General features: G+C 45.0%; 1 protein-coding gene and 1 long non-coding RNA gene across 12 annotated transcripts; one reads left to right on the forward strand and one right to left on the reverse strand.

Annotated features, from left to right (window-relative positions):
- Positions 1–18,917: 18,917 nt before the first annotated feature.
- Positions 18,918–42,408, reverse strand: LOC142360487 (protein ELYS-like). Of its 11 annotated transcripts, none has more exons than XM_075413200.1 (20): positions 42,255–42,408; positions 41,536–41,615; positions 40,871–40,973; positions 40,179–40,261; positions 39,090–39,283; positions 38,746–38,893; positions 38,512–38,662; positions 37,844–37,950; positions 34,658–34,853; positions 27,679–27,769; positions 27,501–27,590; positions 27,198–27,338; positions 26,315–26,419; positions 25,439–25,532; positions 25,136–25,259; positions 24,972–25,028; positions 22,662–22,808; positions 20,880–21,077; positions 20,311–20,417; positions 18,918–19,664 (listed from the first exon to the last, which is right to left on the reverse strand). In XM_075413200.1, the coding sequence occupies exons 8-20, from the start codon at positions 37,894–37,896 to the stop codon at positions 19,475–19,477; spliced, it is 1,593 nt and encodes a 530-aa protein (XP_075269315.1). In that variant the 5' UTR covers positions 37,897–37,950; positions 38,512–38,662; positions 38,746–38,893; positions 39,090–39,283; positions 40,179–40,261; positions 40,871–40,973; positions 41,536–41,615; positions 42,255–42,408; the 3' UTR covers positions 18,918–19,474. The 11 variants fall into 11 exon arrangements, with proteins under 11 accessions (XP_075269315.1, XP_075269314.1, XP_075269316.1 ...); XM_075413199.1 differs by having other exon boundaries at positions 40,179–40,557; XM_075413201.1 differs by lacking the exon at positions 40,871–40,973 and having other exon boundaries at positions 40,179–40,557.
- Positions 42,409–49,871: 7,463 nt separating this feature from the next.
- Positions 49,872–60,697, forward strand: LOC142365322 (uncharacterized). Its single transcript, XR_012766419.1, has 3 exons — positions 49,872–49,957; positions 58,094–58,270; positions 60,081–60,697. It is a non-coding gene; the product is annotated as an uncharacterized LOC142365322 (long non-coding RNA).
- Positions 60,698–62,404: the final 1,707 nt, after the last annotated feature.

Genomic DNA, 62,404 nt, shown 5'->3' on the forward strand with positions numbered 1-62,404 from the left:
AGTTGACCTAGCCCATAGACTGTTTATCTGTTTATGTTGCAAGCCTGATGTGGACGCTTATATTCCAGTCAGATCTTCTGATGTCAACTCCAGTTTGGAACGAACTTGGGAAATTCAGTCATTTTTTAATAACCTTTGCTGAATGGTGACTGTATTGTACCAAGACTTGTAATGCACTCGAGCAGGGATTTCTGGTGAATGTTAGTAAGACAAATCTCAGAATTAGGGTCAAGAAGCTTGGTTTGGAGTTCTGTTTGCCACTGTAAGTAGTCCTTGGGTGTGTTTCCTTCTCTGAAAGCAGTTTCCAGAGAAAGACGGAAATATCACGTGTGCATTCTAATGTGCAGAAACTGCTTTGAATGTAATGATATTGCTTAGCAGAGAAAGGTACTTTTGAATATGCTTAGAAAAAAGCAGGAAAAAAGCCCTTAAAAAGGCAAGTCTTATGAAGGATCATTTCACCTGAAAGAAGTATCAGAACACCAGCTGAAATCAGCTACTACTAAACAGGGCATGTCTGTGCATAGCTGTGCGTTCTCCTTCGAAAGGATTACCGCTACAGTCTAATACTGCCTTTGCAGAGCCCAGACTGTAAGCCTGTTAGCATTGAAATGTTTCACTTCTTTTCTGTCATTTGAGAAAATGATAACTCAGCGTTTTGGGTGTCAGAACTGCTTCTTGTCTTCATAGTCCGGGAAGCCGCTTGACCTTAGCTTCACTGTTTCCATGCAGACAGTGCATTTGTTCTGTCCCCGTCATGCATTCCCGATGGCAAGCTTCTCTGCGCAAGACGTGTGAAGGGTATTAGCAGAAGATGTTACTGACAGTAGTTGATTGGAACTCGGTAACTGAAGACTATCATGCAGAGGCATGCAAATAAAGATGAGAACAAGCTTTTGGGAATTTGAAATGTCAGAGGAAAAGGTGCTGTGTTGCTCAGACCAACCAGCAGTCCAGCTTGTGGCTAGAATAAAGCAAAAGCATGTGGCATTAGTTGCCTGTATACTTACTGACTTTGTGATGTCTGAATGAGTATGCAGTTAGAAGCAAACATTTGCTGTTGCAGGTTCAGGTATTGAAAGCATCTAGAAGAGTCTCATCTCACTTTGTCCACTCTGTTTGGCAGGAGCAGTTGGAAGCGGTCCTGTCAGCTGCTGTCCAGGCAGGTTCTATAGCAAAGAAACGTAAACTATCTTTCATGGAAGAGAACACAAACGCAAAATGGACTGCTGGGGTAAGCTGGGCTGTAGTTAGTGATTTTTGTATGGATCTGTAGAGTTCATGTAAAGGCTCTACAGACTGTGGTTGGGTTTATGTTTTTTTTTCTTTTTAAGTTTGCCAAACTTATTGCTATGGAGAGTTGGATTTGCAAGTCAGAATGGCAGACTTGAATTTGTTCAACGAAAGGTTATGTTAGACCTTCTGTAGCATCACGTGCCTGCAGGACCACATTCATAAAACCCACCAGTGACCTTAGCGGTTGTTTACGTGGGTGTTGTTAGGAGCTGTGATTGTTCCAAATTGTTCCAAATTGTTCCAAATTGCTAGTTCAGCTTCCCGCTCTAGGCACCTGTTTCCCCACTTAACGGTTCCCAACTGAACTTTGGCATGACTTCTTCATGTAAGAAAGGTTCCGTTGTATTTTGTAGAAATGTCAGAACTTGTGGATGAGTGACGCCTTTGTTTCCTTACCATAGGAGCTTCCAACCGAAGAGGAAGAGGATTCCAAATCTACGGAGTCTGTGGGAAAGCAAAAATTGAAGCGAGGTAGAACTGCAAAATCAGAAATGAAGAAAGCTAGCAAGTACGAAATTCTTTTTGAACACTTCTGTGCATTCCTTTATTGTGGTAGTGATTCAGCTGTTAGCCACCTAACTTCCTCTTCCTCACTTGGCTGTGCAGTGCTGCTCTGACTTTATGAGCCTGTCGAGCTTGCTGGTCTGGTAGGCACCTGTTTCCCCACTTAGTGGTTTAGTTTTCTGATGGAAACAGAAGAGGGAGGAGACAGAAAAGGGCAAGAGGGTACTGCTTTTTTCAAGGATGGCGTGCCCTTGTTTTGTCTTATTCCGCCTGATGAAACCACGCTCCTACGGTCTTTAGTTCCCCATAGAAAGCAGGAGGGGGTCAGAGAACGGGGAGAGAGAACTTCTTGTTTCCGGACATGTTTTCTGGTTCCTTCTGGAGAACTGTTTGAGGGCGTTTGCCTCTTGAAAGCTGGGAGAGGGGGCTCTAAAAGCCCATAGGAATAGTGACTGAGAATGCTTGGGACAGTCTGGTGAGGAATGAAAAAGGAAGCTTATTTATGTATCTTTTTTGCCTTGATCATATGTACAAAGAAGCCCATAAATAATTCTTTGGCATTGATTTTGTTATGCCATGGGGGTTTTGTTGTTCTCTACTAAATACTGTTGGTTCTAAAAAATCAGTTTGATATTTCCCTTTCTTTACAGAACCGCAAGAAAACAAGGTTCTTGGTCACCTCCACCCGTGGAAATAAAACTCATCTCTCCTTTTGGAAGTCCAGTGGATGGAACAAAAAGCAAACGAAAAGAAGCTGCAGACACGGCAAAGACTCTACGGAAGAACAAAAAAAGACTGTCTCATTTTCCAAAGCCAGTTGTGCGCCGGAAGATGCTGTAACAGTTTTTGAACTTTAGAATGTACACCACTGTAAAGTCATCAAAATTGTGTGGATTAATAAAAAGAAAAAAAAATGTAATTTGGAAGAGATAATTTGTATAAATTCTTGTATAATTTCATAAACAAATGCACTCCATAAGTAACTCCATATGGAGTGTGATTTCCTTAGTCAGTGCAGTGTTCTATTTTATATTAAGACTTCATACATTTATATAACATGTAAATACAGCTTATTTTAGGAATGTTCAATAAAAATGTATACTTCATGATATGGTTACTGTCTGACAGCTTTTTGAGGGAATAGTGGGTTGAGTGGCCTGTATCGCTGAGAAATGTTGCTGTTGGTTTGCAAGAGTTGCTGACCCTCGAAAGTGAAGCCAAAAGCTTTTGAAGCTTTTTAAAAGTTTGCGTAGAATTCCTATAACAAGTAAAAATTTAAAACAAACTACTTCCAGTTTTATAAATGATGTTGGACCTTCTGGCACAAAGAAATGGGCTCACGATACAAACTGGTCATTCCTTACATTCACGGTTAGGTTGTACTAGACTGAAGTCAGACTGTAAACAATTGTGTTTGAGGCTGTGCAATATTGCTTTGTATTTGTCTTAAACTTTGGGAAAGCTGCTCCTTAGTTCATAAAACTAGATCGCTCCTCAGACGTGTCACTATTTTTTACAGTTTGTTGTCAGCAAAAACGAAGTGTAGAGAAGGTGTGATGCTTAGAATAATATCTCAGATTTAAAGGGATATTACCCACATATTTTGGAATTTGAGTCAAAATGTTTTTCATAAGGCTACCAGGAATGCTGCTCTAGTTGAAGTAGGTATTGTCTGCAATACTGGAAGCCTGCATATCACAGCACTGAAAAGCTAACACAGTAGTCTGAACAAGGTACACAAGTGTCGAGAAATCTTAGTTACAAACCATATTTTAGAGTAATTATTTCTTTAATAATCTTGGGTTATGGAGTAAATGTCCTTATAAAGCTTCAATCTGCTAAAATCAATTCAAAAATCTCTTCTTTTAAAAGTGGACATGGAACTACTGTTTTGATGTGCAGTCTTCTAGACTATGGATTATTTTTATGTATGTTAATTTATGTATGGATGCAGCTTTGAAAACTACACAATGGTGGAACCTGACATCAAACTTTTCAGTTAGCAAATACAGTGGCAGTTACTCCAAGAAATAATTTATTGGTTAACTAATACATTGTACGTAACGGATGAATGTGTTAACAACTGACTAAGCTTATAACAGAAGTTTCTTCTGGGGCCATGATTTTTCCGATCTCGGAACAGGCCATTCTAGATCAGCGGTTCCGTGCACGTAGAGATTTTCCTCTTTGGGAGTATTCACAACGGAACAAAAGCTTAAATAACGAAAAGGCCAGACGTTGACAGTGTGAAAGTGGCAGTTCGAGTGAGAGCTTTCAGTCAGGTTAGTAATTACTCTGAATGTTTTGTGCGTGAACTACAGCATAAAGATGGTCAAAGAGGAAAGGAAGGGGAAGATCCAGCAGTATATTTTTGAAATCACATTGTAGAGAAATACAGGGAATAATTCAGAAAATGGGGTGAGAGATCAGACTTTCAAAACTAGAATAGCAAATAGATGTCAATTCTGAACATATGTTTTGTGTAGTGCACAGGAGCATTTATAAAATGCTCTAATTTCTGGTCAGGTAGAACTGGCTGATGAAATGCTCATGAAGATTGCTTGAGAAGGTTTTAATATAATTCCGTCGTTTATACTGACAGTATATATTTTGGTAATGGAAATCACTTGGAACAAATGAAAACTTGATATTAGCTAATTTTGTTAATAATTTGTAGTAATTTTTAGTCTCTTCATTTTATAACCAGCTCAGCTGAATGAGCCTCATTTGGCACTGCTTTGGAGGAAAAAGGAAAGCAATGGTGATAACAAGAAAATTGGCATGTGTGCCCCCGGCCAGACTTTAAAAGAGTTTTAATCCAATTCTATGCTAAAGTGTTGTCCTCCTTTCTTTTTTTGTTACTTGGTATCGGGACATAGTTCTTGTGTGCCAACCAGTTTCCCCAGGGAGTGGTTTGGAAAGAATACAAGTGTAAGCATGATGTGGAACTAGGAACGGGATTTCAGAAAGTTGAAGGACACAGAAGGAAATGGAAGCAGAAACAGGCACTGGAAATGTTTATTTAGAGCCTGAGAAAAGGCAAAGCAGCGCACTAAGAGCATCAAGAGGGCAACTCCGGGATGTGTTTAAGGGGAGAAAACAGATTTTACTTGGGGTCTTTTTGCGAAGGCTTGCTTACGAGTATGTGGAGGATGGAGTGGAAAAGAGCAAGGGTGAGAACAGCGCGTGGGCAGTGCTGCTTATCATGAGGATGAATTGGGAAGGAGACTGCCTCTTAAAAGATGAAAAAGGCTTGAGGGTGAGTGGCTGAGCAGGCTGGGAGTCGTGCTAGAGAATTGCAGGTGTCTGCACATGTATCTGAGAGTTAGATAATACTCATAGTGCCAGGGGAGGGCATGAGAGGCCTGTGAAAGAACGATGGGTGATGCGTCGTCGTGGTAGATGCATGCAGAAAGCTCTAGGGTCAAAGAGCAGCAGTTCTCCTGTGACCAAGAAGAGAAATTCCCAGGAGCTACATGGAGGCACGTTCCTCACTAAATAGAGCAATTCCAAAGTTTTTCTGTAAGAAATTGAATTGCTGAGGGGGGTGCGGGGTGGTTCTACCTCTAAAGAAAAGCTAGAATTTATCAAGAGGGTTTTGATGCCTCTGCTTTGATCTAATGTTAGATGGCTAAAAACTGAAGCTAAATTGTTTATCTGTACCTTTGGGGCCGTAATCCCAGAGATAACTCCACTGGAAGGTTGGCTGCCTTGGGATAGCAGACTGTCACCTTTGAGAAAGATTAAAAGAAGGCGTAGTGGCAGATTCTGTTTCCAGGGAACACGTAGAGGGAGATACTAGTGAAGACAGAATGAATACTGGTAAGATTCAAGGCTGTTATTAGAAGGTAATTTGTCAAGAAAAGAAATGTTTCAGTAGAAGTGGTTCCCTGAGTTACCTCAGAGAGTTAACACAAAGATTCGCAAGACTCTTCTTATTCAAATGTTTAGAAGCCAGGTCTGATGAAAGTATTCGTTCCAGGTAACAGCATGAAGGAGAATTAAAGAAAATCTGTTTTACTTTTGATAGCCACTTGGTGCTTCAAGCGTGAACTGATTTGCACTGACTTACTCTTATTTGCCTTAATACTTGTATGTGCCCAGTGAACAACTAAGGCAGCAGATAACTAAGCAGTTTCATCGCCATCAGAACTTCTCTCAGGGATGAGGACTCTCAGGGCTGTCAGTGCCAGAAATTTATTTGCTGCCATTGCATCAGTTGCCATGTGACTAATCCTAAATAGCTCAGTCGTTGATTGCTGGTGGGGAAGAAAGCAAGCCACAGGCAGAAGGCAATCCTTAGTTTCTTGTGAGTTGTTAGGCAATGCTTGTAACCTCTCAGTCTAGGCCAGTTAGAGAATATGAAGAAAGAAGAGAATTCCAAGTCATAAGATAGCATTAGTTTCTTATTTTGTTTGTACTTCTGTCTTCTGTGCAAAGCTTCCAGGTTTCCATGGCAGGAATGCGTTTTTCACTCAAGCAGTCGAGCTAGACAGTGAGTCTATCTGATACGCTTGGAGAAAAATGTTCTGCGGTTCCTTTTGAATGAAAGCTGCTCCTAAAATAAAAAGCATTTCCCAAAGCACTCTGCTATGTGGATTTAGTCCTGTTAGGTGCAGCTGAAAATGACCTGGTGGAAGTTTATGCAGACACAAAATGCAGGGTGGCTGTGTTTTACCTAGAGCTGGGAACGAAGGAAGAAATTCTTCACCAGGAGGGTGGTGAGGCATTGGCACAGGTTGCCCAGAGAAGCTGGGGCTGCCCCCTCCCTGGCAGTGTTCAAGGCCAGGCTGGATGGGGCTTTGAGCAACTTGGTCTAGTGGAAGGTGTCCCTGCCCATGGCAGGGGCGTGGAACTGGTAGGTCTTTAAGGTGCCTTCCAACCCAAAACATTGTATGATTCTATGATTTCACCATGGGCACTAAGGTTTTGAAAGTAAAACCAGCACAAACAGCAGCTACCCCAAACAGGCATGAGGAGTAACTAGTGGTTTCATCTGCTAGGGCACTTGCTATCCAGGGCCTGCCTGCTTTTAGTTGTTGGGGAATGGGGCTAAGCGAGAAGGCTGTGGGCAACTTTGGAGCAGGTGCTACAGTGGTTCCATCAGGTAGCAACTTAAAACTTAGATGGGAGAGATGAAAGATTTCTAGAACTAGTACTCAGCAATTTACTGACTGAATATGACTGTGAACACAGTTATGCTCCGACTTCAGACTTCAGGCTTGCTAATAACAGAGAACTCAACACCACATTTGTTGAGGCGATCAATCATTTTTGTTTTGGAGAAGGCAGCTCCCGGAGAATACACACCACCCCTGTTAATGAAAATCAAAAGAGAAAAACATCAGTCTTACAGTGACGGAGTGACACCTTTTTTCGAACATAAGCACACAGTAGCTTTAAGGGAGATCAAGCTGTTCTGCGTGGGAAAGCACTTACTGTTTAGCACAAATGATGTAGGGCGTGTTGGAATGTAGAATGTAATCTTGCTCTTACCTACAGCATTCTGAAGAATCATCTCTTTGGCCTCGATACAGCCTTCCCCATTTAAGAACAGCTGTCTATGAGGATGCTGAGGGGATGGGAGCATCTGTCCTACGAGGAAAGGCTGGGGGAGCTGGGCTTGTTTAGCCTGAAGAAGAGAAGGCTGAGAGGGGACCTTATAAATGCCTATAAATCTATAAATACCTTAAGGGTGGGTGTCAAGAGGATGGGGCCAGACTCTTTTCAGTGGTGCCCAGCGACAGGACAAAGGGCAATGGGCACAAACTGAAGCATAGGAAGTTCCGTCTGAACATGAGGAAGAACTTCTTCACTCTGGGGGTGACGGAGCACTGGAACAGGCTGCCCAGGGAGGTTGTGGATTCTCCTTCTCTGGAGATGTTCAAGACCTGCCTGGACAAGGTCCTGTGCAGCCTGCTCTAGGTGACCCTGCTTCGGCAGGGGGGTTGGACTAGATGACCCACGGAGGTCCCTTCCAACCCCGAACATTCTGTGATTCTGGGTAAAGTCCACTTATTCTCTCCATGCTTTCAACCCTGAGTTTTTGCTACTCAGTCTCCCTCTGTCATCACCTCTTACAGATCTGAGTGCTGGGAGCCATCCGTGTAAATACACCAAACCCAGCAACAAAATCCATTTTTTCTCATACGAGTTCCACATACTTTGATGTCTAACAACAGCAGGCATGATTATTTAAATGTGCAAAGCTCTCTGAACAGGCACACACAATGTGCGTTCAGAAATTACTTCTTCAAGACTAAGCAGTTGACTCTAGATTACTATTCCACCATTACCGTAACAGATTTATTCAATAATTGTGATGGAAAACAGTCAGTTACCTGCTTCTGAATTGGTCCTTTCTTTGTGAAGCGTCCAGCAGAGAAAAATTCCGGGTACTATGTAGTAAGAGGGGAAAGGAGGAAAAAAAACAAACAAGGACAGGAAAAAAGAAAAAAAAAAAAAAGAGAGACCAACAGAAAACTACAGGGGAGAAAAAAAAATCTCAAAACACTTCATTCTTTGTGTTTTGAACACTTACTTTTGTCAGAAGTTTTCTACCAAAGCTAAACTTCACAAGAAGAACAAATAAAATGCCAGCAAACATCAGCTTGATGACAGAGCCAAGGCCACCTATATTCACATACATGCCATACTGCAGCTGAGGCAAAACCACATTTTCAGTGATAGAACTCACATTACAATTTTCACATCATTTCATGTGTAAAAATAAACTACCCCCAAATTAGGACACAATTGTTCGATACATTAGATAGCTGTTTAAATAGGGCTTTAAACAATTGTCTTGGTTTGAAACAACTCTTTGAATAACGCTTCACTTTATAATAACAATAGACCATAGAACTACAGAAGGCTGAGGGAGTGAGCACGGTAAACAAGAGTGGAAAACTTTAAAGAAAGATGTGGTTTGGGATCTGATTTCAGGCTTCTTTCCCAAGATGTTCCTTTCCTCCTCTTTGTGCTTTAGATTAAGAGAAACTGAGGCCATGCTTCAGAAATCTGGAATAGCAATGGCAAGCCTTTCTCATTAGTGGCTTCCAAGTCTATTTTTAGAGCGCTGTCTCACCTTCATCTCTTAACTGATGATAATGATTCTGCACAGCTGTTACACAGATTGTAGGTGCTGGTGTCCTCTCAGGAAACCATGGGGAAAAGAAACCTAAACACCTTTTCTACCACCACCACTTCACACTGCCTTTACTCTGCACACCGAAGACCCAAGTGTCAAAGAAGTTTCCAGATACAAATGAGCAGCACATGAATTCTTTTTCAGAATGTGTACTACACTATACTGACCTGACTATAGTTACACAGGCTACAGTTACGATGCTTGTAGAAGCTCTGCTGATACAACAAATACAGACTCTTCACAGGAGCAGAATCTGATGTATTTTTTATTCTTGAAAATCACAGAGCCTACTGTTGCGTTATAAGGGATGGAGGAATTTGGCAGAAAATAAACCCCCTTGCTTTCTAACACTCCTCACCAGAGTGGGAGGCTAGGTGTGGCTAGGTTTAACTTCTGAGTGATACCCTATTTGCCACTACCAGTCCAGTCGCATTGAATACGTACATTAAACTACCACGATTCTGGATACTCTAATAGCAGTCTGCACCTTCAGTCCAGTCGTGCTCATGAACAGGCACGGCCGCATTTGGTCACGTTCAGTGAGAAACTGTGACAACCGGCTACTTAAACAGTGCAGTTTTATTAGTGCAACAGATATATAGGTTTTTGAATTGCTGATGATAGTGACTGTCTGCAAGAAAGCACGTGCAAATATGATGTTACTAAGTATAAAAGGCGTGAAAAGGTTATAAATAGTACAGCCCGGCTATAAACATTAGGGAGTAACTCTCTAGAGAGATTTCTAAGATTCCCGAGAAAAGCGCTTAGTCTAAGTCTCACCCAAGGCGTCCCAAGGGGGGGAGAAGCAAGGCTCAGCCTGTCAGCTGACCCCAGTAGTCAGAATCAGTCTGAGGTGGAGTTTCCCTTGACTTGCTCACGGTGTTTTCTTCTTCTCTGAAAATCCCCCATTTCCCTGGCTATTTTTATATCCTTTCTACCTTTAAGGTGGAGTTTGAGTGACTGTAGTCATACATACCTTTTATCATGATTGGTGTAAAATTCTCTCACTTCACTTTTAGAGGTATAGTTTACACAAAATCGAGGACGCAGACTCAAAGACGAGTGGTCGCACCTGGAAGGCGGGTAGCCTTTGGGACGGAGGTGTGTTTTGGTATTAAAATGATATTAAAACAAGAAAAGTTCACGAAAGGATAGCACTTTGGCAAGGTTTTGAAAACCTGTTGGCTCAGGGGACCAGATGAGCTGCTTATCAGTTCTAGAGGACCATTTCTTCCCGCTTTATCATCATGGAGCATGGCCATGGAGTCTCCACTCCACTCCATCCTCTGGTATGTTGCAGAGAGTTGCTGTGTTAGTGGATTCCTTGCATGCCTGCTGCAGCTGTGTGCCATCCTCAGAGCTCCTTTTGATTTTATGCTTTCCCTCAATGGGTGAACAATGCTACCGTTTTCATATCGACTTTATTTTTCAGATGTAAAACCTTAATTTTACTAATAATTCCACACCTACCCTTCAAGTATTTCTGTCACTCAAGACTTCTATTCCCTACAAATACACATGCAGAAATCAAACAGCATGAGAACCCTACAAGAGACTCTTGTACCTATTATGCTAGCAGCAATAAACAAGCTCATCAGGCAGAGTACCAAGTAGTATGAAACAGACCCGTGCACCTGGAAGAACGGGGACCACACCAGGTCAAGCAGCTTCCAAAGGTGATCAACAGAACAAGCCTGCTTCTTTGCAGAAGAAAATGCACACTGCAGCTCATTACTATTTACCTAACTACAGAAAACCTACTTCACAGATCTGCACTAAGAATAGTTATTACATAAAGGAAAGATTCATTGAAAATGGCAATAAAGACATACTACACTAATAACACTAACTTACTGGGGGTTCCTGCAACTTTGTGTGCAAATAACGCTGAGACCTTTTCACAACAGAAACATCGGATCCCATGAATGGAATAGAGTACTCCTTGAATTCCTGATAGTAAAACACAAGCCCTTTGCAAACGAAAAAAAACAAAAGTCAGAAATGATGTTCAAATGTTGAGGCAAACTGAAAGGAACTGATCAAACTGGCCTTAACAATACTGGCTTTTTCTGAAGCTTATTTGTGACATGATCTCTTCTCATAGAAAGCAAACCGTTCCAAATTTCTCCCTGGCTCAACTCAAAATTCCATGTGTGTTGGGGTTGATGTAGCTTGAGAGTTAGCATGACTAGGCCGCTTAAGGAAAACAGTTAGCATAACTGAACAGGCCACTGGAAAGGGCAGCTAAGAATAACAATTGAGAAAGTTCTGATAGTGCACATGATGTGGGTTAGCAAAAACAAGATGTGTTCAAGGATGTGGAGGCAGTCTGTTGCTATTAGCGTTAGTGCATAGTTACCAATCATAAGGGAATATGAGGCGCATGAACAGCGCGTGATTTATGTCTGTAGCCTATCCGAATAAGCGTGATCGCGTGTACAGATATGAAAAATGTATATCACCATGCAAGCAGAGCAATAAAGTGAATCGACTGTGCATTGCATCAATGTGTGAGAGTCGTTCCTGTCACTGCACGGATGCTGAAACTCGGCACATGTGCTATAGCAAGGATGAATTTGGTAACCAAAATCATATTGTCCTCACATTTCTCTTTTCCATTCTACCGATCGCTACTGAACTCAAACTCAAACGTTTGCGTCATCACGAAAAGTCTCTTAGAATAAGTTAACTTTGAGATCTAGTAAATGCTGGGACGTGTTGGTTGTTTCAATAAAATACGAACAAATCAGTAAAATTGAACTTCTCCTCAATTCTACTAGATGAGCACCTATGTCTTCATATTATACTAAAGTCCCAAATGCTTCTTTTTAGTATTTAATAATAAGTTAACAATCTATATAATAAATACTGGAACTGTTAGACGATGGCACGTTTCACATCTTCTGCTTCTTATACCTTAAGTTTTGCACCAGCTACTGGAACAGGGGCATATCCTATCATTTTTTGAAGCTTCCTCAGGTTGTCTTGATCTGCGAGGCCATAAACAGCTGACTTTCAGGTCCCGTCAAGTATACAAGAACCCTGGTGACATACCATCACACAGTAATTAATCCAGTATCTAAAGGTTTCATGCATTATTTTAACAAGGACCTTAGAATTATACATACATTACACATTACTACATATGTGTATTACAGTTACATCCATTCAAGCATCTTGAAATGTGGTGGGTTAACCTTGGCTGAATGCCAGGTGCCCACCTGTTTGAGACTGCCTCTTAAGACAATTGCCCCAAAGCTTGTTAGCAAAGCTCGCTGCACAACCTCCTGGCCAGCCAGCCATGTACAAACCAGACAAGGATTGAACAACTGCCCAAAACCAGCTTTGAAGGGAGTTGGAGGATGGGTACCTTGTTGTGGAAAATGGTGTCTAGACACCGACCCCCTCCCTGGTCCAGGAAAGGAAAATCAATAATTTGCACCATATTGGGCGCTGGCTGAATTGCAGCTGTAGAAGCTAGAGATCAACAGCACACAGCAAAATCGCAAAGTATACAGTCAGCACCGGACCTGGTCCAGTCCTTGTGAGGGGAGGTGGAGAATTTAAAGGGATAACTGGAACAAGAAAGGACACAGGTGAGTTGTTTGCAGTCTGCTCTGAAAGAGCAACTCCCCGCGGGCAAGGAGTGCTCTTTGCTGCATAGGAAAAGAATCAAATATCCCAATAACAAGTCGGAGGAAGCTAAATTAAGGTTGGAGAAATTGGATGCCCCCACCCATTCTTTGCGCCTGACAGTAAAAGGGCATCCCTCGTAACACCACTGGGGGCATGATTCAAAGATCCGGTAATAACCGAATAGTACAAGGTATACTATTTGGCAGGTATTCCTTATTACGGCGCCGGGCACACAGGGGATCTCTCCGCCAAACGTGTGCACCAAACACCCTGTCATTTCAGGCTAAATACAATCGCAATATACATATTCATTAAATTTCTGATAAATGCTTAGCATATTCATGACCTTTCCAAGAACTAATTAGCATATGTTACTGTCTTTCATGCATGTCTGTTAGCATCCCCAGGCGGTTGTCGGGGATCTTCAGACAAAGGCTTGTACTCTTCAGCACTTCCTGTGCAAACTCAGTTCTAAGAACAGGTATGCCGTGTCCTTCAAGGTTGCCTCATTACAGTCTTACAGCCACTTCATAGCCTCCCAATCTTCATGGTCCTGTGCATCTGCTCTCCCAAGGCTGAGCTGTCTGGAGTAGATTTATTTAGGAGTCTCTCTTACCCTACAGTTATCCTAATTATTCGCTGAGGGCCAAGACTGCTTTCCTTTGAATTCTTTTGTCTAACAACGTAAAGTGATAACTTGTGTCTACATTCATCCACTACATTCCTTAGTAAAAACAGGGATTAGTGTAACAGTTACATCATTAGATCAGGATGTATGCAGGAATACAAACTGTAATAATAAAAACTTCTAATAACTGGGAAATATTAAAGCTTCTTTGTTACAGTTTCACGTTTCTTATGATCCCTTCTGTCAGGGGAGAGATATAGGGCACAGGCGTAACGCTCTGTGGACCATGGGATGGCAGAGAGGTATTCCCTGAGATCTTACGGATAGGTTGCCATCCGACAAACTGGAAAGGTTAGTGTTAGAGTGGTCTGAAAGTCCACCAGTTGAAAATGAGAGCCCCATTCCTAGTGCCCTCGTTCCGGAGCCAGCTCCTTCCTCTGGACTGATGGGAAACTGATCCCTTCCCACCGAGGTAGCGAGCGGGGGGGAAAAAGGATGGGTATATCTCAGACAGCTCACTGAAAGCCACCGGGGTGACCTAGTAATTACTTGCTTTGTGGAGCCTAAGCTAGTGCCAATAACGTTTCTGGTAGATACTGGAGCTCATATTTCAGCTATTGAAACAGAAGGTGCAGTGCAAAGCAGCATAACTTTGTCTAAGCAGTGTATGTTTGTCGCAGACGCTTTTGGTAATGTTCAAGCGTGAATATTAGCTGTTGTCGGTTTGCGGTTGCCCGGGGATGATGTGGTCACTCCGGTAACAATGGCTGTAGGGCCATTCCCGCTTAACCTTTTAGGACTTGATGTTCTGGAAGGTAAAGTGTGGACTGATAAAGGGAGGAAATGGGCGTTTGGCACCCTGTCGACAGATACACGGCTGTTACACGCTGCACCCTTGCTACTGCCTTCTTGACTAACAAACACTAAGCCCTGTCCGCTAGCTTTAGGGGCATGCGAGGTGATCACTCCAGTATTGGAGGAGTTAAAAACAAAGGGAGTCGTATGCCAACCCACTCCCCTTTTAATTCCCCAGTATGGCCTGTTCGAAAGCCAAATGGGAAATGGAGACTAACTGTAGACTATCGGAGGCTTAATGCTAACTCAGGCCCATTAACGGCCGCTGTGTTGAACTCATAGCTTCTATCCAGGAACAAGATCATCCCATTATGGCCACTATTGATGTTAAACACATGTTTTTCATGGTCCCTTTGCAACCCGAAGACCAAGAGCGCTTTGCATTTACTTGGGAGGGGCAATAGTTCAGCTTCACCCAGGTGCCCCAGGGTTACAGGCATTCCCCTGCTCTAGCTCACCATGCCTTAGCACGAGAATTAGAACTGATTCCTTTGGAGGAAGGGGTGAAACTTTATCAGGATATTGATGACGTGCTAATAGGAAGGAATCAGGCAGATAAGGTTCAAGCAATGCAGGACAAAACCATTTCACACTTAGAAGGCTTAGGGCTAAAAACCCCTGTCAAAAAGGTTCAGGCATCAGCAAATGAGGTAAAATTTTGGGGAATCTGGTGGAAAGGGGGAATGATGTGCATTCCTCAAGACACCCTTTCCACGCTAGACCAGATAAAAGTGCCTGAAACAGAGAGTTGCAACATGCATTAAGATTGCTTGTATTTTGGAGAAAGCGTATTCCTGACTTTTCCATCATTGACAGGCCTTTATATGATTTGTAACAAAAAGGAGTGTCATGGGATTGGACCCCACTCCACAAAGAAGCCCTGCAGTTGTCAGTGTTTGAGGCTGCTAACCATCAAGCCCTTGGCCTCATCCATCCTTCTGACCCAGCCCAAACCGAATGGGGCTTTGCCCAGTCAGGCTTATTGACACCTTTTTGGCAAAAGGGCCCTGAGGGACCCATTCGACCTATTGGATTTTATTCTCAAAGCTTTACGGACTCCACGAAATGGTACACTGTATGGGAAAAGGGTTTATTAGTGGTTAGCTTAGCCTGGTGAGAAGTCGAACGCGCCATACGCAAACAATCGATAGTGCTTAGAGGTCCCTTTAAGGTAACAAAACCCATGCTGGGTAGGACACCACCCCCTGACAGGGAGGCGCAGCGAGCCTCCATGTGGAAATGGTGCACTCAGCTAGAACATTGCTGTGATATTTTTGAGGTCTCAGAGGGTGCCTCGAAAATCCTGGCTATTCAGGAAGCAGCTGCTTCACAAACCAGAAGTGGGGCACTTCCCCCAAGGTAGTGTGGGTTGCTCCCCCATTTTCAGAGCAATTGCAAAATGTTTGGTTTACCGATGCTTCTGATAAACGAGAAGGCAAAACATGGAAATATCGAGCCACTGCCTTACAGATAAAAACCGAACAGAGAACAATCACTGAAGGAGAAGTAGTAGCAGTATGGAGTGTTTTCAAACAAGAAGCACAATCTGTCTTGCCCATCTGTATCTACACCGACTCTTTCGTGGTCTTTAAAGGGTGTACTGGATGGCTTCCATTCTGGGAACAGAATGGGTGGGAAGTTAATCGAATACCTGCATGACAAAAGGAGAAATGGCAGGATATATTAACTATTAGGAAATAGGGAGACTTTGCAGTGGGCTGGGTAGCTTCCCACCAAACACATGGTGGAACCGGTGGAACAACAGGGCAGATGAATTAGCCAGGCTTGCTCCCCTGCAAAGTGATCCTGAGTCTGAAGATTGGGAAAGGTTGTTAGAATGAGTACACCTCAAGAGGGGGCACACCAGAGCTAAGGATCTTTATCGGGAAGCTCAGGCTAGAGGCTGGCTGGTCACCTGGGAGAACTGTCGCACCTGCATCACTGCATGCGAGCAGTGTCGCCGTCTTTTAGGCAGACACCCTTCAGAAGAGACCCTCCCTACATTTAAGGCAAGGAAAAGGGCTCTGGGAAGCCTGGCAAATAGCTTACATTGGTCCCCTTCGGAGATTGAAGGGAAAACACTGTCTGTTAGTGCAGCTGGAGATAGCATCTGGTCTAGTTCAAGCTGAAGCACTTGCATGAGCTACGAGGGAAAACACAGTAAAAGCCTTAAAAACGTGGTTTAGCTTTCTCCCCAAGCCTCAGTCCATACAATCGGACAATGGCTCTCACTTCATGACCAGAGTGGTTTGGGACTGGGCTGCAGGAGAAGGGATTGTGTGGGTTTTCCACACGCCCTATTATCCACAAGCAAATGGAATGGTGGAAAGGACAAATGGCCTTCTGAAGTGTTTCCTTAAGCCCCATGAATCAGAATGGTCGGAGCGAATATGGGACACAATTACTTACGTAAACAATCAATGAGGGGTAAATGGATGCTGTAAGATCACAGCTTAAGCCCCTTGTATGAGCTCAAATCTTAATGACTCCGACCGTTCCTGTAATCCCTCTCACTTCTCAGGCCAGCCGCTGTTGGTAGAATCACCCACCGCGGGAACTGTACCACTGGTACTAACAACCCCCGTAAATAAATACACCTGGAAGGTGAAAGATGCCCGTGGGAATGAAGACAAAATTAGTGCGAGATGGATTGTCCCATCTTCTAAATATTGATTTAATTACGGTTCTCTGGGAATCGAGTATGTTTTCTCTCTTCTTTTCCTTTAACAAACAAAGTCCGTGGGACAAAATCAGAGCCTTCGCCGGGAAGAAGATAGATGGTGACCCTGATGCTTTGTATAATATTGATGGTTATAGCTTTATTAATATTTATGGGATGCATAGTTTAGCATCGTAGGCACTGTTTTGGGCAACCATTCTCTTCACCCTTAGTCCCACAGGAAACCTGTCCTTTCCCACTTCAGGACACGAGTGGGAAAATATATTGATAGCGCTAGGTTCTGAAGTAGCTCATCAGTTTAACCTCAGCAATTGTTGGTTTTGTGGTGGTCCAGTCATCCTGGAGAGCTGGCCATGGACTGCTGCCCCCATTTCCCCTGAATGGTTAGTGAGTAATTACAGTGAAGGCAAAAGTGATTCCTGCTGGCACAAAGATGCGCAGCCCTGGGCGATACAACAGCCAGCCCAAGGTGTGTATTGCCCAAACCAAACACGCGAGGGTGGTGTTTTCTTGGGAAACAGCAGGCACACCTGGACTGGTACCTGTGGCAACCATTGCCCCACTGGTTGTAAACGCGTTGATTGCTCAAGAAGATCAAATCTGACCCCTTTTCTCTTCTGTGCAGGCGGCCAGACATACTGACGCCTCTTTAGGTCCAAAGCCTAGCACCTTGTACCCCGCTGGCCCGGTTGGGCCTGGGTAAATCGAACAGGACACAGGAAATGGTTTTTCCCTTTTTGATCTCCCACTAATCAGTCTGGAATTTATATCCCCAAATCCACTAAAAATTACACACTACCCTATACCACGAGTGTTAATTGTTCCTGGATTAATGACACTGGTGCTTGGTCTTCTTCCATTTATGAGACACCTACCCCTCAACCCCTATCAGTGTACCATCCTCTGGGAACAAATAACTCTGCGTATTTCCAGTTACCATGGACACCCACAGGCCTGTTTGAAAATGGCACCTGGGCATTAAAAGGTCATTATTGCATTTGTGGTCACCAAGCATACAGGCAATTACCTAAGAACTGGATTGGAGTGTGCTATGTGGGGATGATCTGCCCCTTGTTCTTTCTGCTCACAGAGGATGAGGGCAATGGATTAGGTGTTAAGTACATGATGATCTCAGATGAAATCAGTGGTCCACTGATACCTCAAAAGCAGGTGGAAGCAAACATACCTGGGCTAAAGATGAGTGGACCCCTCAACGATTCATACAACTTTATGGACCTGCCACCTGGAACCCCAACGAGCAGATTAGCGGTGCTTGAGAACCTATTTACAACTTTAATCAAATTATCCAGCTGCAAGCCATCCCAGAAATCACTGTGAAGGAGACGACCCGTGCCCTTGATCCGTTGGCAGATCAGGCCACTCAATTGCAAGCAGAGATACTCCAGCATCGCATGGTTCTCGATTACCTGCTAGCTGAGGAGGAAGGTGTCTGTGATAAATTGAATGATTCTAACTGTTGTTTACAATTGACGATAATGGTCAAGTTGTTAAACAAATCGCTTCGGCAATATGAAAGCTGGCTCATGTCCCCATCCAAACCTGGAAGCTTCTCCTGGCTTCCAGGTGCCCCATGGGCTAAACGTGTTCTTTTTTATATGTTATGTGATGTTGCATTGTTATTGTTCCTTCCCTGTTTAATTCCATGCTTTATGCAGTTGATCCAATGCACTGTTTCAAACATGCAGTTTATAGCCACATCACCTCCCGATGACCTTAAATGTGTCCACACAATAGATCGGCCTAAACCTGAAAGTTCAGTTGTAAGAACAATATAAACTAAGCTCTTTTTCACACTTACGTGTTTTCTCTACCTTTTCACCACCACAGACGAAGAAACAATCAACTTTGAGTCACGGGGTGCTGTCGGAAACCATATCTTAAGACAATTACCTCAAAGCTTGTTTGCAAAGCTCACTGCAGGATGCTAAAATTTCAAAATATGTGGGTAATATCCCTTTAAATCTGAGATCATATTCTAAGCATCACACCCTCTCTACACTTCGTTTTTGCTGACAACAAACTGTAAAAAATAGTGACACGTCTGAGGAGCGATCTAGTTTTATGAACTAAGGAGCAGCTTTCCCAAAGTTTAAGACAAATACAAAGCAATATTGCACAGCCTCAAACACAATTGTTTACAGTCTGACTTCAGTCTAGTACAACCTAACCGTGAATGTAAGGAATGACCAGTTTGTATCGTGAGCCCATTTCTTTGTGCCAGAAGGTCCAACATCATTTATAAAACTGGAAGTAGTTTGTTTTAAATTTTTACTTGTTATAGGAATTCTACGCAAACTTTTAAAAGGCTTCAAAAGCTTTTGGCTTTACTTTCGAGGGTCAGCAACTCTTGCAAACCAACAGCAACATTTTTAAGTGATACAGGCCACTCAACCCACTATTCCCTCAAAAAGCTGTCAGACAGTAAGCATATCACGAAGTATACATTGTTATTGAACATTCCTAAAATAAGTTGTATTTACATGTTATATAAATGTATGAAGTCTTAATATAAAATAGAACACTGCACTGACTAAGGAAATCACACTCCATATGGAGTTACTTATGGAGTGCATTTGTTTATGAAATTTTACAAGAATTTATACAAATTATCTCTTCCAAATTACTTTTTTTTTTTCTTTTTATTAATCCACACAATTTTGATGACTTTACAAACAGTGGTGTACATTCTAAAGTTCAAAAACTGTTACAGCATCTTCCGGCGCACAACTGGCTTTGGAAAATGAGACAGTCTTTTTTTGTTCTTCCGTAGAGTCTTTGCCGTGTCTGCAGCTTCTTTTCGTTTGCTTTTTGTTCCATCCACTGGACTTCCAAAAGGAGAGATGAGTTTTATTTCCACGGGTGGAGGTGACCAAGAACCTTGTTTTCTTGTGGTTCTGTAAAGAAAGGGAAATATCAAACTGATTTTTTAGAACCAACAGTATTTAGCAGGGAACAACAAAACCCCCATGGCATAACAAAATCAATGCCAAAGAATTATTTATGGGCTTCTTTGTACATATGATCAAGGCAAAAAAGGTACATAAATAAGCTTCCTTTTCCATTCCTCACCAGACTCTCCCAAGCATTCTCAGTCACAATTCCTATGAGCTTTTAGAGCCCCCTCTCCCAGCTTTCAAGAGGCAAACGCCCTGAAACCGTTCTCCAGAAGGAACCAGAAAACATGTCCGGAAACAAGAAGTTCTCTCTCCCCGTTCTCTGACCCCCTCCTGCTTTCTATGGCGATCTAAAGACCATAGGAGTGTGGTTTCATCAGGCGGAATAAGACAAAACAAGGGCACACCATCCTTGAAAAAAGCAGTACCCTCTTGCCCTTTTCTGTCTCCTCCCTCTTCTGTTTCCATCAGAAAACTAAACCACTAAGTGGGGAAACAGGTGCCTACCAGACCAGCAAGCTCGACAGGCTCATAAAGTCGGAGCAGCACTGCACAGCCAAGTGAGGAAGAGGAAGTTAGGTGGCTAACAGCTGAATCACTACCGCAACAAAGGAATGCACAGAAGTGTTCAAAAAGAATTTCGTACTTGCTAGCTTTCTTCATTTCTGATTTTGCAGTTCTACCTCGCTTCAATTTTTGCTTTCCCACAGACTCCGTAGATTTGGAATCCTCTTCCTCTTCGGTTGGAAGCTCCTATGGTAAGGAAACAAAGGCGTCACTCATCCACAAGTTCTGACATTTCTACAAAATACAACGGAACCTTTCTTACATGAAGAAGTCATGCCAAAGTTCAGTTGGGAACCGTTAAGTGGGGAAACAGGTGCCTAGAGCGGGAAGCTGAACTAGCAATTTGGAACAATTTGGAACAATTTGGAACAATCACAGCTCCTAACAACACCCACGTAAACAACCGCCAAGGTCACTGGTGGGTTTTACAAATGTGGTCCTGCAGGCACGTGATGCTACAGAAGGTCTAACACAACCTTTCGTTGAACAAATTCAAGTCTGCCATTCTGACTTGCAAATCCAACTCCCCATAGGAAGAGGCTTGGCAAACTTCAAAAGAAAATAAACGTAAACCCAACCACAGTCTATAGAGCCTTTACATGAACTCTACAGATTCATACAAAAATCACTAACTACAGCCCAGCTTACCCCAGCAGTCCATTTTGCGTTTGTGTTCTCTTCCGTGAGCAATACTTTAGGTTTCGTAGCTGGTACAGGTGGAGTAACTGTTTGTCCTGGAGATGTACAGGGACTTGCTGGGGCTGTGGTGTGAAGGCTGGATTTCAGAATAGACTTTGCTGTTAAGCCAGGAAAACCAGAAGCAGACACAGCCAAAACTTGAGCTCTCTATGAAAAGAAAGAAATATATGTCACTTAAAACTGATTACAGCTTCAAAACTGAAGACTCCCCTTGTCAAATGTATTAGCTTCAGCTACAAACTGAGTTTGCACCAGCAGAGAGGACAAAGATCAGCCTCTGCACAGCTCTTTTTGCAAAGGTACCAAGATCTTAAAAAAAACACGCTTTTTGTCTTTCATTTGGCTGTTTGGGTTTCTTTTTAGTTAAATGCCGACACCACATGTTCTTTTTTCAAATTAATTTCTGGATGAATGAAGAAGATGGCACCTTGTCTGCAGTGTGATCTCCCCTCCCAGTAATTTCTGCAATTTCTACACTGCTCTTCTAAAAGACATGCAACTTCCAAGGTCACCCTGGACACAGCGACTGAAAACACTGCCACCCAAAATGGCAATCAGCAAAGCAACAGCGACAGCTAACTTTTTCACTCCTTAATCAATCCTCACACTCGACTAAGTTGCGTGACACTGCTGTAAAGATACCGACACGTCTTCGACTAGAAGCGTGCCAGTCTTCTTCCCTCAGCTCAAAACAGATTTCACAGTATTGAAAGGGTTGCAAAGGAGGATAAGGAATCTAACTTCATGATATGGACCATATTTAAGAAGAAGAAAACGGTGATAATGCAGAGAGATCACAACTGTTTTGTTCAGGTAGGCAAAGGCAAGAAGATCAGCACCGAGAAGATAGGTCACATGACATTTCCTCGCATGACAGGAGTTGGATGCCAGTGAATGGAAATACAGTTTAACTCTAGCACCTAACAACTAAAGTTACTGCCCAAAGCCATCACTGAATTTGGCAGAGACAAAAAAACCTCACTCAGTTGTCATTCACTGAACTGGATTAAGGCCCTGAAGCATATCTACTCTGGCTTGCAGGTGTGCAAGGCAGACTATACAGAGCCACTGCGCACTTGCAGAATGAGCTGCTGCAGCTACACATCGCGCCTTGAAGTATCCAAGTATACTGAAAAGTCCTATTTTATTTGGCTCCATGCTGTAAAAACAAGCGTATTTCACAAAGCTATAGCACAACGTGCATCCTGCCATTAACTCAGAACTAAACTTCCCCTCTTTAAGACTCTTCCCGAACTACTGCTTCCAAAAAGACTGTCTACAAAATAACCGCAGGCAGGTTGAAAATATTCCACAACTGGAATCCAACAGGGTTGGTGTTACATACTTTGGGGGTTTCATCTGAAACCAGGTTTACAGGCTACGGGCTTTTGGTTTGGTTGGCTGTTACTGTTTTTCCAAAACACAAACCTTAACCACAAGAGGAGTCTCTAGTAACTTCAGCCCTGATGCTCTTGCGAACTTCTTTTGCGAGATGGAACTGTGCATGTGAAAGCACTATGAAAGTTGATTTTTCCTTTGGTTTAATCAATGTCCCGTCAAAGGAATTAAAGCAAAACCGCAAATCATAATCGACAGCTGAAGGTGTCATAGCAGTAATACCAAAAAAAGCTTCTAATTTTTTCGCACCAGTGGCACTGATTTCGTTCAATAATTTTCTAGATTACAGCTTTGTACTGCAATCTATGTCTAACTAAACTGTCGCATACTTACTTCACAATCATTGTGATCTAGAAGCCAAAAACCTTGAACAAGCTTTACAAGACCCCGTGGTATAGCAAAGGCCGTTGCGAAGGAGTCGACTGAAGTTTCTGTTTTACTCGGAAAGAAATGCATGATATCCAGCAGGAAGTAAATTGTCTGACATCACGTACCTAATTAAGGCTAATAAATCTGTAAGACCAAAAATTTATCACATTACATTCAGAATAACAGAACGAAAGAAGAACATAAGAGTGATAGAAAGCACAGAACACCAATGGATTAGTCTTGCCATTTGAAGCTATTACAGAATCACAGAATGGTTGAGGTTGGAAGGGACCTCTGTGGGTCATCTAGTCCAACCCTCCTGCCAAAGCAGGGTCACCTACAGCAGGCTGCACAGGACCGTGTCCAGGCGGGTCTTGAATATCTCCAGAGAAGGAGACTCCACAACCTCCCTGGGCAGCCTCTTCCAGTGCTCTGTCACCCTCAGAGGGAAGAAGTTCTTCCTCATGTTCAGACGGAACTTCCTGTGCTTCAGTTTGTGCCCATTGCCCCTTGTCCTGTCGCTGGGCACCACTGAAAAGAGCTTGGCCCCATCTTCCTGACACCCACCCTTCACATATTTCTAAGTATATATTAGGTCCCCCCGCAGCCTTCTCTTCTTCAGGCTGAACAAGCCCAGCTGCCTCAGCCTCTCCTCATAGGAGAGATGCTCCAGTCCCCTTACCATCCTTGTAGCCCTCTGTTGGACTCTTTCCAGTAGCTCCTCATCTTTCTTGAAGTGGGGAGCCCAGAAGTGGACAGAGTAGTCTAGATGAGGCCTCACTAGGGCAGTGTAGAGGGGAAGGAGAACCCCCCTCGACCTACTGGCCACACTCCTCTTGATGCACCCCAGGATGCCATTGGCCTTCTTGGCAGTCAGGGCACACTGCTGGCTCGTGGTTAACCTGTCGTCCACCTACACACCCAGGTCCCTCTCCGCAGAGCTGCTCTGCAGCAGGTCCACCCCAAGCCTGTACTGATGCATGGGGTTGTTCCTCCCCAGGTGCAGGACCCTGCATTTGCCTTTGTTGAACCTCATCAGGTTCCTCTCTGCCCAACTTTCCAGCCTGTCCAGGTCACGCTGAATGGCAGCACAGCCTTCTGGTGTATCTACCACACCTCCCAGCTTGGTGTCATCAGCAAACTTGCTGAGGGTACACTCCAACTCTTCATCCAGGTCGTTGATGAAGAAGTTAAACAAGGCTGGGCCCAGTACTGACCCCTGAGGGACACCACTAGTTACCGGCCTCCAACTAGACTCAGCGCCGCTGATGACAACCCTCTGCGTTCTGCCATTCAGCCAGTTCTCAATCCATCTCACCGACCATTCATCCAGCCCACACTTCCTGAGCTTCCCTAGGAGGATGTTATGGGAGACCGTGTCGAAAGCCTTGCTGAAGTATTGTAACCTGAAGACAGTCAGGTCCTAACCACAAAACCGCATGCTGAATCAAGACCCAGCAAGAAATACGCTGTGATTGCTGTAGGGCATTCAGAAAGGTTAACTTTCGACACTGAAATCCTTCAGTTTTAAACTCAGGCTCCCTCTTAAGTCAGTGGAGCTATCGGTTGGACCTTCAACACATTTCAACATCCAATGCTTAGTTACTCAAGCAAACAAAGTCGACAGCTGGGCTTTTTTCCTCATTTCCAGAGTATGTAAAACAAAGGAAATGATGGTGTCCCTACAACAACACTTGGCTCCGAATGAGGGAAACTGCATTTAAAGCAGTATGTGGATGCCTTCTTGGTAGTGTCATTTTCTCCCGCTGACAGCCGATTTTAGGGACACGTTCTAAGAGGACAGCTCTGGGGTACAACAGTTTTTGCCTCCCTTGCTCTCTAGGCTCCCCTCTCGGGTTAGGCAACAAACAACAAAAGCAATTCTGTGTCTTTCAGCAGCTTCAAAATTCAGTTCTGCCCAACACCTTTTCTCTTCTCTCTGCTGATTATTCTGGGTGCCTGCGCTTGTGCAAGCACTGTTAGCTGTGCTGGAAAATGGATGATTTGGGCAAAAATCCGGTACTCGTAAACCACTGTTAGAAATCCTTTTGCTCTGCAGCAGCACGGTTTAGGGCATCGTTTTAGCAAGTAGCCATTTGCTACAGATAGGGCTAAAACATCATAAAAATGCCACAGGACACAGAAATGAAACAATGTTCCTGCCTACGACTTCATTCTAAACGAAATGTTTTCTCTTGCATCGTGTTTGGAACATAAATTGAAAAACGTCATGAAACACGAATATCCTGCAGCTGTAACAACTAGAAAGGATACAATTGCATGTTTGTGGCTTTCTTCAATGCTTTCTAGCAAATAGAGATCCAGCAGTGCCTGAAATGGAAAATTGTAAGTGTTTCAAAAACTCCTGTCTTGCCATACTCCTTGGCTTTTGGGTGGGTGGTGGTGGTGTTGCTGCTTTCCGTGAACACAGCACTCACATGTAAACTGGCAGGTGGATATTTCCCAGTTCCTCCTTCGTCTCTCCGCCACCACTTCTCAACTCGCTCTCCTAACTGGGAAACCATTCCATCAATCATCAAGCAGTGAGAATCCCATTTTCCTCTGGAAGAAAAGGTAGCAAGGATTTGGACAGAGGAAAACACAAATTCCAACCTCCCAGTGTAACCTATTATCGTCTAACCCAAGGCATATCACCCATATGCTAGTAAGCTTGTCCAGGAAAGAACATTTACAGTAGGATTTGCAGTGGAAGTGCTCAGGAGTTTTCCTGCAAGCCTTACCTTGACAAACGCTCAAGTTTCTGTCGATGCCCGGTATAGTAGCTCCGAATTTGAGGGTAATTGTAAAAAGGTCTAGACAAATGCATATCATCATCTACAGGCAATAAAGCAAAAGCAAGTTAAAGAAGTACTAGCACATTTTTGAACTAGAATTTCTCACTAAGAAGACAGAAGAGTAGGCAAGCTAAGCATCAAGCAGCACAGGCAAGCCTCCAGCTCCCAAAGAAGCCAGTCTTGTTTCTGCCGTCGCTACCAGACATACAAGACACAAGACTCAACTCCTTCTTGTCTCAAGTGCCCTTTCAAGTACAGTTGATGTAGCATTCAGAACGTGAACTGTAAGCTCACGTTCACCATAAAAAAAAAACAATTCACAAAGGGAATTGTTGCTTGAACATGTCCTGTGAGCATTTGTAAGACAATTACGGCTGGCAATAGAATTTCTAACCCATGCAAACTAAGAACTATTTCCAAGGCATATTTTTTCCTCAAGCGATAAAGAAGAAGTTCCAAACCTGCACGTCATATTTTTACAGTAAAAACAAGCATTCCCAGATCTGTTGTTTAACAGTAATTTGTTTAAAATCCCAAGCATTTCAAGCTGTGGGCACAAGCAGCTCCTCGAAGCTGGAGGCTTATTGCTCTTCCTAAAAACACCCAGGACATGAACTACTTGCATTATTCTACATTCTTTCTATGTATTTGAAAAAACAGTCCAATCTCAACTTCGCCAACAGAGTGTCAGCATGCACTGTCACTGAACCAACATGGCTTGTTAGTCACAAAACATTTACAAAAGCATGGCCAAGCATGTGTTCACAAACACCGCTTCCTGGATAGTCTCCTCCTTACAAAGGTGTTACAGCTTATGCTTACCTAAACCTTCTGGAAGGAGACCGGATCGACAGAACCAGACGACCACTTGTGCGTACAAAGAAACGAGGCCAGTTACCACCTGCTTATTTGTCAAGTCTGTAAAATCTGAAAAAAGGCATAGGATGACTTTTCTTACGCAACTTCTTTCGTTTTCACAAAACTCCCTTCATCATACTAAATGGAAAGTATAAACAGAACACCGTAGAAATCTTTGTCTTTGCATTGTTCACTCTGTATCACTTTCTTCTCTGAAGGAAAAAACCACCATCACCGCCAAAACAAATAGAAACCCCTACAAAGAACCAGTCGCTTAAGGTTAAAACAGAAAAAAATACAGCCTGAACTATTAAATACACTCGTCAGGAAGACATTTCTTTCTCACGTAGCAGAGATTTTTGCTGAAGCCAAGGGATTGTCTTTCTTTCCCCTCAACAGGACAAGCACAATTGATACCAGAAAAAGCTAGGGAAACTCAGGTCACTTACTGTACCAGTTACTCATTTACGCTTCCTCTATATTTTTCACTCATTTGCAAGACAATATTTGCAGGCAATTATAAAAGTGCTAGTATGAAATAGAAGGAATATCTTTCAGCATGACCTCGTTCAGCTGCTGTCATTTCAACCAAGTTGCCTCCTTAGCTTCTCGCTGAATGCAGCCTCCCCCACCCACCTGCGTGAACTCCACGACAAACTATCTCCCTGAACTCAGTGCCCAGTAAGTGTGGTCCCAACTTCTCACATTGAAAACCCTTCTCCAAGCTAAATTTGACTGCCTTCCAATCACTGCACACAAGAAAAGCTCAGGTTGCCACAACTACAACCCAAGCATAATTCCAAATCTTGATAAAGCATACCAAAGATTCAGTCAGACTATCACAAACCTTTTTCCGTAAGCTCTTGTGCTTCTGTTGGAAAACACTTGAAGACTGTGCTAAGGTTGCTCAAAAGCAACTGGCAGTGCTGGAGAGACTGCAATGTCTGTGGGTCAATGAAGCTGCAAGAGCCATCAAACAGCGGAACACCTTTTCAAGAAGAAATATGAAATCATTAGCCTGCAGGCCCATCTCAGAGTTTCAAAGTACGCTTCAAGAAGCACGTGCAATGACATCAGCCAGCGCATTCCTGAATAAGCTCAATCAGAAAGAATGAGTTTGTGTTTGCGGAATGACTCCACTGCTACTCACATATTTGGTCAAATTCATATTTTGTAGAGATCACTTTCTTCCATGTCCACTCAAGCACAAATCGTAAATTAGCAGCAGAATGTGGCTGCTCTTTAAGAAAAAAGAGAACAAAAAAGAAATGAATCAAAGATTTCACACTAAAAAAAGCGTAACATATAAACGCCACAAGAAGTATTACCTTCCGATGTCCAGTGCTTAATGGGTCCAGTCAGAAGTGCTGAAGAACCTGCCTGGACAGCAGCTGACAAGACTGCTTCCAACTGCTCCTCCTAAACAGAGCAGACAAAGTGAGATGAGACTCTTCTAGATGCTTTCAATACCTGAACTTGCAACAGCAGACGTTTGCTTCTAACTGCATACTCATTCAGACATCACAAAGTCAGTAAGTATACAGGCAAGTAATGCCACATGCTTTTGCTTTATTCTAGCCACAGGCTGGACTGCTGGTTGGTCTGAGCAATACAGCACCTTTTCCTCTGACATTTCAAATTCCCAAAAGCTCGTTCTCATCTTTATTTGCATGCCTCTGCATGATAGTCTTCAGTTACCGAGTCACCTCTGGAAACTGCAGCATGCTGCTGGTTACCTGAGCTGTTAGGCCTTGCATTCTTCACTGTAAAGAAAGAAAAAAACACAAAAATGGACTCACAGCAACCATAAAGGTTTTTGACATTGACAGAACTTTCATCAGGGGGCAGTCAATAACCTCCTACACAGCTTTTCCTTAAAAGATGGCACTCCGACAGACGCAGGTGCGAAGAAGAGTCTCCGCGCAGAGCACACCCGCAGCCTTCCTGGCAGAGGGAGACCGGAGGTCACGAAGCGTTGCCGCGGGACACCAGCCCCACCAATCACAAGGCAGAGAGAGCCTCCCAGAATGCTGCAGGGCATCTGGCCCAGCCCCCCTGCTCAAGCAGGGGCACCTGGAGCGCGCTGCCCAGGACCATGTCCAGGCGGCTTGTGACTGTCTCCTTCCGAAACAGACTTTTACAAACAGCAAGCTGACAAGCGGAACTGCAAAAAACATTTGCAGCACGGGCAACACGCCCAGCTGTTTGCTGACTCTCTCCGACCCACTGAGGTATTCTCTCCACCACACAAGCTAAACAATGCCACACCAGCAAAGCCTTGGCACCATTAGTTCTCTAAAACTGTATCCAACAGCTTTCTAGGTGGAAGACATGGAATTAACAGAAGCCTGGCTCAGTTCGTTTCACCGTCTCAAAAAAGCAGGCCCCAGGCAAATCAATGCAGGAGAACCAGTTGACGCAGCAAGTGAATGAGGAGCACAACAGGACACCGTGTTGTGTGCCCGAACGCGTGTGACAGCTGCCAGCCGAGGCCGATACGATCATCCACGCTGATGGACTGAAGAGGGCACCTGAACGACCACGTTTAGCCATACACCCCAAATGGCGTTCAGCATTCCCGGCAGAATTAAGCCCAAAATTGCCCAGAATCTGTCCAAACGTGGCCAGGAAGCAGATATCGGACCCGAAAGGCTGGCACCACGCTTCTTGCTGCTGGCAGAAGCTCCAGACCTGGCGTCACGGTTTATGCAGGAAGAAATCCAGCACTTCTGTTTAGTCAGCAGCTTTGCTGCGTGATGCATGCTTCACACAAAACCGAAGAGAAGCCCTCAACACGCCCTGCATTCCTGTACAGCTCTGCTCTCCCCATTAAACCCAGTCCTCATCCCGCAATCGCCGCTCCATGCAGACAGCGAATTTCCTGCCTCCTCCATTGGGCGGTTGCCCATGTTGAAGCAAAGAAATGGTTCGTGAAGAGCAACGGGGAGGGGAGCAGCGTACGGCCTTTCAGCGAAGGTGTGCCTTGACTGATTTATTGCTATGTATCAGGTCACCGTCAGACCCCTGCTTTCCCAGAGCAGCTCGTCGTGCGCTCCTTGGCTCTTGCACACCACAGCCTCCTGCTCAAATGCTTCTGCCTGGCTAAATCAGTCACTTTGACATTGGTTGCTTTCAGAAACATGCCCAGAGGTACAAGCAGTGTTAATTTTTTCAAAACAGAGAACAAGGAACACAGCTGGACCAAGTTCGAGGGTGTTTCTCTCATGACTGGTTTTAAAGGGAACATCTTTGGTTCTCCCTGTCCAAGACTTTGAAACAACCCAGTCTGAGCTGCTTTGACACGGCTCGGTGCATTCACTGGCATCTTTTCTTTCAGTCAGAAGTTCTCATAACTACAAAAGGAAACCAAGAAACGATCATGTCGTTAGAAGCAGAGACAGAACATGCTGTTAGCTGAACTGATGAGAGACTGGATATGACGCTGTGGACCCTTAACCAAGGGGTACGTTCTTGCCACTTTACCCAAGCTCATAAGCCCTGGAGGGTCTCGTCGGTGCATTGCTGGCAGAGAAGTGTGTGAGTAACGAATCTGAAAGATGGCAAGAAGAGGAAAACATCAGACACAGAAGACCAGAGGTTTCGGTATGTGGCCATGATGCCTGTTACCGGGAAACTCTCCCGAGCCACAGCACCGTGCTGGTGCTCCCACTCCTTCCAGGCTTCCTCCAGCCGGGACTCCCCCGTTGCCTGCGTTCTCTGGATTCGCCGCTTGTTCTCAGCTAGCAAAACACACCCCTTTTCTGCACAGAGAGACAGTTTTAACCAGGGTATCTATGTGTGAAATAGCAAACCCCGTCCAAGACAAGGACCGGCAGCGAGGAGCCACGCAGCAGGAGGTGGTCTGGCCTCTTGCAGAGCAAGCCCTTCCTATCCGACCCTCCTAGGGACCGTGTGGCACGTGGGGATAGAAACCCACACAGCTCGCAAGCAGCCCAGAGGTTTGTTGCTGCTGTCAGCATCCTGAACTGGAAATGAAATCTGCAATCTTCCTTGTCCTCCTCTGACCAGAAGGCGATCAATAAAACACTGTGCCCAGAGGGTGCACAGGAACCGACCTGGGTGAATCCTTTCTGTGCAGGCATTTGCAAGCACTTGCCAATTGCAAATGCTTCCACCTCTTTCTTCAGCCCTGATGTTTGTCCACTCCTGCCTTGTTCTAATATACCTTATGTTGAAAGTTGAGGTATTTTCCACTCCTGCCTGCAATATCCTGACTTGCACTTGGTTTGGGCTCTTACCTTGAGCAAACCACCAGCACTTGATAAGGGAACTGAGTTTGAGCAACTGGATGTGCCCATGCCGGTGCTGCAAATGAGTAGAGGGACTGTTTCCCAAAGGCGGAGTTGGGGTTTTTTTCCAACTTTTTAAAAGCAATATGTCTGGGGAAGAAAAAAGAAACCTTTGAAAAAGCTCCCAAGTCACTGGCTATGAACTACTGCTCCCACACCAACAGGCAGAAACACAGCAGCGCTGTTAGGCCGCCTTAACGAAGCAGAGCATGAGCTGGCCAGCAGGCAGTAAGGGCAGAGCATCCACCCCTGGGGAATGCCCACCCGGGACAAGGCTCCTGGTGCTCTTGGTTCCCACGTGCCTCATCTCAGGGCCAGATGGAGTCCAAATCCAGACAGGGGTGGGGTGGCACAACAAGGTGTGTGCTCCTGCACGTGTGTCAGGGCTGAGCAGCCTTAACGCACGTCTCCTCTCTCCCTCCCAAGTGTTCTCAAGTTGGCACACTGGCGGTGATATTGTGTAAAACGCCTCGCACAAGAGATGCTACAGGAGAAACGGAAATCCTAGGTTCAGGTGCGTATCGCCGTACCCAAACAGACTCCCTACAAGCTTTACTGCAGAGATTGTCCAAAGGGTTCTCTGCCACCCACTTGCTAACAAATTCACCTGTGCAGCTACCTCAGCTACGTTCCCACCATACTTCTTCAGTCTTACAGATCACCAAAAATGCCTCCTGACAGTGTTCTGGGAAGTCAAAGTCTACTTGCTAGTTGTAGCTATATTCCTGCTGAAATATGTACGTGTTTCGTCGGCTATTGGCCGCCCTGTGCTCGTGAGTCCCGCCAGTCTGGACCACACTTTGTTATTTTCAGCCTTTGGTTCCCGTAAAATCTTCTCACTGGGACTTGCATTTCCCACTGCTTTGTCGCTGATCTTTTGTTGTCTGGAAACACACAAAAGGCAAAAAAGAAGCTGTTACCCAGACATTCCCAGTGAACAGTGAGATTTCCTGTCAAATGTGACTTTTTCTTCCTCTTCTTTTCTTCTTTTCCCTGTTTGGAAATAGCCCATGTACCTCTGGAACTTCACAAGCACCTAAGTCTCACATCCACTTTGCTCCCTGGTCAGAAGCATCTGATGCCCTCTCTTGTAGCGCTACCAGCAGTCAGAGCCTGGTTTGCTTTTGCCCCTGCCAGCCCAGGAAAATCCTGCTCTTCTCCAGCTGACCCTAACTTGCAGCAACGCAGCCATAGCTGTGGGGCCTCTGGTACAGGGGATGACGTGGGATGGGCTCCCTTCAAACCAGACCTCATCCACTCTAAGCGTGGCTACACCAGGCAGGCAGACAAATCCCCTGCAGAGACAACTCCAGCTGCCCCCGCACGGAGCTGGCTCAGGCGTGGGGAGTTTGTTGGTCTGCGTTCATCGGCACAGGAAAGCAGTTCAGCTCTTGGTCCTGGAAACCTTCAATCTGCTGCTCCTGACACCTGCTAGCAGCCAGGCTGCTGCGCCTACAAGGTCACGGAGGCGTGATGCACTTTGGGGTAACAGACGTGGAAGGGCCTGATCTCTTTCTATGGGAGCTGGGATAAGAAGCACCTAGTGCTGCAGTCCCAGCAAAAGCCGGACTGAAAGGACTGCAAGGAGATTGGTTATCAGTCCTGAGCCCCAGCAAGGGCAGTCGCAGAGCAAAGGGGAGGAGAGAGAGAACCTTCTCCTGCAGAAGGACCCAACGGACTGGGAAAGTGGCCGGGAAGCAAGCTGCTCCTGGGCAGGAAGGAATGGCTCTGTGGGGCACTGTCGCTGGTGTCGGGCATAGGGAAGCAGCGATGACCAATGCCTGGCAGCAGGGATCATCTGTGTGTTCTACGTCGGAACCACGTTTGGCCTGTGGCACCCCAAACTACAGCTTAGTTTCAGGGTGCTGCACTACTGGGGGAGAAAGGGAAGGAAACAAGCGGAATGAAGTCACACACGTGGGAGAGACCCAGAAACCTCAGGAAAAGTAGTTCCCTCCCTCACACAATTTAGCTGGAAAAATAGATACTGTTTGTTCATAAGAATAAATAACAAGCTCTTAACATGCCCCCCCTTGATTACTGACAGATTCTGTCTTTCTTCACCCTAAGCTGTCAATCACTTTGGACTGGTATCTTCTGTCATCTTGCCCAGCACCTGGCTGCAATTTGCACCAAGACCAGGGAGGGAAAAATGACAAAATTGTACCTTTCAGCACATCGTAAGGTTGACGAAATCTCTTTGTAACGGATGCCTGCTGGACTCACGGCCGCCACCAGTAACCGTATGAAAAGTATTAACTTGACATTAGAATCTGAAGGAGGTTTTTTAAAACACTTTGAAACACCACCAAATTTCAGATGAGCACTGACATGGGAAAACAGACCATTAAGTCCTTAAACATAAAAGGAGAATTCTACTCTCAGCTACAAATTTACTCTTTTTAACTTTTTTGAAAGGAACAAGAAAGGAAGCGCCAGCGGCCGTGGGGAGCTGAGCTCGTGTGTGCCGCAGAGATGGGCCACGCACAGCCGGGCCAGCCGGAGCCTGCTCCTCCCCAGCCAGGCCCGGCCCAGGGCTGTCCTCTGGAAGCTGCTCTGCAGACACCTCTCCACCTCTGTCGACAGGGGACTGCAGCGAAAACCGTCGTGCTGGCGTCGGTCGGTCAAGGGGAGAAACGGGGGGAGCGGCGAGAGGAGCAGGGCCCCTTCTCCAGCGCAGAGCCGCCAGCAGCCGTCTCCCCCGGCATGGCGGCTCCCAGGCGGCTGGGCCAGGCGCCAGCAGCACCCCACGCTCACCCAGCACCCCTCCGCCGGGCCGGGGGCACACACGGCCAGGACAGCCGGCTGCGGGCCCTCTGCGGCACCCTCTGCGGCCAGGATGTCTGCGCAGCTGCCCCACGGTGGCGCTCCCTCAGGCGGTGGCAGGGAGCTCTTGAGGATCAGCTTTCATTTCTCATCGCTGTCCTTTGTGTATAATGTACGTGCATGTTAGCAATACGTTGTCATTTTAGCTTGAAAAGCAGCCCAGCCTGTGCAGCTTAAGCATTTAAACCCGGACTTGTCTTCTCAGTTTGTCTTTTCACCCCCTCTTTTGAGGTCAAGGAGAAAAAATGTACCTAGCATTTCCCGAACTGTAAAGGAACTGGTAAGTGAAAGCTCTAGTTGTCGCATGTTCTTGAATTTTGCTCGGTACTGCTTTTTGAAACCATACTTTGCAATGCCTTGCCTTTTTACTAAAAAGAGAGCTCTAAATTAATCAGCTAAAGAATTTATTTCCTTTCATGAAAACTAGCTATAAAGGTAAGTTTTGTATCTGTGTTAGTCAAGAATTAAGAAATATGGCTTTGCCTTTCACAAAAGGCACAGTGGCTTTCTTTCAACTTACTTGGTGCGGTGATAATGCAGAGAGATCACAACTGTTTTGTTCAGGTAGGCAAAGGCAAGAAGATCAGCACCGAGAAGATAGGTCACATGACATTTCCTCGCATGACAGGAGCTGGATGCCAGTGAATGGAAATACAGTTTAACACTAGCACCTAACAACTAAAGTTACTGCCCAAAGCCATCACTGAATTTGGCAGAGACAAAAAAACCTCACTCAGTTGTCATTCACTGAACTGGATTAAGGCCCTGAAGCATATCTACTCTGGCTTGCAGGTGTGCAAGGCAGACTATACAGAGCCACTGCGCACTTGCAGAATGAGCTGCTGCAGCTACACATCGCGCCTTGAAGTATCCAAGTATATTGAAAAGTCCTATTTTAATTTATTTGGCTCCATGCTGTAAAAACAAGTGTATTTCACGATGTGCATCCTGCCATTAACTCAGAACTAAACTTCACCTCTTTAAGACTCTTCCTGAACTGCTGCTTCCAAAAAGACTGTCTACAAAATAACCGCAGGCAGATTGAAAATACTCCACATCTGGAATCCAACAGGGTTGGTGTTACATACTTTGGGGGTTTCATTTGAAACCAGGTTTACAGGCTACGGGCTTTTGGTTTGGTTGGCTGTTACTGTTTTTCCAAAACACAAACCTTAACCACAAGAGGAGTCTCTAGTAACTTCAGCCCTGATGCTCTTGCGAACTTCTTTTGCGAGATGGAACTGTGCATACTGGATTTCAATGGGCTGGATGCCATGAAGGAAGTAGCAGCTCTGCATGGTGACTGCCAGCTGTCACCCTGTGCTGCAGAGCGTGAAGTGACAGGATGAGACACCAAATCCAGCAGCCTGTTAAGATACATAATTTAACATAGGAACATCAATAAAAAATGAAAAAAAATAATGCTGTGTTTCAAGAAATCCGTGGTGATACATAGCAAAAATAACCTCAATGAAGAAGACAGCCAAGTGAACCCCCACTGATGGCGTTATGTACCAGGCCCATGAACAAGTTATGTGCCTTTTCTGTTAGTTAATGATTTCTTTACATTTCATACTTAATAATTTCCGCATGGGAAAGACATGGACCTGTTGGAGCAGGGCCAGAGGAGGGGCACAAAATTGATCTCAGGGGGCTGGAACGCCTCTCCTAGGAGCAAAGGCTGAGAGAGTTGGGGCTGTTCAGCCTGGAGAAGAGAAGGCTGCAGGCAGACCTTACAGCAGCCTTCCCGTACCTGACAGAGGCCTACAAGAAAGCTGCAGAGGGACTGCTTACAAGGGCCTGTAGTGACAGGACAAGGGGTGATGGCTTTAAACCAAAAGGGGGAGGATTTCCATTAGATGTAAGAAAGAATTTCTTTACGATCAGGGTGGTGAGGCACTGGCAAAGGTTGCCCAGAGAAGCTGGGGATGCCCCCTCCATGGCAGCGTTCAAGGCCAGGCTGGATGGGCTTTGAGCAACCCGCTCTAGCGCAGGGTGTTCCTGCCCATGGTGCAGCGGCTGGAACCAGAGGATCTCGAAGGTCCCTTCCAACCCAAACCATTCTGTGATTTCCTAAAGCACTGCCTCTGAGGCAAGAGCAATCCAATTACAAGTTGCTCAAGTGATGTCATTCTCACGTCAGAAGAAAATGCATCTACATTTCAATGCTGGGACCTCTTCAAACCCTCCACTTAGCTGTGAAAAGAAATCGAGCAAAGGAGGCAGGAGACCTGCATGGTTAAACAAGGAGCTTCTAGCGGAGATCAGGCAGAAGAGAAAGGTCCATGGAATGTGGAAAGAGGGGCAGGCCACTTGGGAAGAGTACAGAAACGTGGTGAGAGCACGCAGTGATGCGACGAGGAAGGCCAAGGCTCACCTGGAATTGAAACTGGCAAGGGATGTCAAAAACAACAAGAAGGGCTTCTTCAACTACATCAGCAGCAAAAGGAAGGCTAGGGACAACGTGGGGCCGCTGCTGAATGAGGCGGGTGTCCTGGTGACGGAGGATGCGGAGAAGGCAGAGCTACTGAATGCCTTCTTTGCTTCAGTCTTCAGGGCTAAGACTGGCCCTCAGGAACCCCAGGCCCCGGAGGTAAGAGAAGAAGCCTACAAAGAGGACGACTTTCCCTTGGTCGAGGAGGACTGTGTGAGGGATCGCTTAAGTGATTTGGATGTCCACAAATCCATGGGCCCCGATGGAATGCACCCATGAGTGCTGAGGGAGCTGGCGGATGTCATTGCTGAGCCACTCTCCATCATCTTTGAGAGGTCCTGGAGGACAGGAGAGGTGCCCGAGGACTGGAGAAAGGCCAATGTCACTCCAATCTTCAAAAAGGGCAAGAAGGAGGACCCAGGGAACTACAGGCCGGTCAGCCTCACCTCCATCCCGGGAAAGGTGATGGAGCAGCTTATCCTGGAGGCCATCATCAAGCAAGTGGAAGAAAAGAAGGTTATCAGGAGTAGTCAGCATGGATTCACCAAGGGGAAATCATGCCTGACCAATCTGATAGCTTTCTACGATGACATGACTGGCTGGGTAGACAAAGGGAGAGCCGTGGATGTTGTCTACCTTGACTTCAGCAAGGCTTTCGACACAGTCTCCCATGATATCCTCCTAGGGAAGCTGAGGAAGTGTGGGCTGGATGAGTGGTCGGTGAAGTGGATAGAGAACTGGCTGAATGGCAGAACGCAGAGGGTTGTCATCAGCGGCGCTGAGTCTAGTTGGAGGCTGGTGACAAGTGGTCCCCCCCAGGGGTCAGTACTGGGCCCAGTCTTGTTTAACTTCTTCATCAACGACCTGGATGAAGAGTTAGAATGTACCCTCAGCAAGTTTGCTGATGACACCAAGCTGGGAGGTGTGGTAGATACACCAGAAGGCTGTGCTGCTATTCAGCGTGACCTGGATAGGCTGGAAAGCTGGGCAGAGAGGAACCTGATGAGGTTCAACAAAGGCAAATGCAGGGTCCTGCACCTGGGGAGGAACAACCTCATGCACCAGTACAGGCTTGGGATGGACCTGCTGGAGGCCAGCTCTGCGGAGAGGGACCTGGGTGTCCTGGTGGACGACAGGTTAACCATGAGCCAGCAGTGTGCCCTGGCTGCCAAGAAAGCCAATGGAATCCTGGGGTGCATCAAGAAGAGTGTGGCCAGCAGGACGAGGGAGGTTCTCTTTCCCTTCTACACTGCCCTGGTGAGGCCTCATCTGGAGTACTGTGTCCAGTTCTAGGCTCCCCAGTTCAAGAAAGATGAAGAGCTACTGGAGAGAGTCCAGCGGAGGGCTACGAGGATGGTGAGGGGACTGGAGCATCTCCCCTACGAGGAGAGGTTGAGGGAACTGGGCTTGTTCAGCCTGAAGAAGAGAAGGCTGCGAGGGGACCTTATAAATGCCTACAAATATCTGAAGGGTGGGTGTCAGGAGGATGGGGCCAAGCTCTTTTCAGTGGTGCCCAGTGACAGGACAAGAGGCAATGGGCACAAACTGAAGCACAGGAAGTTCCGTCTGAACATGAGGAAGAACTTCTTCCCTCTGAGGGTGACGGAGTACTGGAACAGGCTGCCCAGGGAGGTTGTGGAGTCTTCTTCTCTGGAGATATTCAAGACCCGCCTGGACAAGGTCCTGTGCAGCCTGCTGTAGGTGACCCTGCTTCGCCAGGAGGGTTGGACTAGATGACCCACAGAGGTCCCTTCCAACCCCTACTATTCTGTGTCCCTAAATTGACCTTCTCTTGAACAGGTACAAAACCATATGCAAAGAGCAGACTTTGCAAACACAAAAAGTACACACAGACACACAAATATATATGTCCACACAGTAGCAAGACCTCTCTGAAATATACATTCTGTACATCTACTCTACCTGGAACTTTTTTGTGAAAATTTTGTAACTGGTGTCCCAACAATGCATCGCATAACTCTGCATCAGGGAGAGGATGTGTTCTGGTGGCTGGTTCTGTAGCTCTGGGACTAGAATTAAAAGGAAAATGTAACTCACTTTCATTCCCCTGAAGTCCCGACATAGCAGAAGTCAGGTATCTTTCACCATACACCTCTATGAAAATCATCAAACATCTACGATCCTTTTTTCTGCTCTTTAAACTTCTGCCTGTTTCTAACTGCAAAAGGGCAGAAACAATGCAAAAACTGGGCAGGAAGTGGTGTAAGATCACTATTTGATCACACAGTCCAGGCTGTCAAAATTCATACACCAATAGCTTGAGGGTAATCATAGGTTTAGTTGCAGCTAGCTGAAACCTGGTAAACACTTTCCCCACAATGTAAATACATGTATTTGCGTAAATAAGGTTATTATAGCAGAAAAAGTCTCTCTTGACACATATTACTTATGATGTATAGATTCTTAAATGCTATATATTCTATGTGTAAAACAGACAAACAAAGCTTTATTCAGGTGCACCTTCCCTCCAAGACACTAACATAATTCAAACGGATTTCTCTTTCTCTCTCTCTTTCTCTCTCCCTCCAAACACATACCTCAAGATTGAACTTTGTTAAAAGGCGGCTTACCTATCATATGGTGGGAAACTGGTCTTCTGCTCATTTGCTACCTGTACTTTTCTGATTTTGGACAACACACTGCTGATCAAAGTTGCTCTTGTATGCACACGTCCTGCATTAGCTTGGTTTGTTATGGTTGATAATGGCTTTGGTCATACGACTAAAGCAAGAGGGAAAATATATCAGCCTGGAGTCATCAAAGTGATGGTTAGTTGCCCATCATAGTCCCCCTCTAAAAATTACCTTCTCTTAAGACTGATGAAGGCAAATGATAAGGCTTGGCTCTCTCTACAGTCAGCTTCCTTTGAACACTGCGAAGGATCTTGCCGTACTGGTCTAATAGAGACTGTCTGGCAACTGCTCCCTCTCTCAAGCAAGGATCACGATCATTCTGATGAAGCAAACGTGTAAATCAGAAAGTGAACTAATTCCAAGAAGATTAAGTGGCAAAATGAAGCGACAAATTCAGTGACACTGCTGTTTACAAACTTTAAAAAAAAAAAAAGGTAAAGCAAGTCACAGTCTGTAACGCCTTTACATGAATTTTACAAATTCATACAAAAATCACTGACTGCAGCCCAGCTTACCCCAACAGTCCGTTTTGCATTCGAGTTCTCTTCCACGAAAGATAGTTTAGGTTCCTTTACTCATACAGGGGGAGTAACTGATTTGGAGATGCACAGGGACTTGCTGGGCGTGCGGTGCGAAGGCTGGATTTCAGAATAGGCTTCGGTGTAAAGCCAGGAAAGGCAGAAGCAGATGTGGCCAAAACTTGAGCTCTCTATGAAAAGAAATATGAAAGACGTGTTTGTATAAAATGTGCCCTTTCTCTTTTGGACATCCCATTGACACAAACTCCTAAATACTTACATAAGTGGAAATCTGAATTGTATATGAGTGTCTCCTCACCCAGAAATATTATACAGCTTCTCCTCACTGGCTGTATAGCAGTGTTGGGAAACATAATTTCAGCAACAATACAGACATTAGCATTGGAAAAACATTTATCATACAAATAGTTGGTTTAAGAATGAAAACTTTTACCTGGGAACCAACTTTGTGTATTAGTGTCTGTAGAGTATCTCAGTGAAAACGTATGTTCAGTGCTGAGCAGCTGTTAAGAAAGCTATGAGGCTGCCGGTGTACATCAAACAGAAGAATAATACAGACATTGAAATGACCATGTATCACAGTGTTTGTGACGTTATTCTTTTTTATGGCATTTGCCATTTGGTAGTTATGATTGTGGCACCCTGTCGCGTTAAAGGGGGGTAAGGGGAGTCTGATAAGTGGCAAAAGGAGAGCCCTCCCCTTGAGTCACGAGGTTCAGAGAAGACTCCTTGCGTTCTAAACTCTCTCTCAGAGGAGAGTCTAGGTGCTGCTGGATCAACTCCTAGTCCCAGACTTGGTCAACGGTTTATGTCTAAAGGGTTAAGCGTGTAGCCACTTCTCAGATTCAACTTGACTGCCAGAGCCCTTCCAAGGACTTTCACTGAAACAGTTTTGCAAAGTTGACACAACAGGTAATTTATTCAAGCGACAGGTATCACAGATTCGAAACTGCCGTTGATAAATGCACTGTCACCAAAAGTTGAGCTCAAAGTAGTACTTTAGCGCTTTAGTTAACAATGTGTTCCCGGGGATACGTCTGACAAAGTCAGAGGCGCGACTCTTACCAAAAAGGCGTCCCTTCTTGCGGGGGGCGAAGAGAGGTTCAGGCCTGTCGACCCGTCCATCAGGTGAAGTTCTCGCTTGGCTCCTGCTCCCAAAGAGAGTTTTCAAGTGCCAATTTTTATATGTTTGGAAATCTTTTTGCGAGGTGAGACTAAGTCAATTATTGTGTATCGATTGGCTCTTGGCATGGAATGTCGTGTCAGTCAGAAGCGGGACTCAGCAGTGTGACACGCCTTCGGAGCGGGCATCTTGGTATGTGCATCCGGGGCCATCTGTGCTTTACCCGAAGCAATCTCTGGAGCAATCTTTGGCTGCGCAGCCTCCACGGCACCCCACGGATCACTTGGTTTACAGTGATGGGCTATCACCTCTTACTTTTGTCTGATAAGATAAGCACCAGTTAATTACTCCCTTTGTTAGCTCTTTGGCTCTTGCCGCCTCAGTCGAGAGATGCCTCAGTCCAAGTTTATGAGTTTCTCTTTCATCTTGCATTTGACAAGTCCAGCAAGGCCATCGATTACACACCCCTCTACCCCACCATTTCCAGCAATGCAGAAAGACTTGCTCCTCCACATTTCCTGTAAGCCTCCTCAAGCTACAACACACATGCTAAACCCACTACAATTCAACATACGCAAGTTTATAATGGAGCACAGTGAATCGGTAGCGTTTTCAAACTTCCAGTTTGGCATACCTTCACCTTTTGCTAGTTGGGATGTCAAAAAATAACGACCATGGAAAATGAGTCCTCTGCGCTGTGCTTTATTATGCTCTCATTGACCTTCAGCCTGAAGGACCTAAAGGGGATATTTCACTCTGAGACACCATTTCTGATCAAGCAAACACATTCTTCAGAAATGTTAACGTGTAGGAAACGGTATAACTTGAGACAGAACAGCGCTGTCTCATTGTAATCGATGGCCCCCCGATCCTTTTGATCCCAGTGTAACCAAGGTGATGGAATCAGTTGACCACAAACATGGACAGTGCTGCTATGTTCCTGGTACAACCTGACCCACCTGGCCATTAGGACGGAGGGTCTATTCTCTAAGTAACCACTAATGCTAACCATAGTAAGTAATTGTGTTTTTATCAAGAGAAATGGAGTGGGACAGAGCTGCAGCAGGCATGCGAGGAATCCACTAACACAGCAACTCCCTACAACATACCATAAAGGATGGAGCGGAGTGGAGACTCCGTGGCCATGCTCCGTGATGATAAAGCGGGAAGAAATGGTCCTCTAGAACTGATAAGCAGCTCATCTGGCCCCCTGAGCCAACAGGTTTCCGAAACCTTGCCAAAGTGCTATCCTTTTGTGAACTTGGCTTGTTTTAATATCATTTTAATACCAAAACACACCTCCATCCCGAAGGCGACCCGCCTCCGAGCTGCGACCACCCCTCTTCGAGTCTGCGCTCTCGATTTTTCGTGAACTGTACCTTTAAACGTGAAGCGAGAGAAATTTACACCAATCGGCAGAGAGAATAATATTGAATATGCATAAATAAAATAAATATGTATATTTTTGATTTAAATAAACTGCATGGAAAGGGTATGAGGTATGTACGTTCGGTGGAATTATTTCCCGTGCATCCAGCACTGCAATAAGGAATGCCTGCCTTACAACACTACATTGGTGTTATGAGGTTTTATTCCTGGATTTTCAGTGACACCAGGGAAGCAGACATCGAGGATGGACCCGATTTATACCCACCATTAGCTCTGGTAAAGTTTATGGCAGCCACCACCGCCACAGCAGATGAAATTTTAGAGGCGCAACGAGAGAAATCAATATCGTACATGTCACTTATTAACACCCCCCCCCCCCCCCCCCCTTGGCTCCTGCATCGCCTCTGACTCGCACGGGACCACTGAAGCTTGTCGGAGAGCCGAACGTATCGTTAGATAAATGCAGGATTGCTGCGCTCTGCAAAGGAGATGTTTCGATCCATCAAGCTATGCCTGTAGCACATAAGCCTGGCCAAGCCCCAGAGTACGCTGACTTCCCACACGCGCTTATCAAGGAAGTTCGGAAATCCGTACGAGAATACGGTCTCCAGGCTTCGTTTACTACGAACCTTATACAGGCGCAGCAGACCGTTACGGAACCGGACTTGTCTCGACATCGCCGTCTGACCGCGGCCACCGCTCCCCGACGGGGCCGCCCTGCCTCTGGAGAGGCGGCCGCGCCGAGCTGCGGACGGCCGGGGCCGCGGCGCGCAGAGGCGGGGGGGCGGCCTCCCCCATGAGACGCCGGACCGCACGCGCGCGCCCGGGCGCGCTGCGCATGCGCCTGGGCCGCTAGGCGGGGGGGCTGCGCGCGCTTCTGGCGCGCGGCGTCCGCTCCCTCCTGCGTGCCCGCAGGACGCCTCGCATCGAGGGAGAAGGGCGCCATCTGCTGGGCGTCGCCGGGCTCGTGGCGGGCCGTTCCTGGCTGACTCGGGTTATCTGACGCCGCCCGGGTCCCGTTTTTTCCCTTTTCCTTGCTCTCTTCTTTGCCTCCTTCCCCCCGTTCTCTCTCTGTTCTCCCCCTGCCCCACCTTCTGCTCACGGTTTGTTGGAATAAAGCTTGCAGGGTGGTGCGGCACCTGGCCTCCTTTGTGTCTCTGTCTCGTCCCCCGGGATCGTATCGGAACCTCCCCGGCGCTGCATGGGGACAGCAGGCTGTAGGAGAATCTTACGTCATTGCCCCTTCTGGCTGGCGATCAGTCCTTAGAATGGCTCTGTCAGCTGCACGATTTACCATCTGGGCATCAGAAATGTTACGGTTTGGCCGTGGCCGGCAACAACAGGGCCGCTCTGCCGCCCCTGCCCCCGCTGGGGTGGGGAGGAGAAGGGAGAGGAACGGGCCAAAACTCGAGCGTGGGGATAAGGGCAGTTTAACAGAACAGCAAACAGAGGGAACAGCAACAACAACGATACAGATAATAACAACACAGCAGTAACAACACAAACAGCGGGAACGGACAGAGCCGCTCTCACCGCCCGCTGACACGTGCGCTCCCGAGCTGCAATCGACTTTCCGCCGCCCCGCTCCCCCCAGCCGGAACCCAGCATGGCGGCACATGGTGTCTAATACCCTGTTCTGTTTGGCCAGGTTGGGTCAGCCCGCCCGGCTGGGTCCCCTCCTGGCTTCTGGTGAAAATTAACCCTGTCCTGGCCGAACCCAGGACATTAGCCACCCCTCATTCTATACCATCTACTTCATGCCCAGGTTCCCCATTTTCCAGTTAATCATCACCCCTTCTCCTGTCTCCAGGTGTCATTCCCTTAGTCTATGATCATCACTCTAAAGTGTCTGTTGACTTCATTTAATCCATGACTTCGGGCTCCATCTGTTCTAATGGTCTTCCATGGCAGTAGAGGTGATGTGTGGTGATGGACGGTCGCTTGCTGCATCTGGAGCTCACAGCGGATGTATCCGGTGCGGCCCGTGCCCACAGTCTGCAATTTGGAGATGTAGATCTTGATGAAGTTGCTGGGTGCCAGCTGTTGAAAACCAGGTCCAGTCCCATCATTGCTGTGCTCTGCTAGGTTTCATCAAAATCCATCCTTCTTTAGTCTGTGCGATTCTTGCTATGATACTATTGATATAACGTATAACAACTATGGTAGCAATAACAGACAGTGACAGGGTTATTTAGCAATTAACTTTATACAATTTATTTATGGACTATTCTCACCCAGAATCAAATCCCCATGAGGTACACATCGGACTTCTCCATCCTTTCGCATTACCCACCAGGTACACCTAGGTCCGTGAGCAAAAGCAATCCCGACGGGGTGCAGGTCCTCAACAATTCTATTGATAGCCCTGAGATCCTGTACTATTTGATAACTGCCATCCGGCTTTTTAACCGGTAAAATGGGAGAGTTATATTCTGATTCGTACTCTATTAATAGCCCATATTTGATGAACCGGTTGATCGCTTGTCGAATTCCTTCCCTATCTTCCATTCTAAGGGGGTATTGTCTAATCCTTACAGGCTGTGTTCCTTGCTTAAGTTTGACTATTATTGGAGAGGCATTTTTCGCTTTTCCTGGTGCCTCTGTGGCCCATACTCCCGGGTATACCTGGTTCTGGACTTCCTCAGGTACTCCCGAGCCAGCAGGGGTATTTATGAGGCCTATATTCAAAACTTAGCTGGTCACTTCCCACCCAGAGTTCTACTTTCCCTTTGTCAAATCTTATTTCTGCCTTTAATTGTTCCAATAAATCTCATCCTAATAGAAGCCTTAGCAAATTAGGCATATATAAAAATTTGTGTAACCCCAATTGTTTCCCTAATTTGAATTCAAGAGGTTTTAGAAATTATGCCTTTTCACTTTGGCCAGTAGCTCCCCTTACTGTTACAAAGTCATCACCTACAGGTGTCAAAGCTTTATTTAAAACTGACAACGTTGCCCCAGTATCGGCTAGAAATTCCATGTGCTGTTGCCGTTTCCCTAGCTTTAATAAAACCGGTGGATCTGCTAGGGTAGATTCCCCAGGTGCCCATCAATACTGCTTGACATGGGCCTGTATCCTTTTCCTCCTTCTCTGCCTTTCCAGACACTCATTTTTCCAGTGTCCCCTCTGCTTACACCACGCACACTGATTTCTTTCCAAGGGCCTCTTAGATCCCTCACTTCTGAATCCTTTGCTCCCTTGTAATGCTGCTGCCAACATCTCCTTACCCTTCCTTCAATCCTCCTCTTCCCTGTTACTAAACACTCTCCACGCTTCATCTAGCAAAGTTTCTAAATTCCTGCTGTCTGCCGTTCTCAGTTCCTGCAGCGCTCTCCGGATATCACTTGCTGACTGCCCAATGAATAAAGACGCTAACTGCTGGAGTCCTATTTCCGATCCTGGGTCTAAAGGAGTGTGTCGCCTCATAGCATCCCGTAATTTATCCAAAAATTCCGAGGGGGTCTCTTTTGGACCTTGCCGAATGGCATATAAGGCTGACCAATTAATTGCTTTTGGAATAGCCCGCTCCATTCCCTTTATAATCCAATCTCTGTAGGCGTTCAGTAATTTTATATGAGCTCTTCTATTATGATCCCAATGTGGATCTTGTAAGGGAAAATGTTCTTTTATATCCTCTCCCGTATTCTTAAGCTGATCACCAGCCAGATCTTGGGCCGTTTTTAATATTAGCTGCTTCTCAGTTTCTGTCATATGGTCCAACAACAGTTGAATATCATTCCAGTCAGGATTATGCTGCTTTATCAGGAACTGGAAATGTTTGGTCACTCCTGCAGACTCACTCTGGTAGCTTTTTACCATATTCTTCCACATTTCCAGGTCAAACGAGAAAAAGGGGACCTTTATCAAAATGGGGCCTCCCTCAGGTCCGACTGCTTCTCTTAGGGGTGCTTGTATTATTGCCTGCTTCCCTTTTTTCTGCGTGTGAGAAGACATTGGACTACCTGGAGGGGTTTCCGAGTCAGCGCTTTCCCTTTCCCTTTGTTGTACCCCCACTGGTGGCTTGTAATGTTCTGGCAGGTCATTCCCTCTGGGATCCCTCATTTCATCCAACCTAGTACATCTCTGCCCTATACTACATGCTGAGCTACATCTTTTCCACTTCCCTTTTCCATCTCTCTTATTGTCCTTTTCTACAGCTAACACTAGGGGGTCCTGTGGGACCATCAGTCCACAGTCTGTGGGGTACTCGTGGTGATTTCGGAGGGTAAAGAACATGTCCGCATAAGAAACCTCATCCCACTTCCTTTCTCTTCTCAAAAATAACCTCAGTTGCAACAAAGTGTTATAATTTAGTGTTCCATTAAAGCGCCATTTTTCCTCATCATCTAATTTATACAAAGGCCACCACTGATTACAATACTTTATTAAGGTCCTCTTGTTCACACTCCCACCTGAGGGTCCTCCTATATCCTTCCAGTGAGTCAAAACACAGCCTAAAGGGCTCTTTTTCACTAACCCTCCACTTTGTTTACCTCCCATTATTTACCACGTCCACCCCTCTGTCCCTCAATCAACGTACAACAAACCAACTTTGCACCTAAACAAATCCTTCTAACACTCACAGCTCTTATCTGAGCTTCTGTACTTATAGCACTGAGAATAGTTACTGGACCGCAGTCTTATACTTTTTACAGGGGACTACACACTGTAACCCTTAAACTGTCTCATATAATATAACTGCTCCCCAATTATACTCTGCAATCTGGAACAGTAGACAACACTTACAACAAATACAACACACTATCACGATTATCACTAGTAGTGTTCCGTCAATAGCAACATTGGGGTAATTACTTTAAAATCAACATTCACTCCTTTCTCACGCTTCGTTCGTCTCCGGCCACTCTCCTCGCTGAGAACACGGAACTGTGGATCAGAACTCCGCACTCACTTTGCAGCCAGGCTGCATCTCACTCGCCCAATCACTCACTCACTCAACGCTTTTAACACACAATAACAGCACAAAAATACATGTACATTCTAGGGCTAGCCTGGCACTTCACACAAACATCAAGGCCTTATTGTTAGGTGTTATAATAGTGTTAGATGGTATGATCCTTCACACAACACACGGTACCGGACTTTTACAGCATATAACAATAACCATGGCAATACTAAATATAATTCCTGCTACCGCAGTCAGGAGAACCCAAGTTACCATTACTTGGGGTATAAGACTTACAGGACTTACCCCACCACCACGTTATGGGGACCTCAAACCCCCAACCCCAGGGATGAGCACCAATGCTCTTTACCTCGCGTGGGACGTCTCCTCATGACTTACAGGTATCCCTTTACAGTTACAACATACCTGGTCCGCCACTGATGGTCCTTGTCTGTCCCCGTGGTGATCTGGGTGAGTGGGGGAGCCCTCCCGAGAAATCTCGGGGGCGTCCGGAGGAGTCCCGTCCTCAGCAGATCCCGCAGCCGGATGGAGAGGGTCCCATCTGGGTCGCCAAACTGACGTGCGGAAACAAACTCCACAACTCACAGAGAGTTATAAAGCAGGTATGTTTATTGCGGCGCTGGGTGCAAGGGGGATCGCTCCTCCTAACTTGCACACCAAGTGACAAAGCATGCACCTATTTATTAGAAAGTTTATCTAAGTAGGCTGGACTATTGTAGTTATTTCTAGGAACAGGCGTGATTATTATAATTATTTCTGGGAATAGGCGTGATTATTATAATTATTTCTGGGAATTCATTATCATACTCTGCCCCTGTTTAGCGCTTGCGCAGTGTCATCTGGTGGTCGTCTGTGGGGGTCTTCTGGATGAAGGCTCGTAGTCTTCCTCGCTGTGTGCTTTCACCTTTGGCTCAAAAATTCCTGAGTTGTCTGTGTTGGCTGAGTCCCAAACCATAGAACCAGTTTCAGCTAGAGAGTTGTTTCTTACAGACAACAAAGTTCTGGTTATCAGTCCTTGTCAGTCCTTGTTTCTCTTCATTTCTCTGGCCAGCAGTCCTTGTTAGCTACTTTTGAGCTCACAGCAGTCCTTGTTAGCAAGGTTACAAAGAACAGAACAGAACTAAATGACAGTGTTTAACTCTTACCTTAACATAGCTGCAAAGCTATATAACAAAATTAAACTAAAGCTATAGCAAAATTGAACTAAACGTCAGTTTCCCACATCAGTTCAGGATGAGGCTGTAGGTGTTGTCTGTGTTCATGTGGGCGCTGAGGGTGTCTGTGTCGGTATCTGTGCAGCTGGCTGTAAGTGTGTACAGATGTGTGTGTGTGTGTAGCATGCATGTGTTTGTGCGTGTGCGCCTGCTTGGAATACATGCTCAGCCTTGCTACTGTTTGGACCTGGGGGTGTGCAGCTGTGGCAGCCATGCCTTTGTCAGGTTTCTAGAGTCAACACCAGTAACATTCCTCAGCACACGTGAAACGTTAAAGCAAGCTGATTTGATCAAAAGAGCCTGCGTAGAGACAGCGAGCTGGGGCGCTGGGCACGCGTTCTCTTCTGCTACCTCTTCTGTGGGGCAGAAAACATCTGAGGATTGCAGCTGGTAAAATTATGCAGCTTTTTGTTCAGTAAGTCACATTCCTTTTCACAGAATTACTTCCTCAAATGGTGCTCTTGCCCCCTTCCCATTGGTGTTTATGCCACTGTGACTCTTCAGCAGTCAGTCCAGTGAGCTTTTCCTTGGCTGCTGGACCACTGGCAGCAGACTCTTGTGCAGTGCTGTAGTTTTTGGCTTTGCCAGAGCTTGTATCTCTAGCTCGTGGGGTGGCTTGTGGCATACGGCCTTTGGCAAAGCAGTTGGGCAGTAGATCTGTTGTGATATGGCCCATAGGTGTTGGACGGGCCTGAACGTGCCTTTTCTTTTTGCTTTCTCTTTTAAACAAATACCAGACTTCTGTCTGACTTACAGGATGTGACAGGGACAGACTGAAAACTCTTTGAAAGCTCTTTGTCCCCAGTAATACATTTGTGAAGAACCAGGACAGCTTGGTTTGATCTCTTTTCAGTCAGGGACATCAGATGTTGCCGTGGAAAGCTGCTGCATAGCTATACAAACTCTCATGTAAATATTCCCAGTGGGTGGTTGCTCCACTGAAGTTTGAGCTACGGCTTTCAGCATGGTCTTTGCTCACTGAGGAGATACTGGAAGCAGTTTTGGTTGTGTTGCTGAGTGGGCTCCAGGCCTGCCTTCCCAGTAAGTGAGACCGTTCCAGTCTTACTCAATTAACTGCTGTCTGCTTGCTGCAGTACACTTTTTTCTCTTCCATGAATTTGTATTGATATGGTAGTGCCTATTCTTGTTGCTGTTCCTGCAAGAAGGTCTAGAAAGGCTGCTCGGGTGTGTGGGACAGGACACGAGAATATGCGGGAGTGAGCAGTGAAGAAGGCTCAGCCAGGGGTGGGGTGAGTTTGAGGAGTACAAAGCTGGACTAGAAACGATGGAGCAAGGAAGTCTGCACGAAGAAAAATGAGACGTGAGGAGAAGACAGCATGCAAAGGGATGGCTTTTATGTGCTATACAGGATAAAAATGCCATGGGTCTGTTGTGATGGAAACTTCTCAAATGTGTTCCAACAATGTGGTCTGAGCCTCTGCTGGTGTGCTGATAAGTGCGGTTGATGACACATGATATAGACATTTCTGATTTCAGAAGCGTATGCGTGTGAAGTAGGCAGGGTTGAGGGAGTAGACACTGTCTTTTTTCCCAGCCCTTTTTGCCAAACTCTGTCAAAGAACAGCCTAGTTGCAAAAAGAAATGTAGAAATTGGTGTAGGAGATTGGGACTGAGCTGTACACCAGTGTCCCCTGTCTAGAGTATTCAATGTCAAATGCTTCAGAGTAGGCTTCAAGTCTTTTCATCTTTTGCCTATATGTAAGATTTCTTGAAAACATCGACTGGCTAGCTGGACTGGATCCCTAGGCTTAGCTGATACGTCCTTTAATATTCCATCTCCTGCCTGTGAGAACTATCCTGCCTATCCTAAACTGTGAGCACCTTGATTGTCTGTAGACTTCGTTTGTTTTGTGGACATTTCTGTGCTTAACTGTATATCTGTCGTCTCTTAATGTCAGACCACATAGCTGGGTGCACACAGACTGTTTTTTAATTAGTAGCTTTCTGCAGCTTGTTAGTTGGCTGTCCTTTCACGTTTTTTTTTTTTTTTTTAGTAGCACATTTGGTAAAGTTTTTGGTGTGTGTTATCCTTCCAAGAACCCTCAGCACTGCTTGTCTCTTTCCTTTTCAGATGGCAAGTTTGGTACCTACATGCAGGTACACATCCAGAATGATGGTCCTGTAACTATAGAATTGGAGTCCCCGGCTGCCACTGTTGACCCTAAACAGGTAAGTGAGCCAGAAGTCCTGTCTGGAAAGGATGGATGTACAGGCTGTGCCTCCTCTGGGGGATTATAGTGTTCCTGTTATGAAGCAGTATAGCTTTCCTTAGACATGAGGACCTTGTGTGTCCTGTGTAGCCTCTGAAAAGTTAAATAAATGCATTGTATTCTTCAGTTCCCTGGCCTGTTGATTGCCTGCTGTCCTGGTAAAGGTCATGCATGTGTAATGCAGTACAGATTTTTACAGTTTATTCTCACTCAGCATTAAAGCTGCTGTTTAATTATGGTTCATTAACTAAGTTTTTAATGTGTCTGGACTCCCCCTTTTTTTTTAATTAAGTTTCTTGATATTTCGGAGCTTTTGCATGTGGGTGACTGAGTGGAACTGGAGAGCTGCCTAAGTCAGAAACAAGAGAACAGCAAATTTAAGTCCTGAATTGAAGTCTGCAGCAGAGAGGACAGTTAGCTCTGCTGAGGAACAGCACAAGCTACGCTGAAAACCAAATGCAGTGGAGAGGTTTTCTCATCCTCTGAATACAACAACCACCTTTTCCAGGCTGAAAGAGAATGGGGAGGGATTGTTATTATCAGCTGTGCTTCAGCGAGGCCACACCAATCCTCTTTGTATAACACTTCACTTAACCTTGTTAAAATTCTTACTGCAGTTTATAAGAAGGACATGAAGGAGGAACCAGGAAGCTACAAACCTGTTAATCTAACCTCAGTACCTGGAAAAGTTATAGAGAAGATTATACTCGGTGCTATTTAAAGGCATTTAAAGGACAATGCAATCATCAGGCACAGTCAACACAGGTTCACGAAGGGAGAGTCCTGTCTAACTGATTTGATACCCTTCTACAGTAAGGTCACCTGCCTGCTGGATGAAGGGAAAGTGGGGCATTTACTTCTTCTAGATTTTAGTAAAGCTTTTGATAGTGTCCCTCACAGCATCCTTCTCGACAAATCGTCCAAGTGTGAGTGAGCAGGTACACTGTGTGCTGGGTGAAGCACTGGCTGAAGGGCAGAGCTCAGAGGGTTGTAGTTAACGGGGCTACATCTGGCTGGTAGCCAGCCACCATCGGTATTCCTCAGGGCTCTGTTCTCGGCTCAGTTCTGTTCCATTTATGTATCAACGATCTGGATGCAGGAGCTGAATGCACTGTTAGCAAGTTTGCTGATGATACCAAACTGGGAGGTGCTGTTGACTCTCTTGAAGGGCAAGAGGCCTTGCAGAGGGATCTGGATAGATTGGAGCGTTGAGCAGTCATCAGTGGCATGAAATTTAACAAGAACAAATGCATGTGTCAGTACGGTAAAGCAACACGCAGACGCTTGGTTGATATGAGGAATAAAATAATAATGTAGTGCCCCTTGGAAATGTCAGTGTTTTAAATGAGGGGAACTTCTTAAGACTGACATTTAAGTAACTTACATTTCTGAATGGCAGGAGGATCTTGATTATAGAAAAATGCATTGAATGAATTCCACATAAATATTCTATTATTTATGCCTTAAAAAAAGTTTCATAACAGTATAGCCCAAAGTGATTGCTGAATGCAGAGAAAACCCAAATCTAGTATTTTCACTTTTCTATCACTTTTTTGCTGGAACATTTTAATATAATGTAGCTGAAGGCATTTTCAGTTCCCCAAGTATGGTGTTGCTTCAGCTTGCCTTTGCATTTTAGGGAAGGATGAAGATTGCCTTGAAATTGTGTGATCAGTAGCACCTGACACAGGTGGTGACAAATATTTTGTTTTGAGCTATGGTAAATGACTGTATGGTGAGGGCCTCCGTCTGCAGTCAATGAATTTTTCCCACTGTCTTTCAATTCATTTTTTGTCATCTAATTTTTCTTCCTTCTCATGCGAACATACGCACCATTATGAGAAAAAAACTACAGTCCTCTCCTTGACACCATCAGCCGGTGTTATTTCTAGATGCGGCGTTGCCAGCTTTGATGTTTCTCTTTCTCCATTTGCACTGTTTTTGAGCTTACTTTGAAGCAACAGATCCAAAACCTGTGAGTTCATTTTCTTACATTGAAGGTTTTGGTGAGGAATATGAACCAAAGGGAGCTCAGCTGGTTATCTGCATCACCGATGATGAAGAGTGGTTGAGGAAAATGAGTGGGGAAGCCATGCAGCTGACAAGCTGCTCGGCTAGGGAATTTTTCCAAGACCCTGGGCAGCCAGTTAGACCAGGCTAACTGATGAAGGGCTGGTAGCACTTTTCCTGCCTCAGGCTTTGGGCCCATACAGTGTAACTTAATTGTTAATTAATTGTGTTCTGCTCACGTTTCTTCTAGAAACAAAATGAAGTATAGAATTCCTTACATGAGCTGCTCCTTGGCCAAAAGGATTGTGTCCTCTGCTCAGAGAGAAAGAGGCTCCTACTAACACTTTGATAGCAACTCCAAAGTATAGATGTGTGGAAAAGAAAGGGGAAAATGTCAAATGATCTGCCATCTCCTTAACAGATTGTGAAGACAACCCTTCTTCTGTCACCACCTTTCCATTGATTTACTTTTTGCATAAAGAAATAATTATAATAAATAACCTATGATAAGCATTTTATCTCAGTGCTATCGTTTGCCTAATGGCATTAGTATTAAACTGCTATATTTATAACGCCCTATGGCAGTTTGAAGGATTAGTCTCTTCCTGAAATGTAACCTGTCCTTAAAACTGTTGTGATTTTTTTTTTTTTTTTTTTAGATTTTAAATAGTGGTAGCTTGGCAAACCACTACTGAAATTTAAAAGATACATCTGCAGATTTTGTTTGTGGTTTGAGGTTCCAGAAACATGATCACAGCCCCTGATTTTCTGGCAGACTGCTAACAAAATAATTCTTTTGCTGGTGTCATTCACTTCTTTCTGATGTCATTTGTGGCTTTTGCAGAAGGAAAAGCTGTCTCTAGAGCAGCAAGTCACCTCTGTGTACACACTGATCACAGAGAAAAAGGAAAACACTGCATATGTTTCTGTGTTTAGAAAGGTAAAAAGTCAAGGAAGGCTGACACTAAGGCATTTCTGAACGTGCGAGATTAACTTAGGCAAAAAAAGCAACCTGCGGAATTATTAGCATTTTCAGATGGGGGACTTGGTGTGCCAGTTTGTTTTGCATATTTTCGCTACAGCAAATCGATTGCAAAAGTGATGTGATGTAGTATTGCAGCTGACATAATGGCAGACATTTCTGCCTTGGTGAAACTTCTTTCACAGTGTAGTCTAGCTTTCCACTGTAATTATTCAATTTTCAGAATTGCAAGTCTGTGGTTTGCATCAGGCTAGAATTTGTCAAAGCTGTCAAACCAAATATAAACTTTGACCTTTTTTAAAACCATTACTCTGGTTGTTGGTCATTCTGTTGGGGACAAAGCAGTGACCACATAGTTGGAGATTATTAGTTTATCAGAAGTGTCTCAGCAATGTAAAATATCTGTATTACCATAGGAGATTAGAGAAGTTACATTCCGTGGGCTGAGGACTCTTGCATTTTTTGCGTGGTCACAAGGGAGAAGGTCTTAAAACACTTGAGAGATTTCAAGACTTTCCTGACTTCTTTCATGCTTCAGAAATTCAGCAGTTGGGTCAGACCAGGTATTGATCCTCAAAGCACAGGTTTTGACTGCTGGCAAGGGACCATAAGGACTTCTTCTGAACAGCTGATTGCTTTGTGGGTTTTGGTTCTGGCCAAAGTCGTAACGCAGAGTGATTCCAGGGTACAGTGGCTTGAGATAAAAGGATTGACATGTACAGGTTTACATAATTTTCCGTGTGAGTTTTCAGGCTTCCTTACTCCTGTTATGTCTATAGTTAAGCCTGTCTTAACAGATTGAGGGGCACTGATGCTAATCCTGTGCACGAATGTTTTGCCTAGATGCAGCATGTCATAGCTCGACGCGCAGGATGTCTGGCCTTGTGTTATAAATGTGGATATTTCAGTGCTTGTGCAGATGTAAATACTGCACGCTGCTGACCAGCCCAGCGTTGCACAGTACGCTTTTGCTGTCAGGCAGTGCTGCTCCTGCTGAAAGAGGCCCACACTTTGAATCCTTAGAGTTTTCCAAGATGTCTCTGAAAAGAAATGATTTTTGGTTTATAGTGGTAAAACTGAGTTAGACCCTTTCTGTACAAGTGCACCATCTCCACAGCTAGCCAGCAAATATCATAACACAGTAACGACAAGCAGCTCGTGGTATTTCTGCAGATGAGATGATGAGTATGGCACACATTCTGTGCTTATATGGAAACAATTAAAGGTATGTTTCATGGAACCAGACTTGAGTGTCTGAAGTTTTATTCACTGTAGTACCAAAAAGTTAACCGTTGTTACGTTTTTCAGCTCACTGGCAGGTCTTTTGTGGTGGAGTGTACTCCCTAACACAACCACTTGAATTACTCAAGCACCTTATAAGCACAGAAGTGAAAAAATAGAGATGTGTAATTCTTTTGTTGCCTGTGTAAGAACAATGCGACTGTATATTTTGAGTACAAAGAAAGGCATTTAGTCTTTGTGTCCGAACTTCGGTTCATAGGCTGATCACGACGTACGCACAGATTGGAGAGCGTGCAGGTGTGTGTTTATGTCCGTAGGTACACACAAATCCTTATCTGTTTCAGTGTTATTTCAGTTTTAGATGGATGAAACATTTAATAAATGAACTTCACCTTTAATTTGTTACAATTAAAAAACAGAGTAAATTCTGTTCATGGGAGACATGGATTGACACAGTTTATCAAGATATCCTCTCACCTCATCTATATGAATTTGTGTCATTTTTCTTTGAGCTGGATGAATTCTTCTGTCAGATCATGCCAAGCTGGGAGTTGTTCTAAATATTCCAAGGTTATTCCGGCTCCTGATTTTTCCTCCACCTGTTAGAAGTGTTGGACTCTGAGGAAGAGATGTAGTGGAGTAGTGATGAGCAGAGCTTTGGGTCTGCTACATAGATAGGTGTGAAGGTGGATCTGGATTTATCTCTGTATATCTGCTGTTTTGTCTGCCCTCTGCACTACATTGTTCTCTGACTAATTAGTTGCAGAATTAGGTAACATGAAGTCCTTCATGATAAATATACGTGTCATAACTTTGGAGACCATCTGTTGCATGCTGTTTACCCTAGGATATGAATGCTACTCCTATTTCAGCAGAGAATATGGCCGCTTGTACATCAGACTGTATATACATGCCGTCATATATGGAGCCATTTCTGTCTCTATACGTATGTTATATATAAAAAAATATATGTTATTGTCACCGTTTAGAGCAGGGCGGCAATAAACCGAGTGGCAGATGCTCTCTGTTAACTCCTGCCCTCCCACCAGAGGAAGGGAAAAGGGAGGAAAAGGGAGAGAGACTTACAAACTGAATATAGAAAGTTTTACTAATTAGAATAATACTACTAATAATATTAATAATAAGAGAAATAATGCAGAATATACAAAACTGATACTGAGTTTCCTGGACTTGTGTGCCAGGGCGCTGCCGGGCAGCACTAGGAAGTCCCGGACTGGTGTCGGCAGTAGATAGGAACTGGACTCAGCAATGCACGGATCTGGATCTGGATCAGGATCGCAGGCAGGACAACGAGCAGGGTCCTCTCCAGAAGCTGGCCAGGGATGAAGAGTGAGACCCTGGTGATCGCCCTGCTTTAGACTGAGTGTGACGTGCATGGCATGGAATACCGTGTGGGTCAATGTTGGGTTACCTGTTCTGTCCACCCCTCCCTGCAAGTGCGACCCTTTATGACTGCTCACTTGCGGGACCTAAGATATCTATTGGTGACCTTGGCTGCTATAGTAACAATTGCAAACAGGGGCCTTTTTCTGTATTCTTATCCTGCCCTTAGCTCAGTATAACTAATCATTGGGTGTTACCAGCTTTGGAGCGGACACTGCCTGTAAAATATGCAGCCAACTTCAGAAAAATGCAGTTACTTAGAAGAACTTAGCTTTAAGGAAGATTCGCTAAAAGAGAATTGGTTCTGTTTTAACCCAAACCAGGACAATTATGGGTGTGGATTCTGTATTGCATAACACAAGGTTCACAGCGTGAATACACTGCTGTTTTCCACGTTTTGAGAATCCGGAGTTAGCTTTATTTGGTTAGCTCACAGCCTTCTCAAAGATAAAGGTAACTCGATTTAAACTGTAAATGTAATATGTCTGAGGCTTTTTCTTCTTTCAAGTAGTAAGAAATACTGGTTAGAGAGGAGAGAACATCATGCCATTCAGTAATCAGGTTTTTTACAGAAACATTGAAGTTTCATGGAGTTTTAAGTTACAGTACTACAAGATACTGGAAATTCTTTTTCAGCATCGTCATTGTCAAAAAAGGGGGCACTGCTAGGAGCCTTGATGCTGCAGGAAAGGAAAGGGGTACAGACTGCAACAGCTGTTTGTAGGTTTGTTGCAGCAGGTTTGAGTGTGGTTTGGCTTGGTGTTGGAGGGTACTTGTGTTGTGGGGTACTTTGCAGTTACTGACTGCTAGGTTGAGGCCAGTGAGGGACGATGAATATGCACTACCTCCTCGCATAGTTATTGAAATGTGTACAAATCTATATTTTGAAACTTGGGAACCGTGCTTTCATGTCCCTGCAGCTTGCAGTTAACGTAGTGTGCCTTCCCTCGTCTGGTACATTTTCGTACCAGGAAGATCACTGAAACCCCGGTTCTGATTTCAGCAGCTGGATGACCCCAACACCATTTGCAAAAATAACCCCCAACTGCATAGAGATCATGGGAGTACCATTGATGAAGGCTGAGTAACTTTAATAGTAAGGGCTCACAAGCTTTTGTTTCCTTTCCTGCAGATGCATGCACTTTCTCAATTACCTTTAACATTCATGTGCTGTGTATACAGGCTTGTTAGCAGAAGTGTGGTGTGCATCTTGCCAGATACGTGAGTTAAAATACTGCCTGTATCATGCCCAACACATTTGTAACATCTACACACATGACTTGAGGACTGGGTCTTGCTAGACAGACAGATACATTGTACTCTGTCATTTCACCCCTATTTTTAGTTTTGAAAGCCAGCTAAGAATATTCTGCGTTAGGCTTGACGTCCCTGTGTGCAGGTGTTCAAGGAGGGTGTGTGTATGTGGGATAAGGTTCAAGGGGACGCTGTGCATCCTCCCAAGGCTCTGCAGTCTGCACTCTCAGCTCTTTCTGACTTAGAGCTCAGAGCTCAGATTTACATCTTTGTATGCATCTTCCATCAGCCCATCTAATACATAACACATAACCTAGCTTATTTCATTCTTTGAAGATTTCACCTCAGAAGAGATCTTCTGGCCATGAAATTATGATTTATGACTAGCATGCTTTATCTTGGGGAAATTGTGGAAGCAGTAGAGAAAATCAGTAGATGATAGAAATTATCCAAATAGATAAACTGCACAAAGCGTAGTGATTTAAGTAGCTATCAATATGTAGTGTCCCCAGAACTTACTGCAACCTGCTTCTCTGAAAAATGGAAAAGGGATGTAGAAATGACAGCTGTGTGTGACTTAGTTTGACTCTTAGTAGCATTGAAAGCATTTCTGCTGAGAGGTGGCAAGGCAGTGTTAGCTGAGGGTTTTGTCCAAACTGGTTTGAAATGGTTATTCTATAACCTAGGTGATGCTAAAGCTTATATATCTCTTTCTCTGGATAAAGAGTAACATAAATTGATTCTTGCATGCTTGATGGCAGAGCTTGGGATACGTCTGTTGTCAGCAGCTTTGCAACTACAGAATTACCACTTCAGACCCAAAACAGAAGAGGAGTTTGGTGGAATCCAGCTCCCCCTTTTGGTCCTTTCATTTTATTCTTTTCCACGGTTGCAGATTGTGTTGGGCAGAGAAGGAACTCTGAAAAGCGGAGGGTAGTCCTTTGAATATGTGCACTTCTCTCTTATGCTCAGGGGGTGATCAGGTTAGCGCATGACGATAATTCACTGTCTTCTCCAAATTTCTGAAAATCTAAGCCGCGGGCTTTTTTTTTTTTTTCTGTTTTATTGGTATATGTATTGGTGTTGTGAATCTGAGTTGCAAGTTTTATACAAATGCTCACAGTTAACGATTTTTTAGAAATAGTCTTCTGAAATTATTTTATTTCCGGAAGTGTTTTCTCACTCTCCTTACTTTGTGAATAGCTGACAAAACTTGAAAAACAGCAACAAAGAAAAGAGAAGACCAGAACCAAGGTACCCTCTGAATCAAGTAGAGAAAGAAATGCCCCCCGTAACAAGGATGACCCCAGCGCAAGCAGTGGAGCAGAAGGAGACGTGTCTTCAGAAAGAGAGCCTTAGCTCATCCAAAGCAGGCCTCAGGTTTGGCTCTTCCACTCCTCTGTAAAGCTGTGTCCTCCTGCCTGACAGTCTCTAACCCTGGGTGCTTTACTGAAGCAGCACGTGCAGAGAGTTGCATTAGAAGTGCTGAAAGGTGAAATTGTGATAATCTTGCTTCTCTCTGCAGCCAGCACACCAGAATGCAGAAGTGAGTGAAAGCCTCCTCCCAGCTGTGTGCTTGGCTGGAGGTGTGTATCTGAGAGTCTGGCCCTGCCACAACTGTTACCAGATTGACTCAGGAATTCTATAATTTTGGTGCTATAATGCAGCAATCCTGTAACTCAGAACTCTGCTTTGTATTCTTCAGAGTGGAGATACATGGTTGTGTTTCTCTCCCTGACTTTAGCTAGCAGGCTGGTCACTCTGGAACAGCCCCCACCATTTGTAGTACCCCAATAACACATAGTCCCCAGCAATGGAAGTGCAAAACATTTTAGAGGTTGGAGACAGGCCAGAACTGCAACTTCCTATCGTGGTTCCTGCCCGGTTCCTCCTCGGTTTGTTCTTTCCTAGGATGACTTGGTAACAGGCTGTTTCATATACTTTCACCATCTAATGAGAACATTAGGCCAGGCATTAAGAGCGAGACTTGCTGCTTGAATCCAATGTGAGAACAGGGATTTCCTCTCCCTTCAGGCACTTGATCTGCAGGACATGCCTGAACTTGAGTGAATGGAATGAAGAGCATCTGAATATAGACCTGAATCATTTTTCTGGGGTTATCTGCATATGTATTTATCATAGTCTTTCCGTCAGTTTTAAGTCTTCAGGACACAGATTTCCCTGCCTTCCTTCCTCCCGCAAAAAAGCTACATTGCTGACTTTGAACTTTCAAACGTGTGGAAGCTCTCAAGAAAGTGCTATTTCCCTCATCTGCACACTGAAGCCCTGAGCTGGCTGTGCAGGTTAATTATTAACAGCTTTGCAAAGTTAAGGTCTAACCTGTCTCTTGTTTTCTGATCCCTAGCGTTCAGTCTGGCTTGTGATTTATACAATTCAATATCACAATTGCTCAGAAAGTTGCCTTTTTTAAATTTTTTTAACCCATGAATTTCCCTGGTGGTGAAACATTGGGGGATGATTTCTGTTTTATAGAAGTTCATATTATCTGTGTGGCACTAATATGAAGGAATTTGTATAAGGCATTGAATAGATTTCTGGAAATATGATAATTTGTTTTCAATTGACTTGGAAAAGGGATCAAAGAAACTTTAAAGTCCACAGGCTTTTCCCTGGCCTCACAGAGAGAAGCTTCAAGACTGGTGTCTGATGAACAGTTCTGTTCATTAATTGGGTTGCAGTCAAAAGCTGAGTGTCATATAATACAACAGCTGGAAGCACGCGAGTTCTGCTCTCTTAGGCTTTATGCTCGGTGCACCTTCCTGTTTTAATATTAGAGATGAGTAGGAGAAGGAGAAACGATTGGGAAGAAGAATGTGTTCTTAGAAAATAAAGTGAGGATGTGCTGTTTCTCAGCCACTGTTGGCGTTGCTGCTATGCTACAGGATCACAAGGTTTCCCCTGCTGTTGGTGGGTTGTGTGTTGAAATAAGAACATTTTAGAGAGCAGGAGTTTGCAGGCCGCCTAGAGTGCTTTGGTCAGTCTGACCTTTCCAGTAGCATTTGAAATTATAGGGAGCTGAGCATTTCTAAAAAGTGATATACTGATAGCCTAGCATTAATTTTCATGCTGTGACAATAAGTAAAGATGCTTTTCTCTACGGGATTTGAAGGAATCATACTCTATTTCTACTCTACTTATAGTAACGTTCCTGGTTTTTTGCCTTCCACAGTTTCTTGTACATAATCTACACCGGATTCTTCAAGAGCGACCCGACAGACATTCACCTCAGAACCGCTCTTCGACGACTTTGGAAAAGAAAGGAAAATGGGAAAACAGAACTAAGACATTAGAGATGTGTATCATTCTGTATTGAAACAACCAAAGCCACGCTATCAGATTCAGTTGTTAGTGTGTAGTACCAGTAGTTCAAAGGACTTGTAACATTTTTGTGTATGTGTTTTCACGACTGGAGAGTAAAGGGTGACTGTAGGCAGATTGTAGCAGAGCATTCACTTTCAGTACAGAAGCTCCATTTCAAAGATAAATCAGGGTTTTTCCTTAAACTTACACTTGAATTCTAAAAATTATCGAAGCAGGCTTGTATTTTGATTCTCACTCTATGGTGTCATGTGCTACCTGTTTCCATGGCAGCGTGTAGACCTGTGTATATTTTGTTATATTGTTCAGCTGCTACGTAACAGCAAGTTAGGCAGTCCCGTCTTTCTGCATGGATCAAGTTATTAAAAGGAAAGATCAGCCGCAAGTTGTTTATCATGTGGAACACATCTGTCTTGTAAACTTTTTTAAAAACAGAAAAGACTTTATTAAACAAAAGATGCTAGCTGAGTGCCTGTTGGTGTTTATGTATCGCGTTCCCTAAGATACAGCGATGTGTTCAGCAAGAAGTGGTCCAGAGCAAAAGCGACAAGCCAAGAAACACCTAGTCATGTAACTCAGCCACCTCTCCCTTGGAAGTTTGGAAGTCGGGTTGCTGTCCTGAAATCTTTGCTCTTTCCAGCTCAGCAGAGTCCTCTAGGTACTTTATGGTGGCTATCAGAATGCTGCAGCAGCTGCTCCACATGCTGCATCACGTGCCTGCTGACATTTCTGTCAGACCCATCAGAGGCAGAACAGCATTTGGAGGCTGTCAGCAGACAACAAGAACTGAGAAGCAGCTGCAGAACTGCTGTCCTGTGGGTGTTAAAGCCAAGGCAGTTTCGGGGGAAACTGAAGACTGCATATCCTTACACCTCTGAGCTCTTTCAGAGGTGGTGGTGGTACCTTTCATACCGGCTGTTGCCCAGGCCTGCCTTGCCCTTATGGTCTTGGCCAGCCATCTGCCAAGGCAACTGTCAGAGCCACGATGATTACTGCACCACTGTCCTTACCCGAGTGTAGAGCTAACTGACTGTCGATAGCCGTTCTTAAATCAAATGTGTGTTGTATTTACAACGCTGCAGAGGGTGCAACCACTGCAGGGTTTTTTGTTAAACTTTTCTCTTATATACTGCTTGTTTCGTAAAGTATCGGTCAAGCCAAGACAGGAGAGGTTCAGAACTGCATCCTGACGTGGCTGTTTAAAATACAGGAGGCTGAAGTAAAGATTTGGGAAGCCACATGCCTAGCATTTAAAAAAAAACCCAGTGAGTAGCCAGGATAGGCTGCAATGTTACACTTTGTCTTGCCTTGAAGAATTTCCATCATTTTTCAGATGGCCTTTACATGCAATTCAGTTTGCCTGAAGCCACAGCCTTGTCACAAGCAGGGCTTTTTCACCTCCAGGTACAGGTGTTGTGTCTTGTCCCTTCGGACTCTCCCTCACCTGGGACTGCAGCCTGATAGGCTGATGTCAGATGAGTTAGTCAATTAGCTTAATTGGCTGCACAGGGCAAATTCAGTCAGGAAGATGAGTGCCTGCCTCTCAGGTGTTGATGGGGCTGTTGACCAACCAGCCCTCAGACCTATCTCCTGTAGCTTAAGTGTCCTGCTTGCTCCAGCACCTTTGAAATCTTGTCTTCTGTTTTCTGCCTTGTCCTTAAGAAGATAGGGGTCTGAAGAAAGTGCCACAGCTGCTTTGCACCCTGAAAGGTAAGCTGGTAGAACCTAAACTATGGAGAATAGAAGTATTGTAAATACGTCTCAGGGGAGGCAAGAGGTGATACTCCAGCTGTGTTTCAGGAGGGAGAAATGGTGAAGAAGTGGCTGTTGGCTAGAGACAGGGAGGACCTGATGCTTGGCTCCCTGCTCGACCACGCTTTCTCTGAGTGACCAGACTATGCGGTCTTCTTGAGTCTCCTCTAATCAGTATTATTTTCCTGTTTTCTGTGGGAGATGTGGGGATAAGCTCACCGCAAACTGGGATGTGGTCATGGTCTGCGGTGGTGGAGGCCTGGGGACTGGAAATACCCAGGAGAGCTGTGTGTTTCAGGCAGATGCCCCATGTTGTCCTGTGCCCAGCATGTTTTCATGCACCAGGGCTTGTTTCAGGACTCAAGAAAAACCCAGCCAGCCAAGCCCACTTTGTTAAAAGTGCTGTTGTTGCCCTATTCTAAC

The sequence above is a fragment of the Opisthocomus hoazin genome, chromosome 2, assembly GCF_030867145.1.
Source record: "Opisthocomus hoazin isolate bOpiHoa1 chromosome 2, bOpiHoa1.hap1, whole genome shotgun sequence".
Lineage (NCBI taxonomy): Eukaryota > Metazoa > Chordata > Aves > Opisthocomiformes > Opisthocomidae > Opisthocomus > Opisthocomus hoazin.

What these genes read in the sequence shown, in the direction of transcription:
- LOC142360487 (XM_075413201.1), bottom strand. Translation starts at nt 37,896, where the DNA reads ATGCGATGCATTGTTGGGACACCAGTTACAAAATTTTCACAAAAAAGT. An exon ending in ATCCACCTGCCAGTTTACAT is followed by an intron (nt 25,029 to 25,135) that starts GTGAGTGCTGTG and finishes TTTCCATTTCAG; the next exon opens with GCACTGCTGGATCTCTATTT. An exon ending in ACGCAAAATGGACTGCTGGG is followed by an intron (nt 20,418 to 20,879) that starts GTAAGCTGGGCT and finishes TCCTTACCATAG; the next exon opens with GAGCTTCCAACCGAAGAGGA.